The sequence below is a fragment of the Caloenas nicobarica genome, chromosome 8 (genome assembly GCF_036013445.1).
Source record: "Caloenas nicobarica isolate bCalNic1 chromosome 8, bCalNic1.hap1, whole genome shotgun sequence".
Taxonomy (NCBI): Eukaryota; Metazoa; Chordata; class Aves; order Columbiformes; family Columbidae; genus Caloenas; species Caloenas nicobarica.
In genome coordinates, this window is record NC_088252.1 from 3,241,520 (window position 1) to 3,313,608 (window position 72,089).

Consider the following 72,089-nt stretch of genomic DNA (forward strand, 5'->3'; position numbering starts at 1 on the left):
TTTTGACTTCACATAATACAGCGAAACAATTACTTACAGCAGTTAATATTTTACTGTAGAGTAGTATCACAGAGTTTGGGGAAGGAGAGGAGAAAATAAAGCAGAGAAGGAGGAGGGGGAGCATGGAAGTTTCACTACCTACAGTTGAAGGCAGCAGTGGCAAAACTGGGGTGCTATCATTAAATTGTACATTAATGGTAATTTAAGCGGGTGTGTGTGAGGACAAGGCAGGATGGTTCCCAGAATCCCTGGGGTGCCCACCAGCTCGGAGCCCAAGTGGACGACGCAATTTCTTATTTTTTTGGCAAATTAATTTTGCAAAAGAGCTCTTTGCAAACCAATGCAGGAGCAGGGCAGAGCAGGCATAGCCACTCCTGGGATGTTAAATCCTCTCTTAATTAAAGAACTGGAGTCTCACCTGTCCTTGTCCTTGTACCCAGCCCCTACAACACCCCCCAGACAGGGGCAGTACCCCTCCCTCTGCCTTTGCTTCAAAATATACTGTGGCACAAAAAACCCCCTATTTTTTCTCCTTTATATCCTACAAAGCAAATGGCCATTGTTTAAATAATTCAGGTGTCTTTCCATGCTATTCCTAAAGAGATTTTTAACTGACATTTGGTTGCATATACCTAATATAAATACAATTTTCTTCTCTTTGTAGGAACTCTAGTTTCTGTTCTTTCCCCTCCTGGACGATCCACGTCACCCTGCTGAGCTCCTCTGCTTCTTGCCAGATGTCTGCTTGGAACAACCTGCCCTCCAGGTTCCCCAGCATGTCCCTTGGGCGATGGCAGCACCAGCATCTTGGTTCCTTGAACACAGAGATACTCCTCCCGAAGAACTCCAAGCTGGTGGCAAGGTGAGTTTGGTCTCCCACAAATACATTTTTAAAAAAAATGTATAGATGAGGCTCTTAGGTACATGATTCAGTGCTAGATATAGGTTGTGGTTGGACTCAAGGGTTTCTTCCAACCGAAGTGATTCTATGATTCAATTTTCTGTGTCTGTTAATAAAGAGTCTCACTGTTTATGTGTATGTACTTCTTCAGCAATTTGTACTAATTTAAGCGTGACTAATGTATTCCTGTTTATGTTTATGTTAGAGAACGTTAGTTGCTTTGCAAAGTGGAAGTTGGGGGAAGGCAGATTTCAGGATTGCTTGAGGCTTCTTGCAGGTGTGCTCGTGACAACATGTTTAGTTACGTGACCGTGTAGCGCGTTTTCTCCTTGGCTGGGCAGAAAGTAGATGGTGCTGGGGTAACAACATGATGGTTTGACATTTTCTGCATCTTCAGTGTGCGGCTCCAGGATATTTTCCACTGAGGGTGGTGAGAGCCTGTCCCAGGTTGGCCAGAGAGGTGGTGGCTGAACCATCCCTGGAGACATCCCAGGCCAGGCTGGACGGGGCTCTGAGCAACCTGAGCTGGTGCAGATGTCCCTGCTCATGGCAGGGGGGGCACTGGGGGAGCTGGGAAGGTCCCTTCACCCCAAACCATCCTGTGATTCTGTGATTTCCACCTGGATGCCAGCTGGACTGCTCACAGCTGTTGACTTTGGTGTTTAATATTTCATTCTGTAGTTTGTTTGGAGAGTCTCTTTTCTGTCTGTAAAGGGGCGACGGGGCTCTCTGGTGGGTACTGTTCAGGTGCAAGGTGCAGTGCTGCCCTCCTGGGCCTGCACACCCCAAAATGTCCTTGGATCCTAATGCCCTGAGGTCACATCCACGTTACCATCAACCACAGGATCAAGCCATGCTTTAGGGCGAGAGGAAACGGCCTCAAGTTGTGCCAGGGGAGGCTGAGGTTGGATCTGGGGAACAATTTCTTCCCCAAAGGGCTGTGGGGCATTGGAACAGGCTGCCCAGGGCAGTGCTGGAGTCACCATCCCTGGAAGGGTTGGACAGACGGAGATGAGGTTCTCAGGGACATGGGGCAGGGCCAGGGCTGGGGCAACGGTTGGACTCAATGATCTCGAGGGTCTTTTCCAACCAAAATGATTCCATGATTCATGCCGAGCAGGGACAGAAATCACCCCAGACCTTTGCAAGTGACACCCAGCACCGTTCGGTCCCAGCACTCTCCTAAGTAACCACCTTTTCTCGGGGTGATATTCCACACCCCAACACCTTCGCACCGCGGGGACCGATCTGCCGTCTCGCCCATCACATGGCAGCAGTATCATTCTTCATGTGCCAAAAAAGGGGCTTTTGCATTATTCCACTGCCCATTTCCCCCCTCGGCGCTTGCCTATGTAATGTTCTTCCCTTACAAATTTCATCTTGCGGCACTGTGCATCCAAACGATGTGGTGATGGAGCGCGCAGGGGAAAAAAAATTATAATGCCATTAAAAGTTATCATAAATTTCAGATCAGCATCACTTTTAATCCGATACACAATTTTACTGCCTCTATAAAGTAGGTGATTTGCAGTGGTCTGAGGCGTCTCCTGGCGCGTTTTACTTCTTTTTAAATTAAACACACCAACTTTGTGCTGAATTCAGAGTGCGGACATAAAAAAAGGGGTAAAAAGGAGAGGGAAGGGACATCAGATGGGAATTGCAATTGAATCTTTATATATGCCATCTTGGTACTGTGGTACTAAATATAGTGCCAGGTAAATAGATGTGCTGAAATATTCAGAATAAAAAACAAATGTTCCAATAGCAGAGAAACTGAGCATGGAAAACGTTTCCCTTGCTGTGGTGCTTTAGAGGCTAAAATGCTGTTGTTTAAAACACTGTGCTGGAAGATCTTGTGTATCTCATGCATTAAATTATACACTGTGCACAAACATGTATTTTATGTTGTGTATTATGTGGTTTCTAACCCTCCCCCCTACTAGTGGAGTCAGAAGTAAACCCAGAATATCCAATTAATATAAATATGACATTATGCCAGTTTTTTTATATGAATATTTTAGGGAGCGGAAGTGTAAACAGGCAGCATTTCATGGGGAAATACTTGAAATTAAGACCAGAGTTAAGGTATTTATGTGCTGGTGATGAGCGTTTCACCTGTTTGTAGACCCATAGATGTCACATCTTGACAAAACCACCCTGACCACCCGATGGGGTGGTCTCTATCATGAAGTTTTTGCCCGTGTGACCCCCCGCTTCTGGGCCAATAGTTTGCAGCTGTATCTTCTGGAAATACATCCAGCTCAAGGTCTTGAGGAGATGAAGGATTGAGGTGGCTTTGGTAAGCTGCTCACTGCCTTCAACAAAAGCAAAATATGTCACCAAGGTGAATCTGAAAGGGTTCCTTTCTGTTGTGACTCACTTCATTTTCCTAAAATGCAAGAAAAAGAATTAGATCCAAGTTTTTAATTTTTTTTTTTTTTAATCAGTACAGCATGATCACATTGGCTATTAAAGAACATTGATGCGGCTCCTCAGGGCCACACCAGAAGATGACGCGGTCAGAAAAAACAGCCTAAAGAAAGAGCACGTACAGTGGCAACCTCTCCCTCTACCTTCGTTTAGCCTGGGAGGTTTTGATTTGAATAAATTAACTTTTGCCAATGATAACAAGAAGCCAAAGCAGCCCCGTTTCAGCAAGATGTCCCCCCAGCACCTCCCTTTTCAGCCGCCCCTGGGACCACCAGCGCCAGAACCATTTCTGCTGTGCTGTGGATGAATTAGTGTAAAATACCTGTTACCAAAGCAATGCAACAACTCTTAGGTCTGAGGTACAAACCCAGCCCTGAGGATGAGGCTGCAGAAATGAAACAAGCAGTTTAAGAGGTTGAAAAAACCCCTTTTTTTTTTTTGGTTTTAATTTCCAGGGGACATTTCCCTCCCTGTCCCCATCGCGGGACCATCGCCCTCCCTTGCTGCAGCAGCTAGCTGCCAGATGTTTTCCAGCTGTCCTTGCCCTATCATAGCCTCATTTCCCAACAATTTGCGTGTGTTTTTGTGTTGGGGACCGTTTATTTGCTGCCTTACGGGCTCTGTGGGCAGCTCTCCATCTCCTTCACACTTCCACGCATGGGTTTGGTGTTTGAGCATCACTTTTCCTTCCTCCCCCCAGCTGTGTGGCACAACCAGCTGCCTTTTCCCTTCGCACGCTTTCCAATCCGGTCCCGCACTCCACCCTGGGCCCAAGGGCGTGGTGTTTTATTTATTTTGATTTATATAATTAAAGGGACGTGCATCCCCGACTTGAGCCAGCCTCGCGCCGATGATGTGAAATGCCACCGGCGCTGAAACGATGGTTTATTTTCAGCGGGGCTCAGCCAGACGGTCGCTGACACCATTTAGCAGCTTGTCACTGTTGCTGGCGGGGAAAACATCTCTAGATCGCAGAAAAAAGAAAAAGGCAGTTAGCTCAGAAAAACCGCTGGTGTCGGAGTGGAAGGGAACGGGTTCCCTGGGGGGCTGCAGCCCCCAGGCTGTGCTGCACGGTGGCTTCAAGGGACGAGATGCCTGGGAGCGGCCCCGAAAGTGCCCCCCTGTGTTTGGCACCGCCTGCTTTCAACTCTCTGCTGTATTTGTAAGCACAGCTGGAGAGCTAATAATGATTTGGGGAGAGGTGTCTGTGGCCCCTCATCGTTTAGTATTATTTTCTTTTATTTTTATTTTTACTTTATTCAATTTATCTATCTGGCATTTTGTTTTATTTTTATTTTTTACTTTATTCAGTTTATCTGACTTTTTTTTTTCTCCTTCTCCTCCTTCCTTCTCCTCCTTCCTTCTCCTCCTTCCTTCTCCTCCTTCCTTCTCCTCCTTCCTTCTCCTCCTTCCTTCTCCTCCTTCCTTCTCCTCCTTCCTTCTCCTCCTTCCTTCTCCTCCTTCCTTCTCCTCCTTCCTTCTCCTCCTTCCTTCTCCTCCTTCCTTCTCCTCCTTCCTTCTCCTCCTTCCTTCTCCTCCTATCTCTTTTTTTTTTTTATTTCTTCTTTTCTTCCTCTTGTCCTTTGTGCGCAGCCCTCTGGGAGGGATTACCCCGAAATCCTGTGGGAGACAGGGTCTGATTTCACTGTAGGAGCCCCCTTGGCATGATAAGATGGTGTTAGTGGGGAATCCCACTTCCATGGGGTGATGTTGCAGGGAGGCAGTGACCACCCATCCTGGAGCACGGCTGCTTCTGTCGCTCGGGAATTGTTTCCCTGGTAGGACACGGGACCAACTGTGAATGAGTTTGGAAGCAAATATCCCAGCAGCGAATTCACTCTGTCGAGCAGAAAAGCTGCATGAATTTGCACTCGTTCTTCCCTAGGACTTACAAATCATCAAAGAGACGGCTGTTTGCAGCTAAAAGGTGTCCCAGCAAATGGGGAAATGCTGTTTAAAAAATAAAAAAAAATGCAGTGCTGGAAGAGAAAGGTACTGGATTTCTCTAGAAACCACCCTGCTAAATGCTCAGAATTCGTCCTGTTGCACCCCTGGAGATGGGAGCCCTCCTGGGGTCCCCCAGGGACAACCCGGCTCTGTCCCATGGGGACAGAAATTGACTTGCTGGAGCACATGGCTTCATTTTCTGGCCCTAATTAGCAGCCCTAATTAGGAGGTTCTTTATGTCTTTCAAATTCAGTGCTTGCAGTAGGCCCATCTTCCTATTGATCAAACTACAAAAGTGGATAAAACCCCCGTAGTTCTAAGGAGAATTGCCAAATATTGATACTGGGAGAGAGCTGATAGTGTATAAATAGTGAATAATACTTCTAATTACGCAGGCTTGGATTTTCTGGTAGTATGGCTGATTATGTCCAATATTCCAGACCAGATCTTCAGCTGAGTTACCGGCCTTTGTTTTAAAGGTGGAAAACAAGGCCAAAAAACCCCAATATTAAAAAAATAAATAATTCTTAAAGTGCTGCTTTTAAGAAGGTGAATAATTTAGGTGGGATGTAGCTTGAGTATCCCATGGCCAACCCCATCTCCTCTCCTACGCTTTCTTGTGCTGTGGATGCATCGGTCTGTCTCTTTTTCCCTTCAAGGACTGGTTCACCCTCTGAATGGCTGGAGCTGGAGGACGGGAGGACCCTGGACCCCATCGATGTCCACCCACCAGCGCCGTTTGTGTCCCGCTGTCACCTGCCATCAGAAACACGACACGGTATGTTCTCCGTGCTGACGCGCAAGCCCAGGAGAAGGAGTAAGGCAGGACTCACCTAACCGTGTTCTCTAGCAGGGAGAGAAAAACTCTCTTAGGAAACAAGAAATCTGGTTTTTTTTCTCCTTCTGAGCACAATCCTCAGGGCTGGGGGACGATTCACATTTGGGGCTGGATGCTGTGTTTTCCATCACCGCGAACTATCAATTTGGTTTCGCCACCACTTTCTGTTATGGAAAAAAGCCAAACCATAAATCTTTTGATACTTCTGAATTATTTTAATGATACCTTGGCATACTGTTAACATTTTAACTCACATCAAAGAATAATCTTTTGTTAAAAATTACTTCAGCTGTAATAAAACCATGAAAAAATCTCATAGCAATCTGTAACCAAAATGATGGTCTTCCCTGACTGTGAGTCAAATCAGGAGTAATTTTAGTTTGTAGCTGTCTGACAATTATTTTCCTTTAACACCTCCAACCATAGACAAGCACATACCCTTGCAGCTGCCTGAGGCTGGATCTGGGGAACAATTTCTTTGTTTGGTTTTGCTGGTTGCAAATAACACCAGAAATGAGGTGTCTGGGTTTTGCTGCCTCTTCTCATAGCATCCAGTGGCTTCTCCATCCCTTGCGCACTTCCCCAGGGTTTGCAAACTCATTTTGCACAAGTCCAAGATATTCTTAAAGGCCTAATTTGGTCTTAATGCTTCCCCAGAGTTTGAAGATGGAGAAAAGTCTCTTCAGTAGGCTCTGAATATCTCCAGTGATTCACTGGCAGTGAGTTAGTGCCCAGAATGAACTGAAATTTTGCTTAAAGAGCAAGAGGTTGGAAGGAACACTCGTGGTACATGTGATGAGAGTGACGTGCTGTGAAAATGCTCACAAATGTGCTGGGAAATGCATCGACTTACGGCCAGGTGGAGCAGACACGCTATTCCTGGTTGTCCAAGCCTTTGATCTGGGTTCATTTTTATTTCTTCCCTGGCTGCTTGTTTGGTTTGTGCTCTGCTTTCTTGCCCGTGGCCTGCGAGCTGTGCGGCTGATACCTCAGCGTATCAGAGTGATGACCAACATCTTGCTTCTGGCCATCAGGAGGGTGCTGTGGTCTGACGGAATTGGGTGATTCTTCCTAAGTACAAGTTCAAAAACTGCTGCTGCTCTTGGCTTTTAGAGTCATACATATTCAGCTGGGGTATCTCGCTGTTCCCAAGGGAATGGCAAGAAGATGTGCTGGGGAGGGTCAGTTGGACACGAGGAAAAGGTTCTTCACCCATAAGGGTGCTGGACACCGGAACAGTGTTCAAGAAGAGACTGGACAACGTCCTCAGACACATGGTGTGACCTGTGGGGTTGTCATTGCAGGGACAGGAGTTGGACTCGATGAGCCTTGTGTGTCCCTTCCAACTTGGGACATTCTGTGATTCTAAATTCATGAAGCACTAAGTGGGCCGGGCAGGGCCACCCAACAGGACCTTCACAGAGTGACCTGAGCTCAGGAACTCTGTCTTTTCAGCATCTTGTGATCATGATCAGGGACCTTGAAATCCCGAGCAGGCGAGCTGTACCCTGAGGATGCTCAAGGAGTGCAAGCAGGTTGCGGGAATATGTGGGAGGATAAACAAGGATGTAGAGGTATTAAAATAGCTTTGAGGGACCCAAGACCCCACACAGACGATGAAGTGCAATCTGCACTGACCTACCCAAGACGTCTGAGATGCTCAGTCCTGCCACCGACTGCAGATGTGAAGGTCGGAGCCCAACTTGCACCCGGGAATTGCTCTGTACCAAGGAATCATAGAATCACAGGATAGTTTGGGTTGAAGGGACCTTCAAAGCTCATTCAGTGCCACCCCTGCCATGAGCAGGGACATCTGCACCAGCTCAGGTTGCTCAGAGCCCCGTCCAGCCCCAGGACCCCACGGTGTGACCCTCAGCTCTCCGCGGTGCCTGGGCTGACGTGTGGGTGCGTAGGTTTAAATCAGGCCCTTCATGTTGTTTGAGCATGGATTTAATTTTTTTCCTCTCTTTTTTTTTTTTTTTTTGGTGGTTTAGTTTCTCTCTTAACAGGAAAAAATGATCAAAAATAAGAAAACAATCACTGTTTGAAAGTGAATGAAGGGCGCTTTCTCCCCCTCCCCCATGCTTTTTTCCTACTTTGACATCTCAGTGGTTTTTTTTTCTTTTAGCCGCGGTTTCTGGGATAGGTGATAACTGCCAGTAATAGGATTAGCATTGATTTCTTTAGCAAGAACAGAGATGTGGCAGTTCCAGCCATTTACTGAACTGCCAGCTTTGAAATATCAAAAAAAAGAAAGAAAAAGAAATCTGCAGAAAAAAAAGCTTCTTGCAGCATTTTAAAGAAAGGAAAGCCTATGTGAATTAAAATACACGCGTACACACACTCGTGCACACACACACCCGCATACCCGCGCACATGTAGAATATAAATATATATATTATATGTATATTATATATATGTATCTCGCTTGGTGCTTTTTTTGTTATTGTGTGATAAAGGATCAAAAGAACTGTCTCTGTTCTAAGCTTCAAGAAAGCCTTTTTCTAAATTCATTTGGCTTTCTTTAGCTTTCACTTGCTAACATATTTTAGGAGCTAATCTTACATATTTACTATTGTATCCTGACTTTTTTTTAACCTTGAAATGCAAGCAAAGACAGAATGAGAAAGGGGGGAAAAAAATAAAGGATTCAGAAGAGACAGAAGGAGGGGACGCGCCCGGGGCCGCCTGCCGCATCTCTGCTGCTCCGCAGACACAATGTGGAACCCACCCAGCGCTAACTTGGATGCGACACATTTTCTCCTCGCTGCTGGTTGTGGGGTTCTGGAGGGATGGGAGTTTGAGGTGCACCAAAAACTTGGGTTCTGCCCTCCATTTGTTGGAAATTTCTGGCTTTGCTTCAGCATGCTTGGTTGTCTTTGCTAATGGCATCTCCCAAGGGCCAGAAACCAAGGTTGGGCCAAAGAAGCAGTGGCTGAAAAGCCAGAGTTTTGGGATACTGGAATTATATTCTCTGTCCTTCCCTAAATGCTGTTGGAATATCATGTATTTAGTGTTTACCAATCATCCTGTTCAACTTGCATTCAGCCCTTGGGGGAGAAGAAGGTTCAACAGCAGCATCTAGAGACCCAGAGGTCTAGAGGAAAAACTCTGATGGGAGCGGCTGAGGGATCTGGGGGGTTCAGCTGGAGAACAGGAGCTGAGGGGAGACCTTCTGATCTCTGACCTGCCTGAAAGGAGCTTGGAGCCAGGGGGGGTCGGGCTCTGCTCCCCAGGAACAAGCGCCAGGACCAGAGGAAACGGCCTCAATTTGCGCCAGGGGAGGTTGAGGTTGGATCTGGGGAACAATTTCTTCCCCAAAGGGCTGCGGGGCATTGGAACAGGCTGCCCAGGGCAGTGCTGGAGTCACCATCCCTGGAGGGGTTGGACAGACGGAGATGAGGTTCTCAGGGACATGGGGCAGTGCCAGGAATGGGTTAATGGTTGAACTCTATGATCTTGAGGGTCTTTTCCCACCAAAATGATTCTGTGATCATCAGAGATGCTGGTGGGGCCCCAACTGCATAGACTTGTGTATCTTTGCCCCACCTCCTGCCCACTTGGCTGTTTAAAGCTGGGCTGGGGAACTGTTGGACTCAATGATCTTGAGGGGCTTTTCCAACCAAAATGATTCTGTGATTCTATTCTATGATCTGCAAAGAGAAGTGGAAGGTTGTATTTAAGGACCGAGGGCTGGTTGGGAATTCACCTGCTGTTTCTCAGAGTTGCTTCTGAGCACAGTCCAGGTCTCGAGGAGACACCGGCTCAACTCTCTGCCCACTTATCCCCAAGAATCCAAACATCATACTGTTCCAGACAAGACTCAAAGCTTGCTATGGAACCGTTTGTCCTCATCTTGAGCTGATGAACCACTTTCATAAGACCTTATCTTTATGCGAAGGGTGCACACCACGACTCCCTGTCATCATCCACAACACAAACCTCGGAGGAGGATGGAATCAGGGCTCACTTCTCAGCTTGTGAACCCAAACCAGAAGAGCAACCTCAAGTCATGGTCAGCAAGAAGAAAGCCCTTAGTGCATGAGGAACATGTGCATGATATTCTGCTCAGCTCTCTCGTCTAGCAGCACTTCAGCTTCATAAAGAGTTTGGGATGGATTCCCGTATAAAACCAAGTACAAAAGTGGAGGAAGGAGATAATCAGATTATTTGTAGTTGCAGTCAGGATTCACTAAACCACATGCAATTTGCTTGTCAGTGCATGGAAGGGAATCTCTAGGTTGTGCTACGTATGGTGGGCAAATCCCCCCAAAGAGGATATTCATGGACCCAGCCAAATTTAGGTAGGGTCACTTCCTACGTTTTCTGTACATGAAGAGGCATTTATATATTATAGTATAGTATTGTATTATAAAAATTGTATACATAATATGTTATTTTATTATTTATATTTTTCCGCAAACACAGACCTCCTTTCTCTAACCTCCCCCTCCTTAAAATTCTGTAAGACTTGCCACGATTACACCACGGGCACAGGAATGCTGGGGCTGGTGGTGTGGATATGCTTCTGTCCTTAAAGCATTGAGGCTCTGGAAACGTATCCTGGCAAAACCCCCAGTTGCTCTGGAGAAGGGGATGGTGGGATGAAGAGGTTGTATGATGTGGTCTTCAAAAGCATGGAAATGCACTAACCCTGTGTTATCTTTTGAGGAGTTGATGGGAAATCTTTGCTCTCTTGCAGGAGTTTCATGGGCGTGCCTGGAATAATGGAAGAATTGCTAGAAAAGTTACAAAGATCAGGAGTCTGTATCTTCTTCTGTACCCAGCCTGGTTGGATATGTTGGATGGTGTAACCAAAAGAGTCGTACTCTATGTTTTTGCGTCCCTGAGCATCCCGATATGATTGTGGTGATGCCCAATCCAGGCCTGATTGCACTGGCACTGGCTCGTCTCTTCCTAAATAACAGATATACTGGAGCTGGCTCCTGGACTAGAAGATTTATTGGGCTTTTCCCAAGGAGATGACTGTGAGGGCCACTTGTCACTGCAAAACTCACCCCTCTGCTGCAGATTTCCCTTCCAAGTCGGTTAAAAATCCATGATATTGCCTAACTACTTTTAATAGATTATTATTATTAACTTGTAATAATAGCAGTAGCAATAGTTTATGTTACAGGACACCCACAGAAGCAAGCTTAACGCTGTGTTTAACAATGCACTTTTTATAGTTTCCAGAAGCTTCCCAACTGCTGGCATCAATCTAGAACATCCATCTAGAACATTTCTTCTAACCAGGTGCCTCCACAGTCCTTGCATGAGCATCTTCTCTGTGGTCCTCTGGACTAAGGACAAGTTAAATGCCTGTTAATCTATAAATACTCAATACCTGGAAATTAGATTCCAAAGAAATGGGTTCTAATTAACCTTTTCCTGCCACATGGTTCTGAGTTTTCTCATTCCAGCCCCATTTTCTGTGGGTCTGATTGCAGCGGCAACACCGCGGGACGTCTACCAGCCCTTCTCGGGGCTCTCTCAGCTCAGCAATCTTTGGATATCTCTTTAATTTTCTGTAATTACTAGAACTTCTGTGCACACCAGAGGAGACTTGGAGGAGGGAGCAGTGCCCAACTCGCCAGAGGGTCCCACCTTCCCCTCGCTTTGCCTGCCTTTTTGAGTTGAGGTTCTCCTGGCCTAGGTTTGCCTGCAGCCCTGCTCCCGGCAGCTTTTGGCTTCATAACTCTGCCTGCTTTTCTGTGTTTTTCACGTTCTTGATAACGTTTTTACAGAAACCTGGCTTCAGCAGTGCTTAAAACGCTGGCTCTGCTCACTGGGAGACTTGGACACCAAGCAGATCTTCTGAGATGTTCTTCTCTGTGTCCACCAAAACCCCACAGTGCTGGAGAAGTATCAAAAAAACATTGAATCTTGCTCTTTGGTGCTTGCTAGGACAGCTAGCTCAGAGAAATCCTAGGAAAACGGAGCTGGATAGGACCTTGGGATGACCTTTACGGCAGGACCAGCTGGATCGTGCTGCTCCAGGTGAGTGATGATCTTGCTTGTTGAAAAGACCCCTCCATCAATACAACCCGCTCCCGAATAGCTTGTCTCTGCTCTTCAGCAGCCTCGGCGCTGGAAAGGCTCCTCTCATATCCAGCCTTAGCCTCTCCTGCTGTGGTTTAAGCTCACGACTACTTATCTCACCTACCAGGAAGAAAAGCTATCCCTTCCTTCTTTCCATAAGCCGACTCCGTACTCGGAGATTAGAGCGATGTCCCACCTCTTCTCCAGCTGAGCAACCCCAACTTCTTCAATCTCTCCTCAGAGGCATTGTTTTCCAGTCTTGTGATTATTCCCATCTCTATTCTGGGGACTTGCTGCAAAAAACCCCCCATCTTGTATGGGGAAATTGTCTATTAGCAAAAGAATGTAATGAATTTGTTACAATTTCAGGAAAGTGCTTCATTTTAACATGTTCTATATCAAATGGAATGGAAGCATGTGTTTTCTTATTTTGAAAATGCGGTGTTTTGATTCTTCCAGGTGAAATAATAATTCATTTTTAAAAGTACTGCGATTTTAAAATTTCTTTTGAGCCATTACCTATTTGGAAAGATGTTCTTGCAAAATGAGCAATATTTTATTGCTTTTTAAAGATACACACTTGCAAAAAGCAGGAGACCCAGAGAACCGAGGTGGCTCCTGAGCCCTTTGGTCTGACCCACCAGTATTACAGTGCTTGTAACACAGAAACCCATGCAAAAATTTCCTGAAGGTAAAATCCATTCAGTCTTTTGCCTCTGTTGGGCAGCTCTGAACTCTACTTGCTGTAATAATTAAAACCACACTGTGAACTTGCTTCCTGGAAACCTTGGGTTCGGAAACGAGTGTTGTCTCTGAGTTGCCGATGGGAAGAAAATAATTTGTCATTTGGGAGAGACATTTTGGTCCCTCCTAGATGGGAACACGTGCCTGGGATTGTTGGGGTGACAAGGTGTGGGACTTGGCATGGATGATGCACCTTATCCAGGAGATGCGTTAAATCCCGAGGGGCGAGAAAAGGCCAGAAACGCCAGATTAGCCCCATAGAGTGGGACATGCTCCCGTTCTCCTCAAAATAAATGGAAGGACAAGTAGCATCCAATGTGGCATAACAAAGCGCCGGCGAAAGATAGGAGCGGAAAGAAAGAACCTATAGTGAAAAATGGGGAAGGGAAAGAGAACTAAACAAGAATATACAGTCAGTTAAGGCTTGCAGGGAAAAGATAAGGCCAGCTCAGAGAGCAGAAAGGCTTAAGGGGAATAAAAAGAGCTTTTACAATTATATCAGGGAAAAGGGAATACTAGAGAGAAAGTAGTTCCATTAATAAATGAAGAGGGAGACAAAATCAATGGTGTCGCTAAAATGGCAGAGCTACTGAACTCCTTTGCTCTGGCAGTATTTAACAAGGTGAGGAGAGGAGAGGGGCAGAGAAGTTATAAAATAATGAGGGTTTCGACAATGTGATTCTTCAGGGTTCGAGGGAGAAGGCACCTTGGAAGAGTCGGGATGCAGCACAACAAACAGATGCGCACGCCCACGCCTTTTGGGAACCAGTCCGTTAAATCATCGGCAATTACTTAGAATAATAGGAAAACAGGTAAGGATGGCCAAGTGTGATACGGAATATTTGTTATTTTAAATGGCCAACCCAGGGAAGAAAAGCATCCAGAGAGTTTACTACTCCATTAGGTAGTGAAATAATTTCCATGTAAAATGTGTTAACACCTAATAGTGAAAAATAGTGATATAAGGGGTGACAAGCGATTAGCTGGAAACTCAGAAAGAGGGAATCAAAGGGAATAGTGGAAAAAGTTGATCTGCAAAATGTCCCGGAGGATAGTGAGATGCTAAAAGCAAGTAGCACCAGCCAAATTCTGCGCTGGTTTCAGCACTTTGGAGCCTTCCAGGGCATTTAGTGGGAAGGAAACAAAGTCCTGCAAAAAACTGCAGAAAATTCAGTTTCTAGGGGAGAAAACCACCTCATTTGGGGGTATTTCTCTGCTTGCCAAGGAGCCTGAAAAAAAGAGAAACATGTAAAGAATCGCACTTACAAAAAAGTCAGTTTTGGGTATTTTTTCTCTTAGCAGAACATAGGTATTAAATTGCTATTTTTAACTACAGTAATTCATTCAATTTAGATTTGAAATGCAACAGTCCTCGTGGTTTGTCATTTTAGCTACCTATTGCAAAAACGCATTGCGATAGTCTTCGCCGTAGTGAAATTAGAAAACGGTGCTGAGATAAAATGCAACGCGGAGCGAGTGGCAGGTGTAGGGGAAAACGCCTGAGCCGCTTTAGTTCCACACGCCAAAAAAAAATCGGTGCTGTTCCTCCCATCAAGTGGTCAGCCAGAGGCAGCTTCCCAGAAGTCTGAGGCATTTCAGCTGATAAATTCAGCTGATAAATTCGGCGTTTCAGCGGGTAAATTTCGGAAAGACAGTTGCCGCCTGCGAGCGCCTGCCAATCATTCCCAGCTGAGGAACTGGGACACCAGTTTGGGTTTTTTGCGTTTGTGCTTTTTATGGTTCCTGAACAGGAAGAGTGGTTATCAGCGCTGATTTTCCAGAATCTGTTTCTACTGGGCTTGGTTGCTGATCTTTATTTTTAGGGGTTCTACATCCTGGAGATCTTTATACCTGACGTGGTCCATGTGATGCGCTGTGGTATTAATTCCATTTCCATCTATCGGGGAATAGCGAGTCTTTTGGGATGCGTAAGCTCGTTAGTTCTAGCAAACCCGTCTCTTCCGAGCTCAGGACCGAATGTGGTCTCTGCTGGGCCATCTGACACCGCTCCAAATCACCTCGCTGGAGTTTTGGGGTATGATCAAAGCAGCCGGAACTCCTGATAATTAAAAGCTCTTGCAGTGATGATGTTCGCAACTTTAGCACTTCCTCAAGGACCGCCGAGCTTGCCTTCGCACAAAATCCCTCTTGATACACGCGAGAATGAAATGTGACTCTTCTTGTCACCACGGCCGCTCAGATGTTTGTGAGTCGAGGCAATTCCCGATCAGAAAAAGGCGTTTTGCCAAGAATCAGAATTTTCTGTGGGAAGATTGATTTGCATGGAATTTCTTTCCAGGAAAAATGGAATGAAATGCTTTCTCTGGTGACAGAATTTATCTCTGCACCTGTCTCAGTGGCTCGTGGGCTTCCCAGATTTAGGGGGTTGTGTCCATCACCGCACACGGTGGGTGGTAGTTTTGAGTGAGCCCTGTTGAAAAGCAGGTGGACCAGGGCATGGACCAGGAACATCAGTCCAAATTGCAATGTCCTGTTTAATATGTTTTTCTCAACTTTTTCTTACATGAGGAGGCTTATAGACTTTGCTATTCAGCCTGGTTTTACCATAAAATTGACTTGCTATGTTGGGCCTTTCCTCAGGATGAAGATCTGCGCTTTTTGGTCATCTCTATTTGCAACAAGCTTCCTTAGCAAGGGACAAATGAAGGTGATATTGCAACGGACTTGGTAGGAGCTTCTCCTTTCCCCAGCGATGCAACGTTTATACAGTGAGTACTTGAATCCTCTTCATCCCAGCGCAAGAAAAGGTTGTCACCTGTGCCTGTTCTTACCAAAGCCGGTCATGACCACTGTTCCCTGCCAGTAACCCTGTAGGATTAGTAAAACTGACTGGAACACAGTGGAGAACCATTCTGCTGCCTTTGGTGGAGGTTGTGGGATGTCGAATCTCAGGTGTGTTTGCTCCCATAGCATTGGGAAGATGTTTGGCCACAGCCCAGATTCTTTGTGTTGGAGGATCTTGGAGGAGTGCTCCTCAAGGCAACTCGTGCAAAGAAAGCTGCTGAAATTGGGCAAGGAACAGATGATAGGACAAGGGGTGATGGTTTTAAACTAAGGGAGAGGAGATTCAGTCTGGACATGGGGAAGGAATTGTTGGCCCTGAGGGTGGTGAGAGCCTGGCCCAGGTTGGCCAGAGAGGTGGTGGCTGAACCATCCCTGGAGACATCCCAGGCCAGGCTGGACGGGGCTCTGAGCAACCTGAGCTGGTGCAGATGTCCCTGCTCATGGCAGGGGGGGCACTGGGGGAGCTGGGAAGGTCCCTTCAATCCAAACTGTTCTGCGATTCTATGAAATCAGGGATAAGTGACAACTGCAAATGCCCGTGGTGGCTGAGGAGCATCTCTGGCTGCGTGTGGGGTATGTATAAGGCTATGCCATCCCCAAAACAGTGAGCAATTAGCATTTCCCCCCCGCATCCGTGGGGTTTGTGGTGGCAAGCAGAGGTTGGGCAGCGTTCCTGCCGATGCTCTGTGCACCGGTCCATTCTCCTCCCCGATTTAATTCCTCCTGCATAAGACCCGTGTGGGCAGGGATGAATTTCAGCCGTAAAGATTGCCAGACAGCTCCCGACTTTTACACCACGAGGGAAAGAAGCAGCTGCCCGAAATGCTGCTACAATCTCTCATCCCGACACCCCCCGACCCCCTAAAACAACGGCAGCATCTCCTCGTCAGGTCGCTTCGAAATGCGGCTTTGCAGCTTGTGATAAATAACCCTGCATGGCGCTGTCATTAAAAAACCATTACAGAAATAGCTGGGTTTCCGCTAGGTTGCGTCAATGCAGAAACTATATTTCCTATTTATTGGTTCTGTTTGTTTATTTTACTGGACCACCCCATGAACCTGGGAGAAACACGCTAGGGGAAAAAAAAAAAAATTATAGCAACGCCAACTATTCTGGGAGATACACGAGCCCCTCCATGTTTATCAGGTTGAGGGCACTGTATTTTGATGTCAATAAGCAATTTTTCCAGCCCGGTCTCCTGCCCGACCCTTTTAATCCATCAATATATTATTAGAGATAAAGTTGGTGGAAGCCTGCTGCAGTTAGAAGATAAATGACATCTCTGAAGTCAGGCATTAAAGACTAGATTAAGGCCTTGTGACACCGTTTTCAGTGCTCATCTGTGCACTTCTGTTCAACCTATCACACTGAGTGACAAGAAAGAAAAATAATGAACTGGGCCAAGGAAAGAAGAAGGGAAAAAAAAAAAGGCAGAAAGAGAGAGAGATTTTTTTCCCCCCTAACACACAAACTACATCAGTTCACACTCAGGATTAGACTGTATTTAAAAAAAGGGGAAGGGAGGAGGCTGGAGCTGGATGGTGCTATACTGATTAAAATAGGAGAAAGGGGAAGCTGAATGAGGAATTGCAGTTTGGTTTTGTTCTGGGATTTTATTTTTTTATTTTATTTTATATTTTATTCTATATTTTAATTTATTGTTTTATTCACTTCAGTATTTAATCTCATTTCTTGATTTCATTTTATTTTTTCCTTGCCGGAGTGACCTAGTTGAGTTTACCGGATCCTAAGGGTTTTGTCTGGAGCTAAAGCAAATCCCATTTAGGACCAAGGAAACACATCCTTTTGAGAGACCAAGTGGAAACATCTGCAGACAGAGACCTCACCTCCCTTGCTCCTGTTACCGTCCTTTGTTTCGGTGCAGTTGTGGTGATGATTTACTTGAGCAGGTTGTTAACAGCAATTTTAAGGACATCCTTGATGGCACGATCACAAGGCTTTACCTCCGCTGAAAACAGATCTTTGCAGACCAGCCACAAGCTGTTGAAGATGGGTATGACTTTTCTGTGTGGCCTGACCCATCCTCTTTGTCTTCCCAAAACCTGGGCTCCTTCCAGCTGCCTCAACCTTTGAGCTGCAACAATCACAGAATCATTTTGGTTGGAAAAGACCCTCAAGATCATAGAGTCCAACCGTTCCCCCAGCCCTGGCACTGCCCCATGTCCCTGAGAACCTCATCTCCGTCTGTCCAACTCCTCCAGGGATGGTGACTCCAGCACTGCCCTGGGCAGCCTGTTCCAATGCCCCACAGCCCTTTGGGGAAGAAATTGTTCCCCAGATCCAACCTCAACCTCCCCTGGCGCAACTTCAGGCCGTTTCCTCTGCTCCTGGCGCTTGTTCCTGGGGAGCAGAGCCCGACCCCCCCTGGCTCCAAGCTCCTTTCAGGCAGTTCAGAGATCAGAAGGTCTCCCCTCAGCTCCTGTTCTCCAGCTGAACCCCCAGCTCCCTCAGCCGCTCCCATCACACTTGTGCTCCAGCTCTGTTGCTCTCAGCTGAGTCATCCTGTTCCTCAGCACCATCAGCTTTCTACCTTCATGCCATGGTGGGGAGATCTTTGCCCTGTATGTGGTGGGGAACAGAAGGTGACAAGTCGACACAAGTACCTTCCCCTTTGCACCAACGTTGTGGGCTCTGCAACCAGCATAGCCATCAGCCAGCGGCCTTGTCCTGCTCCGGTGCCATGTCTTGGCCCAAACTCAAGGCTGTTCCAGGCTCAGCAAGAGCTTGATTATGACATCTGGTCTTCTGAGGCTGCTCCTTCTATGTTTGTGGGGCACCTGCCCATTGCTGTCTTGTCATGATGACAGCAGACTCTGCCATGGAAGTAGTGGGTGGTCGTTAAGGCTCTGGTGTGATATCTAGAGAAAACAGGCCTATACTGGCAGAGTCAGGGGCAGCAGAGCTCAGTCTAACCTCTCCCTGGAGCTGAAGGGGAAAGGGAAACATGCTGATGTATGTGTAGCCCCTTTGTGGACCTCTTCACCCAGCCCCACTGATTACAGAATCACGGAATGTCAGGGATTGGAAGGGACCTCGCAAGCTCATCCAGTGCAATCCCCCTGCCGGAGCAGGAACACCCAGATGAGGTTACACAGGAAGGTGTCCAGGCGGGTTGGAATGTCTGCAGAGAAGGAGACTCCACAACCTCCCTGGGCAGCCTGGGCCAGGCTCTGGCACCCTCACCAGGAAGAAGCTTCTTCTCATCTTTAAGCGGAACCTCCTGTGTTCCAGTTTGTACCCATTGCCCCTTGTCCTGTCACTGGTTGTCACCCAGAAGAGCCTGGCTCCATCCTCCTGACACTCCCCCTTTCCATATTGATCCCCATGAATGAGTCACCCCTCAGTCTCCTCTTCTCCAGCTCCAGAGCCCCAGCTCCTCAGCCTTTCCTCACACGGGAGATGCTCCACTCCCTGCAGCATCTTCGTGGCTGCGCTGGACTCTCTCCAGCAGTTCCCTGTCCTTCTGGAACTGAGGGGCCCAGAACTGGACACAACATTCCAGATATGGTCTCACCAGGGCAGAGCAGAGGGGCAGGAGAACCTCTCTGACCTACTGACCACCCCCCTTCTAATCCCCCCCAGGTCCCATTGGCCTTCCTGGCCACAAGGGCCCAGTGCTGGCTCACTCCGCCCTTGGCCTCTTCTGCTTGGAGATGCCCAAGGTCAATGCCAGCCTTTGCCATGCCTTGGCAAGGGCTCTTGTCCCACGATTTTGGGGACAATTGTGCTCAGCAAGCAGCCTGGTGGGACACCCTCCATCGCGGTAGAGCAGAGAAACCCGTGCTCAATCTCGCCTGGGATCTGATGCGCCTCACTGGGGTCTCCGTTCCATACAGTATGTACATTGCTGCAGTCGTCTTCTTTTGAAGATATTTTTTAATATCTTAAAAAAAAAAAAAATTACTTTGTTACAATCATTCAGCAAAGGGTTTCTGCGCCTGTAGAAAATATTAATAGACTATTATGAGGTCCTACAACTAATTTTTCCACACATATCATCTGTCTTTGCATGGTTATTAAACTCCAACAATATTTCATGCAATGCTTTCCTGCTAAATTAATTTGGTTTCTTCTTCTCCTGCTTCTTTTTTTTTTTTTTCCTCCTTCCACAACCTTTAAAATTAAATTGAATCTTCATAATTATGGTGCTTTTTTTGTTGTTCCTCATATCTTTTTCTTTTCAATTTTCCTATCAAAGTGGCTGTACAGTTTAATAAAGATGTAAAGAAACAGAAATGAAAGCGTAAGGGACAGGAAGGGCTGGGTTGGGATCAGAGCCGGGGGCGTTCTGGGAGAGCTGGGAAATTCTGGGAAGGATGGGATGGGGGTGAGTGGGGAGCTGAACACCTTTCAGGTGGCTCCAGCCTAGGTGGAGAATGATGTGGGAGAACCTGTTGTTAGAAATAACTCATCACATGGGGACTCATCCCAATTCATCCATGAATTTTGGTGTTACCCAACCCACAAGTTCTCCTTCTGATCTCCTGTCCCTGGGGATGGTCTGGATACTGGGTATGACCAGTTCTTAGGGACATGGTTTACAGGTAGATGTTGTGGTGTTGGGTTAATGGTTGGAACTGATGATCTTAAAGGTCTTTTACAACCAAAATGATTCTGTGATAAACAGCTGGGGACATCCTTGGCAAGGAGACCGTGGCTGAGGAAGCAAGTGCTTTGTTGGAACCGTAGGAGGATCTGGCACAAAGCCCCAGCCCGGAATTTGCTGCTGTCCTCAGATAATTGCCGATATCTGCTTGCAGGAGGCTTTTAATAACTTCCAAGCCTAAACCTTGCAGAGAAGTGCTGTGGAGAGGTCTTCTGGCTGGCAAAGTCAGGTCAGACTACAGCTGTTACTCTCTTTACCAAGGCTGCCCAATGCGTCTCTCCTGGTAGATACTCTCCAATGAGATAAAGTGGTCAGTCTTCATTAATTATTAATCTTCCTAAATCAGGGACTTTTTTCCCATCCTTTTGTCTGGGAAGTCTTCTTGAGGAAGACCTGGTCAATAGGGAAAGTGAATAGAGTTGGTCTCAAGAGTAACTGTTCAACTGAGACATCAAAGATTGTGTCTAATTTGTGTCAAACCTAAAACCAAGGAGAACTTTTGTGAAGGTCTGACCACTTGAGGTTGGGCAGGCTGTGATGGGCACCACATGCTTTATTGGCCAGACTAATAACTCATCATCACCAGAGGACAAAAGCGGTGGCCCGGCTAAGCAGAAGCCAGCAGTAGGACTGTTTAAGCTGTTTAATTGCAGGTTAATGAGCTGAGCTTGGTGGAAAATGGTCAACAGAGCTGAATGTCCCAATGGGACCAAGGAGCTTGCTCTCAAACTGGTCCCAGATGGTGTCTTCGTCATGACCGTGGCTGGCCATTGTTCGCGAGGCGCCCATGTGTCTGTCACCGCTCCTCAAAGGAAATGACTCTGTTTTCATGGGTTGAGATGTGCACTGACCAATAGGTGGCACCAATGGAACAGAAATGCGAAACTCTATGCAAATTTTTCTGGAGAAGGGGGTTCTGGGAGTTTTCTCCTGTGTGGTTATAGACTTTTCTACAAACGAGGTATTGATTCTATACTGCTGTCATAGTTATAACACGCAGGGATCGAGGAGGATGTTGAGCAAAGTTTGACAATGGGAATCAACCCAAACTGTGATACTGCGAAATCTCATGAATTCGGATTGATATGCATAGAAAGGTGATAAATATTTAATGTACCCTATTTAATAAGGTGACCAGTTCTTATTGGCAATTCAGAGGTAAGTTGTTGTTCAGATATGGTTCACATGATGATAAAAAATGTTTTTCTTGAATGAAAGAAGTAATCTGTTTTCTAGAGGAACCTCTAATTTGTAGAGTCGTTGGATACACAGCAGAGACATTTGTGGTCTCGCTCAGTACTGAACCTCCTTCTTCCGATGCCTTCAACTGGAGCAGTGACGAGAAGAAACAAAAGGTGAGTCAGATCCTGCGCTCACTTGCACTGATTTTAGACAATTATTGGTTTGCTTCGTGGCACAGTCACACCACCACGTTCCAGCCTGCTTCTGTGAAATTAGAGACCTCTAAATTTTTTGGAAACTCGTACAGAAAGGTCAAGATTGCGTGATAAAACCCTAAAAGCCAGCCATTCCATGTCATTCCCGTCACCATGGGCAGACTATGAACCTGCTGGGATATTAACATTTGGTTTATGCCGTGTATTTTATACAGTTTAAAATCAGTAGCCTTTTTTTTCCCAGTGTTTTAAAGATGATGAACATTATCCTTCACATCCCTTTGCTCATCAGCCATGTGTTTATGTACCAAGCATCTGGCTACATTATTATTTATATTAGAGGAGACTGAACCAAAAAAACTCCTCAAAAACCTCCAAGGAAATCAAAACACATTTGGGCCAAAGCAAAGGGAAATGCTAATTTTTCCCCTATGAACCACTGCCACAGCAAAATATTTACTGTTTATGATCGTGCAGGCTTCTCAGGCTAAGTTTTTACTGTGAGATTTATGGGCATGTTTGCATTTAGAACACGTCAAAAGTTCCTCAAATCGTGACAAAAGTCAGTTAAGGAATAATTTAGTGGTGAGATATGGAAAAAAATGGAAAAGTAAGAGCTTTGGTACAGGATTTGAAGGCTTGTAAAGCAACAGAAAAATTAATGTTGTTGATTATTCCTTGTATTGCCCATTTCTGCTGCCAGCGTCTATGTTGTGTGCTGTAATGGTGACGGGATGGCAGCATGGTTTTAGTTGAGTTAATTTAGGTTAGGCTGCTGTAAATCATGTTTAAAACTGTCACAGGTCGACTTGGAATGTCTGTAGAGGTGGAGGTGAAGGAGGAAATCCTGTTTGCAATGTCGGGATGAAGGTGATGTCCTCCTGGAGCTGGTTGGTGTGGAGGTGGTGCAGAAGACAACCCAGACCTCTCGGCTAGGTGAGTCAGGATGGTTGGTTCTGGACCAGGCAGTTGTTCTGTTCCTGTAGCTTTTCTCCTCCTGGTTGCAGGTCTTAGCAAAACTCTTTTGTTCATCTTGACCCCCTCCAACCGTGCATGGAAAACACGATACATCGGTGGCACTGTCCTTCACTCCGGCACTTCGCAGTTATGCAAAACTCATTCCCTCCTGAATTCTAGAGCTGAGCTTGAAAGACTCTTCTAAAAGAAACCCTGGGCATTCAGACTCTTATTTTTCCTTCTGTTGTGTTGGTTTCAGGTTGGATCTTAGGAACAATTTCTTCCCCAAAGGGCTGTTGGGCATTGGAACAGGCTGCCCAGGGTGGTGGTGGAGTCACCATCCCTGGAGGGGTTGGACAGACGGAGATGAGGTTCTCAGGACATGGGGCAGTGCCAGGGGTGGGGGAATGGTTGGACTCGATATCATCTTGAGGGTCTTTTCCAACCAGATTGGTTCTATGATTCGTCCTGCATCCCAGCATGGTCTCTCCCCTTCCCTCTGGCAAACTCCCGTTCCGCTGATGGCTCTTCCTCAGTGCTTGTTGGCATTTTGTGTGAGAGAGCCTTCTGATTAAAATGTCCTCAGGAAAACAAACCACATAATCAAGTTCTGCAAAAGCTGGTCCATCATGGACAGAAAAAAAAAAATAGAGACTCTTTGGAAAGTTAATGCAGCATCCTGAGAAGGAGCGTGTGTGTCTGCGGCGGGGAGGAAAGAGCCGGTGTGGGGTTGGGCACTAGCATTTGCAATCAGGTACTCATCAGGCTTCAGATCTAGCTCCATTTTCTGTTCGGCGTATAACAAATCAAGGAAGAAATGCCCCTGCTTGGGGTCAGAGATAAATCTTCTACCCTGGACAAAGGGTAGATCTCCTTGTCAGCGCACTGATTTATTGTGACCTTATAGTCAGACTCTCTAATTTCTGCGTGTGGCTATAGGTGCCACCGGTGATTTGTTTCCTCTCTCGATCCTCTCTGACTGCTCGGTAACAGGGACTGTGGTGGGTTCACTGCCACCTCTCTGGGGACAAGGTTTGCGTGGTTTTATCTCCACCTGGGATGGCTCTGCAGAATGGCTTTGGTGGCAAGTGGCTTTGCTGTGGATCCCCAAGGCAGATGCCTCCTCTAAGGCCATCGCAGATATGAGAAGAGCTGGCAGGGGCTTGGAGAGGTCCAAGGGGAAGACACAGACCAAAGTAGAGCTACAGGAGCTTTTGGAGAACCACCCTTTGGTTTTCCTCCCACTGTTTGTCCAGGCACGTGCAGCAGAGGAGCAAATGCATCTTCACTTGCCAAAGGTGAGAAGCAAACACTCACCATTGCTCATCCCAGCTGGCATTTATCCTTGCTGGTAAAAATTAATTTCCTACTTGCAGCCTTTCAGACTTGCCCTGTTCTCCAATGAGAAGGTGCCCAGAGCCCCTCAAGAGCTGACCTCTCACTTTTTTCTTCTGGTTTTGTTCCCCAAACATCTCACCATCAGCAATTGCCCCCCAAGCCTTGAGCCACCTTGATGCCTTTGGTCCCTCTGCACCTGCACAATGTCCTTGGTGAAGCCCAGAGCTGGATATTGTCTTGTTCATGCAACTGAGGCCAAACACTGAGATAAATCATCTCCTTGGACACCTCACTCGCACCCCAGGGTCTCTGCTGGCACTTTCGTCCAAAAAGTGGTACCCAAGATTTCAGGGGCAAATTTTGAGACTTCTTCTTTGCCCTCCCTGAGCATCTAAAGGGGTTTGGGCACCAATCTTTTCTGTGTGCACGGTGACTTCTCAGCTTGGCATAATGTGATGGATGGGCATGCAAACAAGCAGGTGTGGCCACTAAAAACCCGCATCGTCTTAAACCGGCACTGCTTTTCTGCAACATGCATAAATTACCCAGTATCTAAGCTACCTAAAATGTATTCTAGAGAGCTTGGGACAGCAGAGCCCTCATCTCTGTTGGAACTCCTATGGTGAGAATTTATTATATTTATTTTTAGGGAAAAAATCCCCAAACATGAGGAATGATATTGGGTTTTTATACAGCACTTTCAAAACACAGATCCTGGCAATGCAAATTCACGTTTCATGCAAAACTCTTCCAAAGCGCGTTGCTTTGTGCAGAAACCCCCAAGCCCAGCACTACCCTATCTCTTTCTTCTTTACAAACATACAAAGGGATAATAAAATAGCTAAGCAGCAAGAGCAGTAAAATTTTGTGCCCTGAGGGGGAAAATGGCATATATTGCCCTGAGCCTTTAGCTGAGGCCAAAATATATAGAGAGAGACTTGGGAACTATTTTCTTTCCTGGTGCAATATTTTACCTCTATTGCCCTCAGAACCAGTCAATATTTGTATAATATATATATAAAAATAACCTTAGATAGATGGATAAAAACCAAGTAAAATTCACCTCGGAAAGCTTTTATTCCAACTGGAAAATTGCCCTGCAAATGTACTCAACACAATACCCACTACTTCACTTGAAAGTGACAGTTGCAGCTGTTAACGCAGCTACATTATCTCATCTGAGGAGACAAATTTCAGGCTATATTTCACTCCAGCCTGGTAATGCATATATGCCCTAAAGACTGCTCCAGCTGGATCTGTCTTGCTGTATAGATTTCAGATACGGATGTATACTTCCCAGGGTTGGTGGTTTTTTTTTTTCCCTTCCCCCTTGTTAGTCAGGGAGTGCGGGAGGTTAAAAATAAAAATCAGTTTTTCCCTCGTCATACCCATGTTGGCTGAAGGGAGAGGAGCCACCAGCATCCTGCTCTGGGTGACGCTACCCAGGGATGGAGGAGGGACAGGGTGCTCGGGAGCGATGCTCAGGGGTACCATGGGCATGGGGGCCGGGGAAAAGACGGCAGAGATTTGCTAATTCCCCCTTTTCAGTGTTCCTGCCCCTACATGGCTTGGGCATCGTCCTTGGTGAGATTTCCAGAGCCGTTCCTCCTTCTTAACCCTATGTTCTTTTTGCAAAGCTGAACTGAGGGTTATAATTAGGAATTCCAGGACTGTCAGGAATGAAAATATTTAAGTAGAGAGGAAAAAAAAAAAAATCATCTATTAGGATTTCAAATAGTCTCATGAGTCCCTCCATTATTTGAGACACTTAAAATCACTTGACAAAGCCCTGGAGAATATACAGAAAGACAGATAGGGACCTTTGATGGATGTTTTAAACTATCTAATGCGTCTTTTCCAACTCTATCCACTAAAAAATGACTAATTGGTTGCTGTTCTTCATTAGTACGATTATAACGGTGTCCTGAGAGCGCCTGGCACTCCCGCATGTGAGATGCTGTCTGTTCGTCCGCAGCCGAGCGAGGTTGCTGCGGTTTCGCCATTAATTTTCAAGGCAAACATCTGTGCCACGCGCTGCGTCTCGCCTGAGGACACCCGGGGTTTCTACACGCGGTGACTCCAGCACGTGTCTTCCAGCTGGTTCCGGAACGCCAAAAATCACCGTCACGTGGAGATGGGGATGAGGAATTATTGAGGAGCTGCAAAACCCATGCAGGAGCCCGGCGCAGATCCCACGGAGGGGATGGACCAAAGCTGGTGAGCATCTCCTCCTTGGTGAGGTGAACGGGGAAAAAGTTTATGGGCAGCTCTGAGTAAAGTTTTAAAAAAAAAAAAAAAAAAAAAAAAATCAAGCAGGCATTTTTATCTGGCTAATTTTCCTCCCTGGAATTAGTTGTTTGAATGGCGAAATCTGCTGGAGCCAGAAGTGAGAAAAGCCTTGGACGGAGTGGCTGCGCCTCCCAGGCCCTGAAATTTAAGATCTTTATAAATGATCTGTTAAAACTATAGTGACGATAAGCTTATGAATCATGATCTATATTAATCAGGGCTGCTGATACGGAAAGATTAATTGAAACGTGCAGTTCTACACAAATGATAAAGTGGTAACAATTTAATATCAGACAAGGAGAGTGAAGAAATTACACTCCAAGCTTCATGCATCATTACTATGGATATTAATATTTTACACAGCGCAACAGCATCGGGAATCATAATGAAAATCCATAACTAGTGCACAGACATGATTAAATACAACAGTCTTTAGGTGCTGTTTGGTGACGGGGGCTTAGCCATATTTCACTCCTGCTGCCGGTGATTCAAGTGATAGAGTCTAGACGTGGGTGATTAAAAAGTGTTCCTCCTAAAGGCTGTTAACCTTTTACTACTGAAATGAATTTCTTTGATTTTTAAATTATGCCGCTCACTCTGTGCAGGTTTTTTTTTTTTTTTCTGAATCAAAACCTTGTCCGGAATATCGATAGAGCGGGTTCCCCAGGTGGTTGACAAAGCAGAAGTAAAGCACCACGAAGCAGACGCTGAGGGGTATTTAAGGGTGGGAAGGAGAAAGCGGGGAGAAAACAGCTTAAAAAACCCAGTTTTTCAGTGCTCGTCATTATGGCGGTGCATATATTAGATGCAATCCCCGGTGCTGCGGTGGGCCATAAAGGTTTTATCCGCGGGAGCGCGGAATGGGTGCATTACTCACAAGCGGCAGCGGCGTTGGTGAGTTATGCGCCTCATTCCCCATATTCACCCATAAAAACTTTATGCTGCACCGCGCCGTGACGTCCTCTCTCGATCTGGGATTCATCAGCTCTAATGGTGGCTGGATCGGGCCCTCGAGTGAAATGCAGCGAGTGGAAGAACGTGAGCCCTGACTCAGCATCGCAAAAAAAAAAAATCATGTTTTTTTTGAGAAAACGCTTGGGCACCTATTTAAATCCCCCAAGCTCAGAGCTTGAAGAAATGGCATCTTTGCTATGGAGAGATGAGAAGGGTCCAAACTGGCCTGTATGTTATTTTAGCTGCTAAAGATGTGGCATAGTTTAAAATTTAAGTGCAGTAACTCATGGTCTCGTCATTCTGGACAACACAGGCAATGGTTAGAGGTGTCCCACCCCTAGTGCCTCATCCACGGTGCTCCTGGTGTGGGACACCAGCCCAAAACCCTGCGGTTTCTGTGGCTGTTGGTGATGAGGGGAAACCCAACATGTGGGAGAGGGTTTGGAGATTGTAGGTCTGTCCACGAGACTAGTAAAAGTGCAATAACATTAATTTCCATCATTTACCTTTGGAAGTTTGACTTCTTATGGGTAGAATAAACAGCGACCAGCCACCAGCAATCACACCGTAATCCAACAACGCACATGCCAATAAATTATTTAATACCCATTAAGTCAAAATATTTCTTGTGCTTTGTAGAATCCAAATGTTTTACCTTCCCTGGAGATAAAAAAAGAAAAAAAAAGTATCTTTCTAGCTTCCACAGCTGGAGAAAAATCCATCCATCTCTCCAGCTGTGTATAGCCATTTGTGGGCATGATGCTGCCTGTTTCTTGGTTCTTTAGAGCCCCAAAGAGGTTTTTTTGTCAGGAGAAAGGAGAAACTAGAAGAAGTTAGGGTTTCTCAGATAGTGGAAACCTCTCTTCTTGGTAAAAAAATAAAAAGCACATGAGTATGGCCAGAATTTGGCTGTCCTTTCCTCTGTGGCTTTCATGGCCAACAAGACGTGGCTCTGAAGGAGCGCCAACATCAGAACCAAGGGAGACGATAACCAGGCACAGATCAGAGGTTTCTGGGGATATTTAATCGGGTTGGGATGTCTTGAATGAGAAATGGTGATGCCGGGGATGTAGAAAGACTTTAACTGGCCAGGGTTGTTAATGTTGGGGTTTTGATCAATTCCAGTGCGTGGTAGACGGTCGCCAAGACACGGACTTGTGTCTGGAGTAGCTACGAAGGGCAGGACACCCCCCCCAAATCATGGGGGTCTGGAGCTCTTTCCTGAAGCAGAAGGATGCGGGAAGGACAACAGGTGATGCTTTGAGGTGAGTGGTCAGACACCAAGGTGATGGGCACAGCGCGTGTACCAGACAAGGGGACAAAGAGATGACAAGAGGGTCGGGGTAGTGGGGAGGACAGAGAGGCTTGGGTGCTTCCCGTGTCCCTTGAATTTGAGATCTTTTGGATGCACCTCGCCTCCCCCTCCCCTCCAGAGCCTTGAAAACATAAGACTGAGAGCGAGCAGCTCATTATCAATGACATTAATTAATAGATGAATGGCACAGAGGCGCGAGTGTTGCCCCACAAATGAAAAGCAAATCCCAGCCAAGGGAAAAAAAAAACCCGGCAAAACTGTAGCGATTTTTACTCGGTTACCCTTGAGATTTGGCTCCAGATTCAAAGGATAGGCAGGCGGAGAAGGAGGGTGGGAGGAGGCGGGCGGTGGGGGCTGGCTCATATTCTGCTGTGACCCAATTCCATACAAAGCATCCTGTAACAAAACACGTCTCTATCTACAAAGTACAAGTAATCTTTGTTTTCAGTACAATACTTATCTGCATTTAGACCGACGATGGCAGCGCTTGGCTTATTTTCGTGGATCCGGTTATCCTTTTTATCCCTGTGAGCGTGTGTGTGTCTGTGTCTCCTCGTCTCCATCCTCCTTGCTGGCTCTTGTGCCAAAGGAGCAGGGCTTGTAGGGTGCTGTGGGACATCAGCGGAGGTGCAAATGCTGAAGGACAGTGCCAATTAGGGGCTTTCAGGCTGCCCCAAATTATTTGGGAAAAGGTGAGCTTGGGATCTAGTCTTTACAGCGTCTCACCACATCTTGAGGAGCTCTTGGGGTGCCGTCAGAGAAAGGGAAATCATAGAATGTCCTGAGCTGGAAGGGACCCACAAGGCTCATCGAGTCCAACTCCTGTCCCTGCAATGACAACCCCACAGGTCACACCGTGTGTCTGAGGACGTTGTCCAGTCTCTTCTTGAACACTGTCAAGTTGGGGCCATGAAACCTTCCTGGGGAGCCTGTTCCAGTGTCCAGCACCCTCTGGGTGAAGAACCTTTTCTTCGTGTCCAACTGACCCTCCCCTGGCACATCTTCCTGCCATTCCCTACACGGGACACCAGTGACTTGGGAAATGCTTGTGCTGCCAGAGCTGCTGCTGATCTGCTGCCTGAACCTCCGCATCACCTCCAAACCTTTGCAGATCCGTCCCTGCTGGGGACTTTTGGAAAGGGTAGGCTTCTGCTCTTTGTAGGGACAGCACTTCCCAGCAAAGTGGCCTTGTCTTGGTAGGGCTGTCTTCAGGCGCTGCTGGAGAGCAAAGACCACACTGAACAGTGTCTGAGACACCAGTGTCCCAGACCCCCACAACATTGGGTCACAGAGGGTGGCCTGACACTAGATCTGACTGTCCAAGTCATAGAATCATTTTGGTTGGAAGAGACCCTTAAGATCATCTTCTCTGGTTGTGCCAAAGCGTGATGGTATGTCCACAACTGCCATCATGGTTTCCCTGTGCTTCCAGTCTCGCCTCTTCAACTGGTATGAGTGAGTTTGGCAGAAGAGTTTCTCTCTTCCGATCACAAAACAAAACAGGTTTCTAGTCTAGAAGATACACCACAATGCAAGAAGTCACTGGGCTCAGAGCCTTCACGCACATACAGAGGAAAAGTCCCACCAGAGGAACCAGCACTGGGAAATTCCTTGATCTTGGTGATGCCACAAGTGAGACTGGAGAAATGCAAAGCACCCCCTCGAAGCTTTTAAACCCCATAAATCATGGCAGGACTGTGAACGGTTGGGTGCAGAAGCAGCGACTGGGCTTCCCCTCCGTGAAGGTACCACCACCTGAACCCATCACTCTGCCCACCAGCCGTTCTACCTTCGGGAAGTGTTTCTGGATATTTTAGGAGTTTTCCCCCTCACCGTTTCACAGAGAGGGGATGAAGATGTGGAAAATAGACATGTCCTGCCCAAGGTCACCCAGTAGCACTGTGAAAATCAGCTGTTAAGTGGGATTTTCGTGTGATACCAATGAGACTCATCTAGAGAGAAACTATAACCCATGAAGGAGGGTTGGAGGGTGTAAAACTGTTCAATTTAAAGCATATCCTGGTCTGAGGACTTTAGGAACGTCTAGGTGGCTGTTTGAGGGCTGGCCCAGGTCTGCGACGTTGACTCCCCTCTATTCTTTAAATCCTGGCCTTGCTTTTAATTCTTTCTCACTTTAATATTTTCTGTGTTCAGCTGCTACTGAATTCCAGTTTTGTTTCTTATATTTAATCCTCGGTTTTCATCTGACTCCAGTCCTAGAGAGTATCTATGTTTTAAATAAGAATAAGAATACACACCGAATGTAATACATGTAATTCCATAGTAATCATGTGTTTTACAGGCAGTTGACAAATTTGCTCAGCTGGAAGTAAATAGACTCATCTCCCTCCATCCCTGCCGCCAACAGCCTCTGTTTATTTGGTAATCAGTGCGACTTCCTCCCCAGAGAACACCCTGAATTGGTGCTGATAGGCAGATGACTCCCTTGTTCTGGTTTTTCCACGTACTTCTATATTTCCAAGTATTTCTGTATTTCCACCTGGTGATTCCTCACCCCTTGAATTGCCTGCCAGCTTTTGGGAAAGGGTCTCTAAGCTCTTCTTTGCTTAGGTTGCCCCATCGAGGAAATAAATAACAATATTTTTGATCCTATGCTCATGTCTGGATAGGCATAGAAGTGATGGATGGAGTTAAGGCTGAATATAATTTCCAGCTCAAAGCTCTCCTTGACAAAGGAATATGTTTTCTGGAAATAAACCGGTATTTTTAGTGCGTTATAACGGCGCAGCCTGGGGTCTCTGGTCAGATTTTGAGATCATCTAATGAAGCAGTTCTTCAGACCCAGAAAAATCAGCTGCTCATATTCACGCTGGAGCTTCACTATTATTAAAACCTCACATAGAAATGGTGGATTTTCTCTGCTTCAAAGCTCATCTGGAACACAGAGCGCCTGGCAGGGAGAAAGATGGAAAGGCGCTGAGGTTACCACTGGAAATCTGGGTTTTTACCCCCTTAGCGCACGTGTCGAAGGGGTAAAACCTGCCCGTTCGGCAGGACCTGAAGGCTTTGGGTAGAGGGGAATTTTTCTGGGGTTCATTTGGGCACTTCCAGGCTCCTGCCGATGGTCCCGGTATCAGAGTCGTCTCTCAAATATTCCCCACTGAATACGCAGCCTCTCTGGTAGCTTCAGAAGTAACATCAAGGAGATGTTTCTATTCATTAAATGAAGAAAAAAAGGCATTTAAGGGCTTTTAAGAGTGATTAGTGGTCGATAAAACTTTTGCGTTATATACTTTTTACGGGAAGATAGCGGAGACCAAAACTTGGAGTGAAAATGACAGTTTACGCTATTCATTTTACTATATTTATTTTGGTTTTTTACTATATTTTTTACTATATTTACTTACTATATTTTACTAAATTTACTATACTTTGTTTTACTATAATTTTGGTTTTTACTATATTTGAAGTGCTCCAACAAGCTCTTCAGGATCTTTTTTTTTGAAATAAAGTAAACCTTCTTTTGCTCTTACCAGTGCAGTCCAAAATACAGTTAGAAATGCTGTGTTGAAACAATTCTCAACTTGGTTAAACTGCCTTCTGCCTAATTCAGTTTGTGATTTCTTTTTTCTCATAGGTTTTTGACAAAAGAAAGCAAATTGCTTTGTTCATGAGGCGCAGACCATGCCTATGATCCAGTGCTGCATTTTCGCAATCTTAATGGACATTCCGACTGATCACATTCTCTCTTTTAGGTAAGACTCAAGATCTTTAAATGCTGCGTTTTATCCTGGGTATATGTATTTTTTTGTTTCACAACATGGTTGTCAAAATAAGGACATTTCTGGATATAGGCGGACAGATCTGGGGAAACGTTCATGGGCAAATAATCCAATCGGGGTGTCCGGTAAATAGCAAAAAAGTTGACGACACACCCTTTATAATCCATTAAATCACACAAAATAGCAAATAAAACTGATTCTGCTGGGCAAAAAGCGAGGAAATGAATTAAAATATTCACAAGATGCAAAAGAGCTGAAAAGGAGAATAAAAAAGAGGGAAATTTTAATGAAATTTGCCAGAGCAGGTGACATTTTTTTTTTTCTTTAGAATTTCTATGTATTTTGACTTCTTGTGGCAACAACTGCCTGGCAACACATTTCAGTCACCTGGAAGCGAGTGAGTTGGGGCTGTGAGGTGAGCAGGAGATAGTGGTGAGGAAGAGGAAGGTGAGAGGAGCCCATGCCCGTCCCAAAGGACTTGGACTGGATCACAGCCGACCCCGTGCTGAGCACAACATGGGCAGGAAAGTGGTTTTAGGTCTAGAAAAACACGATCTTGCCGGAAAGTCTCACCTGGAGAAGAAACAGATGGGATGGGGAAAAGGAGAAGATCATTCCTCCTCCTCATTGCCTCTCTGGATAGTCTTCTGCTGGCTGAAAAGTTGCTGATAAAAAAGGAGAAAAACAATAAATTGTTCTTTGTGTCTGCTGGGGATAGGAAGAGAAGTAACAACCCTGAATTGCAATGTGGAAGATTTAAGTGAGATGCTCAGAAAAACATGCTGGTGCCAAGGATAGGGAAGCGCTGGAATAAATTTCCCGTGGAGGTGGCGACATGGCCAGTAGTGGATGTTTTTTGGAAGAGGTTGGGTGAACATCCCTCAGAGATGCTTTAGATCTGCGTGGTCCTGCCCTGGGCAGGGGAAAGGGATGAAATTCTTAGTCCTGAGTCCTACATCGCCAAAACCTTTTGGGGAATATGTTCTGATGCTGGAGCAAGCCCTGGTCACACGTGGCAGGACATGAGCTGTTGGCACAGAGGTTTCTGAGTCTCTGAGAGAAGGGGAAATGCAAAGTCTGCTCAAGCAGAGCAGAAAGCCACCAGTCACGTTGTGCTGGGAGGCGTCAGGGTCAAAGCAGCATCTCAGAGCCCTGGGACTTCAGCTTGGTGCCATACTTTGTCTCCAGGTGGCCCAGACCTCCAGAAAGACAGACAGAGAGTGGTACCCAAGACTAAGCATGAGGCCATCAGGCCTGCTCACTCATCTGCTGTGGAGATGACAGTCTGTGGTGGCCACACTTCACTAGAGGAGGGTGTCAAGAAGATGCTCTGGAGTGCAGAAGAGTTTTCCGAAGACCAGAGTCTCCAAAGACCAGAACCTTCAAAGAACAAAGACCAAGGACCAGAGCCTCCAAGGACCAAGGACCAGAGCCTCCAAGGACCAAGGACCAGAGCCTCCAAGGACCAAGGACCAGAGCCTCCAAGGACCAAGGACCAGAGCCTCCAAGGACCAAGGACCAGAGCCTCCAAAGACTAAGGACCAGAGCCACCAAAGACCAAAGCCCGGAGCCTTCATCCATAGATTTCACCACCAAAAACCTCCATCTCTGCTCCACAAAAACCCAGTGGTGGGTTTCATCTCTCTTCCCCCCACAAGTTGCTCAGACACGTTTCAATGTGGGGACAGACGACTGTGACCGCAGTGCCTAAAATATTCAGAAGGTGTTCAGATACCGAACTGTTCTGAGCCGTCAGCATCCACGTGCAGGAGAAGGGACCAAGACACGCAAGAAGTTCCATGTCGCTTCTCCCCACCGCACCGGGATAGGGATGCTGGGAATAAAGAGCTGGACCAGTTTTCCAAGGGGATGGAGCAAAAGAAGAAAGAGGGCGGCAGGGGAAGGAGGGGCTGCCGAGAAAACGGGAGAGAGAAAGAGAGAGACAGAGAGTGCAGGGAGGAGGGGAAATGAAAGGATATTATTTTTTTTTGTATCTGTCATTTCCCTGCTATCTCCCATATGACTTCTTAATCCATCAGAATGCTGGGAAGATAATGTTTTGGGCGAAATAACATGAGAGAGAGGATAGACTCCCAAGGACCAATATCTTTATTGCTCGGAGGATAAACGGATTATGTCAGCCATTTTCTGTTGCTGACAGCTTTTCTTATTAACCGATTTTATTTTTTAATCTTCCAGGGAAGAAATATGGTTTTATGTCACAATAAAACGCCGGTCACATCTAATTCTGCCCTCAAACAAACAGATTTCTGAAAGCCTTGCAGAGAAATTTGAAATAACTTTAAAGAGGGGGTTTTTGGATAAAGTCTTTATCCAGAGGCTTGTTCAACCGCAGTGTAAAAGGTTTAGAGAGAGTGAGAGAGGGAGCGAGAGAGAGAGAGGGAGGGAGGGAGAGGGAGAGAAAAGTCCCTCACAGTTGTTTTTCCCAGTTGATCCCTATTAAAAGAAACTCTTCATTGTGGTGTTCTCAAGGAAATACAGCTCAGACGAAAGAGTCACATGAATGTTAACAAATATGGCTATTTGTGTGGCTTACGCGCTGCGCGGGGCTTAGAGATGTTGTGCGTGACACTCAGAGAATGAAGGAAGCAATCATTAGCATCCCAGCAACCTGCTTAGCCGCCCGCTTTCATACTCCCCCTTTTGATCTGACACTTTTTTTTCCTTTCTTTTCCCCCTTCAGTTTTGCTGGGATTACTGCGGAAGATGCTAATAGAGTCTCCTCCGCGTTGTAGGCAGAGCGATAAGAAAGTCCGCTCCGGCGAAACTTGGGAGTTGCAAACCAAGCAGCCTTTTGGACTTGTTGCTGGCTTGCCAGCGCAGACCTGAAAATGGGGAGGGCTTTGTTTAATTCTCTTTTTGTTGTTTTGGTTTTTTTTTTCCTGCCCCTCAAAAAAAATTTCGCACACAGATCCTGAATATTTCACATGTCCAACGGGGATCCATGAAGCTGATGGTTTCCCAGTTGCTCATGGATGTTTCTTTTCACCACGTTGACTAAGGGAAACGGGGGGAGCCAAGCATCACGCCCATATTTACTGCTGTGCCCCAGAGATGGGTGGTTTTTTTCTTTTTTTTCGGAAACACACCTTCTACTCATTGGAAATAGTGGAGTCACGCAGTTTTAAAACCCTTAATGCACACTGATTAAATGAACTTCTCTCTCCTTTTTTGGCATGCTGCTGACCCCAAACCACCAGCCACCACCCCGAGGAGTGGCCACGAGGAATTAAAACTCAGCAGCATCTCTCGGTGGTGTTTTTTTGACTGGTAAGTTCATGCTGTGCTGGGTCCTACACGAATATGTCTTGGCAGGCTCTCCCCGTTCTAAAGAGCTTACAGCCTGAACAAAAAACCAGAGGCATTAATAGCTTTTGTTTCACTCGTGACGTCCCGAGGCACCGAAAAATAAATGCCCTACGTTCACTAGGAGATGATTTCCCATCGGCGGGTGCCAGCATGCTGGAAGGGATCGCCGCACCTTGTCCTGTGCAGGAATCTGACCAGGAAAACGATGGTTTTAGGTTCGCCGCTGCTGTACCAAAGGGTTTTGCTGGCACGGATTTGCTGGCACCGTCTGCTGTGTGCTGGCTGCAGACATCTGCATCCCTGGCATCCTTAATCATTAGTAAAAATCAATAGTAAAATACCGCCCTCCTCACCACAAGGCCAATGGGGAAAGCGAGATGAGGATGCCCATCCAGCCTTGGTCAGTCAAGGATCTTCATCATGCTGAGATGGACCATGAATAACGTCTCAGATTCTTATCACCTGGCTCCAACCCCTCTAATTCTGCTCTAGTCTTTTTTTGGGGGGGTTGAGCCGCAAAGTCCTGGCAGTACCCCCAGCTAGCTCACGGGTGACACAGATTTTGTGGATAGAAAGACATATCCTGTTACAAAAATGCATTTTTTATTAGTAGAAATTGGTATTTACTAAAGAAAACTGCTTTCCCCCCATGTAAGATTGGTCTTCTTAACAGAAAAATGTTGGTGGACAAGGTTGGGAAGAGTAAAGATGATTTGATCCCTTGTTTTCTGGAGTAAAGGGAGAGAAGAAGGAAACCTGGGGGAAGAAGCACGGAAAGCTTTATTCGCCACAAATGACCTCACCAAATATTTCATTTGCTGCTACTCTTTCTAAAACTCACGGTTTTCCTTGAACTGACCCTCACCATCAATAGATAAGGCCAAATTTTAGCTTGATTGAACTTCTATCGTGGAGTGATAGGATTATATCTTTAATATTTTAAATACATTAAAAAATATATACCTGAAGCATGGCATCCAGAAACAAGTCTATCCCAATTCTGATGAATTATGCTGAAAGAAAATAATCTTTCCTGGCGTTTTCTCTTCCCGCAGGTATCTGTTGAACTGAAACTTATTAAACTAGTGCCAAATTTTCACCTCCCGTGGCATTTTTACACCCAGGGAGGTGCAAACAGCCCATGTAGTGCAGGCTACACCACAGTGAGCAATTAGTAACTAATAATTTACTCGGCAAATTCCAAATCTTACCAGAGCCCCTTCCTCGTGATCTAAAAGCATTAAGGCACTTGAGCTTTTTATTTTCTCCTCCTCCTCCAACTTAGCTGGGAAATGTCTTTAAATAGTTTTATAGTCAGCCATCCTTGCGGGCACACACAATACGTCCATTTTAAATGCATAAATTTGTCTTAAAGTGTCGTGAGTGCTTATATGAGTAATATGACTATCTCAATTTTCTGTTGCTTAGGCATTTTTAAATAGTTTAATATTTACAACATCAAAATCCTTTCCCTCCAGTTAATGAAGACTGTAATATCTGTTATGGTTTACACCATTAGAATAGAATAGTTTGGGTTGGAAGGGACCTTGGAAGTTCATCTAGTCCAACCCCTGCTATGAGCAGGGACCGTGACATCCTCTGAAGTCTTAATGTTTAAATTGCTTTCAAACCTGACTTTCCCCATCCCCAAAATCCAGCCAAATTAAAAAAAAAAAAAAAAAAAAAGAAAAGCAATGAGAAAATGCCCCTGTCCCACCAGAACTTATCCCAAACCACAAAACGCAGACACACCAAGATGAGGAGTGGTATTTTTGAAAAGAGAAATCCTTTTATGTACCTTCCCACCCCTCCAGCAGGCTCAGGTTTTTTTTTTAAAGACTTGCCTTCCGCGCAGATCTGTAAGAGGTGAAAAGACTTATTTCCCATTCTATATTTTTCCAGATCCTCCATTCAGAAGCGGACAACATCTCCTCTTCCCTCCAGAACACAACGGACGGAGCCTTTGGACCAACTCTAGACCTGAGGATATCAAGTACCGAAGTGAAAAGAGGTGAGTTATTTGGGTGTCTGACCCAGGGTCAAAATATTTACTGCTGACCTTGGCCCCTGGCTGGGGCTTTGATGAGGTTTTTGGGGCTGTCTTGCTAACGAACCCCCGGCCCCGGGCTGCACCATGTCCCTCCATCAGGCACAAGCCTGAGCCAAACGGAGAACAAATAAAGCCACATTAATCCCAGTTCCATTAGAAACACAGAAAATAAATAAATTCTGTTTTCAAATGTGGAAAAAAAAAATCAATAGGGAAAGAAATATTATTTTTAATCTTCTAAGAGGTTTTTACAAACAACAGGGAGGGGAAAAATTGAAAGCCGTGAAAAAAGACTTGCCAATGTCCTTTTAACCTTTATTTATTATCACTCAGTCCACATCAGCCCCTGACTGCAAGATAATTTGGAATTTCATTTTAATTTCAATGTATCACATAATTCAACACAGCTTTCCATGATTTTTTTTTTTTTTTTGTACTGGAAACTTTAAAAATCTCTCTATAGGAAATGCATCTAAAAAAAAAATAACCCTTCTGCAGCAGTTACTTAATTTATAACATGAAAAGGGTTTGTGCTAAAATATGATAAAAATAAAATCAACAAACTTCAAAAAAGGAATATTCCTTAATAACATGCTTTAGCTTGAAGGGTGCCTGCTCCTCTGCTTTTCTTTGGCTTTGTCTACTGCTTGCATTAGAGTGCGAGTTATTTTGAGACCGGCTTTTTGGAAGCCGTGTACCACGTGTCGTTCAGTTGTGTTGAATGGCGTGGGTCTGGCTGGCAAGTGCAGGAGGAGCCTTGTGCCAGGGGAGGCTGAGGTTGGATCTGGGGAACAATTTCTTCCCCAAAGGGCTGTGGGGCATTGGAACAGGCTGCCCAGGGCAGTGCTGGAGTCACCATCCCTGGAGGGGTTGGACAGACGGAGATGAGGTTCTCAGGGACACGGGGCAGGGCCAGGGCTGGGGGAACGGTTGGACTCGATGATCTTGAGGGTCTCTTCCAAGTAAAATGATTCTGTGATTCTGTGAAGGACTGGTAGATGAAGGCAAGTGTACGGTCCTGGTTGACAACAGGTTGATTATAAGCCACCAATGTGCCCTTGTGGCCAAGGAGGCCAGCAGTACCTGGGGTGCATGAGGAAGAGTGTGGCCAGCAGGTTGAGGGAGGTTGGAGGTTGTTCCTCCCCCTCTGCTCTGCCCTGGTGAGGCCACATCTGGAGTTTTGGGTCCAGTTCTGGGCTCCCCAGTTTAAGAAGGACAAGGAATTACTGGAGAGAGTCCAGCGGAGGGACACAAAGATGCTGAGGGGTCTGGAGCTTCTTTGTGCTGAGGAGACACTGAGAGAGCTGGGGCTGTTGAGCTGGAGAAGAGAAGCTGAGAGGGATCTGATCAATGGGATCAATATCTCCGGGTGGGTGTCAGAGGATGGAGCAGACTCTGCTCAGTGGTGCCCAACGCCAGGGTGAGGGGCAACGGGCACAGACTGAAACACAGGAGGCTCCATCGGAACATGAGGAGAAACTTCTTTGCTGGGAGGTGCCAGAGCCTGGACCAGGCTGCCCAGAGCGGGTGTGGAGTCTCCTTCTCTGAGACATTCAAACCCGCCTGGACCAACCTGTGTGATCTGCTCTGGTGGCCCTGCGTGAGCAGGGGGGTTGCACTGGGGGGTCCCTTCAACCCAACCAGCCTGGGATGCTGTGACTTTTGTCCCCAGCAAGGGACAAGCAGGCACAGCCTAGTGTTGCCTGTGGTCATCATGCCCCAGCCCACTTCATTGCCCACGAGATGGGATCCCATGGAAGATGCTTCTGCTTTCCCTTGCCCAGATCTCGTGTTGTCCTTAATGTGGCTTGTCCAGGATGACAGTGACATCTGTCTGTCCCTCCCAGCTCCTCCAGGCAGCTGGGGGCTGAGCTGCAAACAGGCTGGGGGTCCCTTGGATGCTGCTCCTGTTGGGCTCTGCTGCCTCCCCTCCAGTTCCAAGGTCAGGCTTAGGCCCAGCTTAGGGGAACGTCGCTTTCTGGGTAAGTGGGCATGTGCATCCATATCTTGACCCATGCTCAAAAAAACGTCAGAAGAGGTGGGAGAGAAGAAACTTCTCGATACAGACAGTCTGCTTAATGAATGTCTCAGCCTTGGGCTCATTTGTTGTCCTGGAGCTCTCTCGATTGCATCATTTTTCTTGCAAATTGTGACTAATTTGTAAAAGAACTTCCTTGGGTTCTTTCTCTTTTTATTACATTTTTATTTAAAAAAGATTCTAGAGCATTAATTTACTTAATAGGACCTGATGCAGATGGTGCATTTTGCCTTGGATCTTGGGACTGGCTATGGCCAGGAGGAATCTCATATATTGCTGTCAGCTTCCCTCCACAGACATGTTTATCAGGGGGCTCCTTAAGCGACAGTTGTTTGTCCTCCAAATTGCCTTGGCAATGAGTAGAAATAGACAATAAATGGCCTTCTAAAGAAAAAGCTATGGCCCAGTCCTCCCTGCAGCGCTCTGGAGGGTGGTGGCTATTCCACCACAACCACAGAAAAAAAGGCGATAATTAATTCAGGTGTGACTGTCACTCTTGGTCGCTTCTCCGTGCGTCTCCCTTGGCTTTGCAAGGAGCTGGAGAAGCTCTGCCGATGTCTGGCTTGGAGTTAGTGCTTGGCCAGGCTCTGAGCACTGAAGACACATCAAAATCACCAGCTCAGAAACAGCCAAGAGCTGATATCCTGAGAATACCCTGTTTCCCCCAAAATAAGACAGGGTCTTATATTAATTTTTGCTCCAAAAGATGCGTTAGGTCTTATTTTTAGGGGATGTCTTATTTTTCCACGAACAACAATCTACATTTATTCTTGAACAAAAAACAAACATTTATTCAAATGTAGTCATGTCATCACTTTCTGTCACATCTGTTCTGCTGCATTCTGTTGACAATTAATTTTACTTTTTTACATGTATAGCTGCCTGGACACTATTTAAATTGACTTTTTTTAAAGAACTGTAACTAGGGCTTATTTTTGGCCTAGTGCTTCTATTTTGAGCATCCTGAAAAATCATGCTGGGGCTTATTTTCAGGGTAGGTCTTATTTTCAGGGAAACGGAGTAGCATTTCTCTCTGCCTTTGCATCTGCACATGTTTACTAGTGTCAAAAATATTCATGGGAAAACAGACCTGGACTGCAGGTAATATAAAGAGACACTAAAAAATCCCCCCCCAAAATCCCATGGTTCTGAAGGAGCCCCATTCCTCAGCCGCATCCCAGAATTATCCATGAGCAAATCCCCTTTTTATTTCATCCAAAACCTGTGGGAAAATGCATAGATTTTGTAGGATAAAATGAAGTCATTTCAGTGTTCAGATATTCCTGGTGTCCCCATCAGTGAGACAGCAAAGGTCTGCAAAACCTGAACTTTTTTTTCATTTTCTCTGGATTTTTTTTTTTTTTTTTTTTTTTACGCCAGAGAAAATGTTTTTATAGTTAGAAGTCTGTAAAATTAAGAAGAAAAATTTCAGCTCAGGAGCTGCTGCACTTGGGACGGATCAACCTGCACCAACCCCAGCGGAGATGGCAATTTCACGCAATTATTATATGCCAGGACACGCGAGCGCGAGAAACGAGTCTGGGAGCAGAACAGCAAACTCATCATGCCCTATTTAGCAAAAATATTCACTGCCAACGTGAAATTCTGACCCTTACATTTTATTAAAAGGATTATACCTTAAAGCAAACTACTTCAGTCCCTTAGCTGGCTCCTTTCTGGGAAAACTTTCAAGACAGTTTTGAGGACCGTGGCAGGATCGAGATGAAATGGTTCTGCTTTTCCATCTTCTTCCAGCTCTCTCCAAACATGCTCAGGTCCTTTTCTTCCTTCGGTGCGTCCCACCTTGTGGTGTAAACCACAGTTTTCAGAGGAAGCGTCCTTTTGCGTGATCTCATCTCGCTTTTAAGCAGTTAAATAGGTTGCTATGGGGTCAGCTCTTCTGCTGGTGACAAGGGACTCTGGAAAACCAGAGAAGTGTCTTCAAGACCAGAGGTGCTGGAAAGGCAATTTTACCCCATCGCCATTTTTGTATCCGTTCTAGCTTATGGTAAAAATACACCATTTTTATTGTATAGGATTGCATATGTATGTCGCAAGGAAGGGGGGGGTGGGCCACATGTTGGGGTAGATTTGATAGAACAGCTTTGTGTCAAATGAATAGGTGGGTTTATTATAGACTTCCCTTGCTCCAAGCTTCAGATGAGAGAAATCCCATAATCCCGCCCTGCTTTAATACTGGATTAATGTGGATTTGTTAATAAAATGCTAGTGAAATCGAGAATAATTTGTAATTAACTCAAACTTCTACTCCTTGCATCATTTTGAATAATTTTTAATAGAGATGAGGAGCAGTTTCCGCAGATGCACACGCTCCAGCAGAGAACTGCAAGTGGGAGTCCTGGTGAAAAAAGAAAACCAAAACCACTGCAACAGAGCAGCTTGAGTTGGTGGCAAAATAAACCACACGGACAAGGCTGAAATACCCGCCACAGCTTCGCAGACCTGGGGAGCTGATTTCTGTTACCAGAACCCTGTTCGGATTCAAGATGTCAACACTTCTGAGGTTAAAAACCAAACCGTTACACCTCCAAACAAGGAGTGCACAAGCAAATAGGTGTTGCAACGAGCAAATGTAATATGAAGAATACAGAAAACACTTAGCAGGTATGGCAGATTTAGAATTGCAGCGTGAATACTGCCCAGTGCCACCTCCTCAACAGCATTAAAAGATCACGTATTGTGTACGTGGATTTCAGACAAGATACTCTCCTGATCTAAAGTCTTTGTAGGCACGCAGAGATTGAGGATTTGTCCTACCAGATCAGAGTGGTAAGCCATCCATCTCCAAAGCCTGCCTCTTGCGATGGTTAAAAAATGAACTAAAATGGTGAATTAGTTCAAAGATAACCATGCTGTGAAGTAGAAGAAAGGTGGAAGAGTGAGGCATGGAAGAGGCATTTTTACTCTTGGATAATTTTTGTGAAGGTTTGCATCTTTTGTAGCTATTCATAAAAATATACTGGCTTTATTGTATAGTATTCCATATGCGTGCCATCTAATGGAGAGATGGGTTGGGAGAAGTACCGATGGGAGGTGATGACGACATGGTCTTCCAGGAGGTACTTGGAAATCAGGTCTTCACTGGACACAGACCAACCATATCTCTGTAGCGAGAAGGTGCCGTTTATTTTTCCATGGCTAAACCAAGTCCTATGAATAAATTTTGACAGGGAGTCAGACAAATCTGCGACACCGCAAGCGCAGGAGGATGCTTCAGAGGGAAACAGAGAAAAATCCTCTCGCTGCCTTAAGCGTGACAAACTCACCTGGTGTCATGGGTCACCATCAGCTACCGCGATCATTCATTTTAGCCTGGCTTTGACCGCCTCACCCGGAGCTCTTATCACCACCCGGAGCAGTGCTTTTAAAACTTGCTGAAAATTGACCCTCGGCGCAGCCTTCCCCTCGGATCAGACTCACTTACCGGGGGGACATCGGTCAAAAAAGCCCAGGAGAGCGGCATCTGTCCTTCATCTCCCTCAGCTGTGGGGACAGCTGGCTGCCAACACTGGATAACAAAAATAAAGACGACTTTTTATAGTTACCTCTATCCTCGAGGCTACATTTCTTTTTTTTAAAGGACTTATAACCTATAGTTAAGAGTTGGTATTTAAGAGAGGATTTGTTTCAACTTTGACTCTGGCTCTCTATTTCTTCCCTTGCTTTTTCAGTTTGGAAACATTCCACATCCCAGTATAAATGCCTTAATGGGAATGCTATGAATATAGAGCTCAACAACTCATGACAGCTGGTGATATCCACTCAGTTTATTAATATAAACCTGGCTGGCCTGCCTGCTATTCTGGGCACCACCTCACGTAACAATTATGTCTCTAACCTGTCCCAGCTGCTATTTCAGCAAGTTTGCTCCTAGTTCAGGGGAGAATCAGTTCAACCTGGTTTGCCTTTAGTTGAGCTGCAGATAAAGGTCTCTATTTCAGGTGTGAGTCTGCTGTGCTGTTCTTTGATGGGATCCTCAACTGCTTGGACTTTGTATTGGTAAGGAAATACCAGCCAGACCTAGAGGGTTGTGTGGAGTCTGGCTGAGCCCCTGTCCCTGGATTTGCTGCAAAATGACATTGGGGGTCTAAGAGCTCTTAATTATTAGCATTTAACTATTAGGCAGCTCGCACAAATCTATTAAACTCTTATTATCTTAACTATTCAACTATTATTTTAATATTATTACCTTAACTATTCAACTATTATTATCTTCGCTATTAGCGCTTAACTCTTAGACACTGTGCATAAATCTATTCAACTGCCTCCATCCTTCAAAGGCCTTCCATGCTTTCCCTGCTATTGATGACATCAAAAGTTGGTGGGGTTTTGTTTGTTTTTAAATATATATATGGAAATAAGCTGTCTTGGGAAATGCTACCCTGTTTTCAGACTCGTATTCAAGTGAAATTTCCCTGTTAGCCCTGACCTGCATCCCTCCCTCCCCAGGCTCTGTGCGTCTTGTCCCCAACCCAGCTGGGATCCTGCGCTCCAGGTACCTGTGCTGCTCCCATCAGCTCTTCAAAACGTCCCGGACTTTGAAACTCTGGACCTTGGCAGAACCCGAAGGGAACACAAACCATTCTGCTAAGTGCTGTGGACCTCTCTGCTCCTCGAGGAAACTTGAGAACAAGCTATTTGGTACCCAGCTGATCTCTGCTTTCATCGCTGCTCCCAGCAATTCATTGTGTATTGAGGTTAGACGAGGTATTTATGTCTCTTGAGTTCATCTGGAATCTCGCCATTTAATTCGGATCGTTCTTACTTGCACCTTTGTTGTCTGTGTTCTTCATACTTTTGTTGTATTCTGGGTTTTTTCTTTTTTTTTCTTTTTCTTTCCCCTTCCATTCTGGCCCTCAGGTGGTAAGTCTTTGTCCAAGACGACTGTTTTGAAAGGCCTGGAGTTTGGATGGTATCATAAGAGTGTCAGAAGTGCTTCCTCTTGAATAGAGGCAACTTTGTATAGAGAGATCTCATAACCTTTTGTTAGACCAATCAGTGCAGCTGGAAGGAACAGACAAGTGTTCAGGCATACGAGCCCTTTTGTACCCGTCCAAAATTCACATTATCTTTAAAACACTTTGCTTAGAACGGTTATCAGAGCATTTACACAAGATGCTCTCTGGGAAGGGAGACAGACCGTCTCTCCACTGAGAGACAATTTCCAGGTCAGAAGCTTCGTTTCCATCCTTGTCCTGTGCTGAAAATAAGGATTTGGTTGCTTTGGGGTTCTGTAGATGTTGGTGGGGTGTGAAAAAGGAGACCTGCAGGATGTTAGAGCTGGGTCTAAAACAAGAGTTTCTGGGCACAAAGCTATTTCAAGGGATGGGGCCTGGCTTATCCTTTGGCTGAGATAATAATGGATAATCCTGGAATCTGGGACCAGAAAAAAGACCACGTTGTTTAAAATTACTCGTTTTGAAGCTCACGTAACTCTCTGTACTCTACGCTCTTGGGGAATGCCCTCCAGCTCCATGGTGTTTGTTTTCCTGCTCGCCAAGTACATCCGAGTCCTGCGTGGATCTGAAGGAAAACCAATGCGGGCTGAGTGTGCAAAAGCTCTGCAAGCCAGGAAAAGGCAAATTATTTTATATATCTCTATCATGGCTTCTCTTATTCATGTCGCCTCTAAATTATATAGCCATGATCTTTCTAATCTCTCTTTGCATGGACGTCTTTCCATGCCCTTAATAATTTCCTTTGCCCTCCCTGAGACCTTTCCCATGTCTGCGTTTCGAGGCATAGAGGCCGGAATAGGAAACGTTATTCTGAGTGAAGGTGTATCATGCAGTTCTGTAATTCCATTACAGCATCTTCAGTATTATTCTCTCTTTTTGAATACAGCCTGGCATGTTATTGGTTTTCTGGATCATCAATGCATTTCGAGATTCCACTGAGCTCCTGGCAAAGACAATCAGGATTTGTACCAACAAATTGCAACTTTTGTATGTATATATATGCACATATATCTATATATATAATTTTTTTTTTTTCCAGATTCCCTACTTGGGTCCCAATTTCCAAAAAGCTTATTCTCAGTGCTAGGAAGGGCAGGTCCTTTCACAGTGGTTCACGCCAAGCTCTCTGCCACGGGATGGGAGAAGGACAAACAGCTTTCCTTCTCCCAGTCTCTGAGTAACTTGGTTTAAGATTTTCAGAGGGAAGTTAAAGTTGTAACCGCTCTAATTTTTTTCCTTTTTTTGGCATTCCTTTGGCTGCCTGGGGCTTACCTGCAAACCCGTTTGGATGAGGTTTCTAAGGGTGATGAAACAGGTAAGTGAGAAGCCAAATGATATTAAAACCCGCTGTATTCTAAACCAATCTCTCCTCTAATTAATGTCAACATAAACTGAGTCATTTCCATTTTATAGCAGCCTAAGGAAAATCTCTTTCCTGACAGTAGTGTGGAGGTAAGGAGTCATATATCCAGCGGGAGGTTTGCTTTGCTTAACTTTTAAAGTCATCTTCTCCAGGACAGGAGAGGAAGGATCTAGCTGGCATCTTCTATAATATTTCTTTTTTACGTGCTGAGAATAAAGCAACTGAGGGTGTAGGTGGGAGAGGCCTGACTGAAAATGCAATCTGAGCGTCCATGCTCTGCCAGGAGTCCCGCTGTCCCCCTGACCACAGTAACCAGTGGCTCTGAGGAGGCACTGCGCATTTTGGGACGCTCTCGGTGAGGTTTTAATGCTCTTAGATGCGGGAAGGACAGGGGCACTCAAACTTAAGGACCAGCTCTTCAGACACAGGGCTGAGAGTTTCACATTTGCTCAGTTTGAGCATTCATCGAGGATTTGTCCTCTTAATTTTGTCGCAGTTAAGAACTGCATCTACAACAGGGTTTTGGGTGGCTGCAAGAAAACCAAATCAAAATGTATTCCTCGACATACAAGGTTCCCTGTGGTTTGAGTTGGGGGGATGCCGACGTCTCCTGCAGCAGCCCACGTCGGGGGGCGTTCCCAGTGTGAAGGTACAAGAACACAGGTCACATCACACAGACGTACTGAAAATGATAAAAACGACCATGCAAGAAGTGCGCTCCTTACGTCTCGACACCTCTGAGCTCAGATTCCACACGCTGGACTCGAAGAGGTTGGGCAGAGATCGAAGATGAAGACTGGATGTGCAGGAGAGCTCCAGGTTGGTGGTATGGGCAGGAAGGCACCCCGATGGGGTTCTGCTTTGGGACACCTCTTCCAGGGAGCGTTTCCTTCATCCCATGGACTGCTGCTTCTAAGCTGAACCTACAAGCTCGCAATGACTCTTTCTCCTGTCTAAGCTGAGCCTACAAGCTTGTAATGACTCTTTCTCTGGGGTCTAATGATCAAGAGACTCGATATTCAATTAGGCAGAGCTCCCAGGGGTGTCTGACCACAGTCTGCAGTGCTACAGGAGAACTCCTTAGGACCTTAGATCAGACCATCGGCACGACCAATTAATGCTAACGCTACTGGCCTTGTTAATTGTGATGAAGCTTCCCAAGGGGAGCGGGACTAAACGAGCAATACATATCAAAGAGTAACTGAGAAGCCATTATGTATTATTGTCTCTTTGTTGATTTGAGGAGGATGTGATGAACTAGGTACTAATTACATTAAAAACCACTGTATTCTAAAGCAATCTCTCCTGTAATTAACGTCAGCATAACCTGAGTCATTCCCATTTTACAGCAGCCTAAGCAAAATATGAGTTACTGAGGGCAAAGCAGGCTGGGCAGCTCTGGGATGTGCAGCATTAACGTGTTTTGAGCAGGGAGCTGGTGGTGGTTTCCAGCACAGGATGAAGATGCAGGTAGCACCAATGTCCCTCGCTAACATTTAATCCAGTCCCATGTCTTTCCACACCACCATGCAGCTGCATGCGGCCGCGTCCTCGTCCATGCAACCGCATCGTGCGCCTGCACATTGCACAAAGCAATTTTTCCTCGGCGTCGGGAAAGTTCTCCTTTCCACTTAAATGGCTTTTTTTTTCCTAATTCATTTTTATTTTATTTTTTTATTTATTTCTCTTCTGTATCCTTTTCAATCTGGAAAGTGACTTGGCCTCTCTTCCCCCCATCTATTTTCCTCCTGCCACTATTCAGTTTAGGCATGAAACACAGAACTAGATTGAAAGCATTCAATGGCCATTCAATCGGAGAAGAAAAGAGCCCCTCAGAGCTTTATTAGATATGAAGATCCACAATAAAAATCAATTTCTGCCTCTTTATGCAGTTTAAATGACAAAGCACCCACCCATTCTGCAGCCATTGTGCCTGGGAAATGTAATTCAGCGCCGGAGCTGGGACCAGAACACCACGGACTCGCTGACCTGCGCCGGCAGATTCCAATATGATACAGACCTTCGCAGATAATGACAGCCACTTCATCTCACTGTAGAGGGGAAAAAAAAAATGTTATCTGATATCTTTGAGGGTTAAAAGGCTATGTGGGCAGCATTTTTAATAGCGCTCTAAATCAGCATCTTAAAAATATCTCTGCTTTTTGTTCCAGCAACACCCTCCCAACTTTTTCCACTCTTTCGGGTCCCTGTTGGCAAACCCCGGCTGTGATTTCGTGTTGCCTTTTGCTCTGTGGGGAAGAGTCCGGATGCTCAGCTGGAAGTGATGGATCAGAGAGCCCTGAGCTGTGCGTCTGGGATATCGTCCCCACGGCTTTTCTTAAGTCACTATTGCAACTGGCTCTTAGAAAATGCTTTTTTTTTGTTGTTTGACTTCTGCTAAACTCTTGGCCTAAATTGTGTCTAACAGCAATGGGTTCTTTGGAAAAAAAAAAAAAAAAGATAAAAAGACCCTGCATGCAAATGCCTTTTGCATTATTTTTAGTTATTTATTCTTATTTTATGAAAAAGGTTCAGCAGAATTGCTGCATCAAGCTTCACTACTGTGTATATTCTATGGTTTCTGTTAGCTTTACTTACAAACTTTTTTTTGTTTACTGGCGCTCATGCTGACTCCAACACTCACAGGCTTTGAAAGCTGTACCCATTTTATCAAAAATTAAATTAGGAGAGGAAAACACCGAAGGAAGGTGAAGTTACGACAATTCCAGGAGGTCCTGCTTTTGCATTTATAGGAAACCCATCCACTTTGTCCTAAAACCCTTTTGTTGGGTTTGTTTGGGTTTTTTTAAAATTCCCTTGTAAATAACGCCACTGAATGATGTCACAGTGGAAACAAAATGCTTTGATGTGTCTCAAATGAGCCTGGACCCTTTGGTGATTAATTTCAAACCTTCTCAGGGATTCTGTTGCTTTGGACCAGGAGGAGCTATAAATGCCGAAGTGGAACCCGTGTCCTTCATGGGTTCTCCATCACACACGTCTTGCGGTGTTTCTTCAAAAACTCCTCCCTGTCTTATTATTGTTATTATTATTGTGTTGTTATTGCCTCTTGGCCCTCGTGGCAGCTTTGTCTAAATGAAGATGTGCCACGTGGCTTTCATGAAACTTTTGGGCTGCCTCATGGTGAAATTTTAAGTAGGAGGGACGAGTTTAGCACAATCTTATGGTGGTGGTTTTTTTTTTACAAATGTAATACAGGTGTTATTTCTTGAATAGAGGCTGGGGGTTTCTGTGGTGCGGTCCCCTGGGTCAACATGGAGAGGCGCCACCAGACCTGGTGACGATACCTCCCTTTCCCTTTCTGGCTACACAGGGACAACATGTCTTGTTGTGACGATGGTTGGAGGTCATCCCAACCCGCTGAATTATTTCAGAAATGGTGCTGCTCTGCAGTCCATGTGGGGCAGTCAGCCCAGGAACATCAATGAGATGTGTGTACAATCTCCTGTACATGCTATGGAAAAGGAGACAAGTATTGAGGTGCTGGAGCGAGTTGAGAGAAGGGAACGGAGCTGGTGAGGGGCTGGAGCACAAGTGTGATGGGAGCGGCTGAGGGAGCTGGGGGTTCAGCTGGAGAACAGGAGCTGAGGGGAGACCTTCTGATCTCTGAACTGCCTGAAAGGAGCTTGGAGCCAGGGGGGGTCGGGCTCTGCTCCCCAGGAACAAGCGCCAGGACCAGAGGAAACGGCCTCAAGTTGCGCCAGGGGAGGTTGAGGTTGGATCTGGGGAACAATTTCTTCCCCAAAGGGCTGTGGGGCATTGGAACAGGCTGCCCAGGGCAGTGCTGGAGTCACCATCCCTGGAGGGGTTGGACAGACGGACATGAGGTTCTCAGGGACATGGGGCAGGGCCAGGGCTGGGGGAACGGGTGGACTGGATGATCTTGAGGGTCTTTTCTAACCAAAATGATTCTATTCTATATTACTAAGGGGTTTCTGTGGAAATTATTGCAGTGCTGTGACAAAGTCATTTGGTGGTTGCTGTCTCTTGAGACATGTCACCTCCTGAGCCCTCACTGGTGCATGGGCAGTGGGTGACCCAAAACATCTGTGCTGTGAAACCGTGTGAACGGCCCTTGCAGGAGGACACAAGGGGGAAAAAGCACAACAGCAGCACCTGGGAGCAAAAGGCAGGTGTGCTGTGAAGGGCCTGTGGTGTATCACCTAAAGTCCTGGTGGACATGCCAGAGGTTAAGCGTGAATAATGCTAGAGCCTGCAATTGCTAATGGCTTCATCCAGGTGTAGGGAGGTGCGGAAAATCATTATGTCTGAGGTTCACGTGAAGCTGAGTTCCAGCATAGCTGAGCTAGAAGGATAAACGTGTTACTGCTGATGAGACTGCTCTGCTCAGGAAGGGCAAGAACAAGCGTGGGTCAATGCACAGACACGGCACAGGGACCTATTGAACCACAGGATCAGGTGAAAAGATGGGGCCGAGTCTTTGTACAATACACTCAGCACTGACAGCCAGGGTTAGAGCTGAGCAAAGGCCAGAGGCTGGACATGTGGTGGTCCAGCGATGACCCGAAAGATGAAGATGGAGAACGCCCAAAGATATTAGAAGTGGCACAAGACACTCAGACCTGGGTCACAGGTGTGGGCCAGAAAAGGAGGCAAAGTCAAGGCTGGTGGGGCAGCAACGGGCTTTGTGATGGGATGATGGAGAGAAGAAGGTTTGGTGCCTGGTGGCAAGAAGAGCCGTGGTGCTGATGTGATGCAAATGCAATTCTGGGATGTCTCAGGCAAGCTGTTTCCAGTGGAGAGAGAGGAAAGTGTTCATGCCGTTGTGCCCTGCACTGCTGAGTCCTTGTTGGGAAAGTGGGCAGCTCTTCCAAAAGAGAAAGGTGGGCTCGTCCGGAGCCGTGGCTTGGTAAGGCTTGGATGGCAAATGGGGGACAGAAATGTGTCCCACACGTGAGGCAGAAAGAGCTTGGCTTGGTTACTCCAGTAAAAGGGAAACTGGGGGAATACACAGGGAATATCTCAGGGGATGAAACGTGGGGGAGATGAAAGAGTCGCTCCAATCAAAGGGCAGCATTGTCACAAGAGCCAAGTGAGATAAAATAGCCATGAATAAATTTAAGTAGGAAATCAGTGACCATGGGAAGATTCATATTCTGGAAGAGCCTCCCAAAAAGGCCGAAACTCATAGGAATCAAACAAACAAACAAAAAAAGATTATAAAAGGGATGTAATGAAGAGACGTGCCAACTTAGTGAAATGGTCCTTTTCAGTCCCATATTCCTGTGGCACTAAAAGTCCTTGCAAGAAGAATGTGGCTTTTTTTTTTGCACATATACATGTGTATATATGTCTGTAGGTATATATATATACACACACGCGCATAGTGTTTGTGCAGATGGATTATCGTCGATATAATCAAGGTCAAATCCATCATGCACTCCCAGCCCTGGAATGCTACAGTGACAGAAAGCTGGCAGTGTGATTTAAGGTGGTCCCGTTTCTTTAGCAGACTTTTCTCACGTTTGTCATCTGTCACCAGTTCAAAAACTGTTGGGAACCTACAGCAATCAGCGGCGTGACGAGCTGATAGATAAAAACAAACCTCTGGGTAAATGGTGTGGTCAAGAGCAACGGTGAGAGCAGATTCAGCTGATTTTGGCAGAGATCTGGCGCAGCAACACTGGAAATCTTTTCCAGTCGCAGCTTGCTCGCAAAAGCCACAGGGGAGGGATACACCCAGGTTGCAAGGAAATGCTGTGAGTAATTCGCCTGCTTGATTTGGTGCTTTGAGGAGACTCTAAACCCTCCTTGTTTCTGCTGAAGAGAGAGGCCCCAGGAGAGCAACTTCTGGGCATCCCCGACCTGCCGAGTGATGGCCAAGGCTGGATGCCAAAGTTTGGTACATGCCAGGGAAAAGTTTTGCCTGGAAGCAACAAACCTTTGTCATCAGGCTTCAGCACCCAGCAGAAAAACGTTGCAAAACACCCAGAGAGGTAAAGTTCCTTGGGGCATTGGCAGTTAAATCACTACCCAGCGATAAATTTGGGATAAATCACACGGGATGGTACAGCCTGTGTGTGGTGTTCAAGCAAACTGTGGGAAGACAGTGAAAATATTTTCACCAGGTTTCTAAAAGAGAAAGGACACACGTGGCAAAGGTTTTGAAGTGAAGACGTTTGGTTTCTGAAGAAGGGGGCAGCCTACTAATTAAGTCATCCAGGGCTAAGTTGTCACAGCGTAAAACTGTGAAGCCTGCGGTGAAGCTGCAGTTTATTGATGTTGTCGTTAGCAATGTATAAATGTTTAGCTTTCTGTTGGTCACTGGCTGACCCTGTGCTTAAACTTGTGATGTAATGACTGTCTGGTACATCCCTGCATCCCTCCATCCCCGCATCCTTCCATCTCTCCATCCCCGCATCCTCCATCCCCGCATCCCCGCATCCTCCATCCCCACATCCTCCATCTCTCCATCCCCGCATCCTCCATCCCCGCATCCTCCATCTCTCCATCCTCCATCTCTCCATCCCCGCATCCTCCATCTCTCCATCCCCGCATCCTCCATCCCCGCATCCCCGCATCCTCCATCCCCACATCCTCCATCTCTCCATTCCCACATCCTACCTCCCCACATCCTCCATCTATGTGTTCCTGCTGCATCTGCCTCAACTTTCCCAGCTCTCACCATGGGCTGATACATTTCTGATCACCTTGCATCTCTCAATAGGTAGGAGAGCACGTAGCCCGATGTCAGGAACACTACGACGTGAAGTAACTTGTTGCACCAAAGCAACGTGCAAGCGTGTCTGAGGTCCAGGAGAAGAGGGACCTGTGGTGCTCAGAACCGGAGGGGTCTGGACAAATCACTTCTGCACTTTTGTGTGAACAAAAAGCAAGAAACCTCCCCAAAGGTGAGAACAATTAGTACAGATTAATGGTGGCACTTGAGAAGTTATATCAGTTCCAGCTGCTTGTTCCTGGGTTCAGTTATTATACAAACCTGGCCATGAGAGGGGAAAAGGGCAGTGAAACTGCAGGATGGTGTCCCCATGCAGGAGGGCAGAGCTTTTCTTTAGCTTTACGGAGTTATTGTTGCTAGCAGGGGCACTGAGGAGTTCTTTGGTGGCAAGAGATGATTGGGGCCATGCTGCAAGGCAGCCTGGTCTGGTTCAACCAAACCCCACAGCAAATTCTGCTCCTTGCTCTTGCTGCCTCATGTCCCAGGAGCTGTCTTGTCTCTGCTTGGGTCCTGGTCCTACTCCTCCTCTCAAACCCTCTGGGCTTGGACCCAGAAATCCCATACATCATATGAAAGGCTCAATCCATCCTGGCCCCGTGCCCCTGGCCCCAACCCAGGACCTGTCACCTGGCAGGGTACCCCGGTAGTGATCACAATGGTGATTCAGCCTTATATAAAACAGGAAGAGGCAGAGGAAGCGAATGACAGAGCATCAGACAAGATCCACAGATGTGAAGCTTCGGGAAAGCATCCAGATTGACTCTTAAGTCCTGGGATGGGCACAGAAACCCTCTGTAAAACCTCTGTAAGATGTGATGTAAGATGTGATGTTCTGCTAAACAACCCCTTAAGCTGCAAGCAAGTGCTTGGACAACAGGCAAGTGTTGGGAAGCAAATGCCATCCTCTGCTTAGGAGGAAGGTGGCAACTAGTGAGAAAGCAGGAGATGGAGTTCTCCAGTGGGGCTGAAGGTCCCTGGACAGGTGGTCTCATTGGCAAAGGAGAGTTTGCACACCAAGGACTGGTGGGACATGCTGCTCTCCCATCCACAGCACTCTGGAAGGAGTTTGTAGAGAAGGATTGAGGGTCCTGAGGAACATCAAGTGGAGCATGATTCACCTGTGTGCTCTTGAGAAATGAAGTCTAACTGCGTGGTGGTTGAAGCAGCAGCAGCAGCACAGCCGTCAAGGTAAGGGCAATGATTTTTTGTGTGCTGTGGATTATGTGGGGACCCCTCCTTGTACAAAGAGATTTGGTTTACTGAACATGGCAAATGAGGTGGATTTAGCCTTGTACTGCCTCGAGAGGGTTTATGGAGAAGATGGGACCTTTGCAAAGTCCCCCAGCCAAGGGGCAAGAGTTGACAGACACAACTTATAAGGGGAGATTCGAGACATAAGAAAAAATCCTCCACGTGGGGGTTGGTCAAACTCTACAACAGAGGCCAAGACATTGAACTCAGAGGGGAAAGCGCTGTTAAAAAGAAATTTAGGAAGCCCTGTGATGTAGCACTGCTGTCCAGGTGGTGGGTAAAGCAAGAGTAGCCCTGTCCTGCATGAGGATGCACCCCGTGGTGCTCTGCCTTCAGGATGGCCAGCAGGGACTTCAGGTTCTCTGAAGTGGGAGGGGGACAACTGTAGACGATGGGAGTGGAGAATGGTTTTGTTTAAAATCTCCTTTTCAGGAGCGGGTGGATATCACAGGTGGCAGACATCAGTTATTCCTATTTGCATAGCAAAAATAGAGCTGCAAGTGGAGTGAGTAAAAACGGCCACCAAAACTTTGTTTTAAAAGCCATTGCGTGTTTTATAGCGATGCTCCTGAGATACAGTTATTTCTCTAGGAGGAGATTCCAGCCAAAACACTAATGAGGAGTGGGGAAACCTGTTTTCCTAGCAGGACACTCTAGAAGGGTTATGGGTATGGAAGCACCTCCTGGCAGTGCAAGAAACTCGGTGTGTACCGGCACCCACTTACTACGACTTTGCAGATCATCAGGAGCTTACTGGAGCACACCTGACATTCCTCTAGGTCCCCAAAATTACTGTTAATATTGGCAGAAATCAAAGCCAGATTTTACAGAAAATAATGTGCACATGAATCTCATTGCACGTGGTGTTTTTCCAGGGGACAGAAGTGCTGGGTGATGTCGTAAGACCATGGTAGAAACTGCAGAATATCTTAAGGCACATGGGTAATCCAGTGTGATCTTCTCAGATAATACAGCATGTTTATCAAAGATTGCCGTTCTTCCTCAACTTTTGGAGTTCATCCGTAGCCCAGCAGGCAGTTTTGTGCAGATGTTTAAAGGAGTATTAGATTAAAATTAGTAAGATGCTTGCATTATTGTATTGCAAATTGATTGAGCCTGGTCCTCATCTGGTGTCCTTGCTGTGAGGACCAAGAGCAGGTCAAGAACTGGCCTGTGATTATTTGTGACATCTGTTGTGGATCTCGATCCGCAACATGCAGTGGAGTGGTCTTTGCTGTTTTTTTTATTTTTCAGCGTGAGCAATGCCTGAGATTTTATTTATTTTGAGAAGATTTATAAAAGGAACTGGTAGAACAAACCCTCTATTTTTCATCATGGGGTTTTCTCTCCAAACTAGAGTGGTCTAAAAATTATAAGATTGTAAAATTTAAAAAAGGGAAAACAAAGAGGCAAGGGGTTCAACCGTTCCCCCAGCCCTGGCACTGCCCCCTGTCCCTGAGAACCTCATCTCCGTCTGTCCAGCCCCTCCAGGGATGGTGACTCCAGCACTGCCCTGGGCAGCCTGTTCCAATGCCCCACAGCCCTTTGGGGAAGAAATTGTTCCCCAGATCCAACCTCAACCTCCTCTGGCGCAACCTGAGGCCGTTTCCTCTTGTTCTATCGTTCATTACTATAGAATCATAGTATTATATATATATTAAAAATATATACATACTATACGTGTGGTATAGACACCCAGAAAAGAGAGAAGGCTGGAGAGAAAGGCAGAGCTGAGCAAACCTGTGAATGCCAGCAGCTATGGGGACGATATCGGCCAGATTTTTGGCTGGTGTAAATCCAGCGGGGCTCTGCTGGCTGGTGCTGGCCCTGGATTTACCAAAGAGGAGAGCTGGTGCAGAGCTGAGCGGCTTCGCTTGCAAAGACCCGTCAGGTGAAAAGAGGAGTTAAGCCCACGGTTCTCCGGGTCAGAAGCACTTTGTCCCCAAGTTTGGGTTAACCCTGCCTCCACACCCAGGCTAATTCATCCCCAAATTCTTTGCCATCACGCACACAGACACCTATGAGCCACCGACTTGTCCTGCAACGTGCAGATCCGCCATGTGCTCTTCTTCCTGTAAATGAGTTTTCTAATATCCTTCGTGCCCGCCCTGTCCCCCAGGGAAGGGGACATGGGGAAGGGTTTATTTATTTAGACTGCTTTTCTGCCTGATCAGAATTACCCGTCTGAGAGGGGGATTTGAATGGCACCTTATCTGGGGTCTTTCTCCCTCTCTTTAATGCTTGAAATCAGAAGCTCTGCTGCATTTTTTTTTTCTTAATTACAATGGAAAGAGAAAGAGATTGAACAGTAAAGTTAAAATAAAATTAAAAAACAACTTTAAAAGTACAATGCGAATGAAAAATGATGGTTTTACTCTTTGCCTTAAAGTAAAATAGCTTTTATCTTTTTTCCCCCTTACAACAGCCTCCTCCACCTAGATAATGCATTTGGTTAGATTTATTTGCTCAGCCCAGAAAACTTGACACTAAGGGGATTATTTAGTTTTAGATTCGCTGTAGTCCATAGTAATAGCCAACAGGGAAAGGAATGAAGCAGCGATATTAGCAGGAAGATGGGAGGGGAGGGTGGACGAGGGAGGGGGTGGCAGGGACTGCAGCTAAGCAAAACTGCTTGCATAAACACCATTAAGAAGATTTAGACATTGCTTTTCTTATCATCAGCACTCCTGGAAGAAATAAAAAAAAAAAAAAAAGAGAGAGAGAAAGGAGAAAGGAAAAGGGACAGGCCGTGACTTGCTGTGCATGCGTTTCCATCAAGGTTCAATAGAAAAATAAAACCAGCCGAGGGTCCATCTGCAGCAATTCTGCCGACCTCTCCAAGTTACCCCATCACGGTCCAAAGGAGACATTGGTTCCACGTGTTAAGAGGAGGAAGGAGCAAGTCCAAAGAGGAGAAAACACACAGTTTCCCCTCACAGACTTGGGCAATTTTATACATATCCATGAGAGCACATTTATTTTTCTCTAAGATGCTTGGATTTTCTTTATGCCCTACCAAGAAGTAGACTGCACATGGCTTAACAGGAGGAAGAGGTTTGTGCGAGGTGGATGTCGAACTTTAACGGGTAGAGCAGTTGGCAGCCCGACTTTTGGAAACCGTGTCCCAGATCCACCAGCTGCAGATGGACACGGCCATTGCAAGGAGCATCAAATCAGGGGCAGGCAGAAGAATAATCTGAATAACTTTGTTGTTCAGCCGAAGGAAATGTGTAGGAAGTCCCAAGTGCTTTCCATGAGTCCGGAGCAGGCTACCGAGCGGCAGTTGTCCCTTCGGACTGCGATGTGGCTCACATTCAACCGGTGGCCTTGCCATGGGGTCAACCTGCTCTTCTCTGTCCCCAGGTTGTGACAACCTCTAAGCCTGTTGGAGCCATACACATCTCAGGAGAGCAGATATGAAATAAAAAGGTTATTCCTTGAACACAATGAATGAGCAGATGCTCAACCATCTGGTCTGTTGATGAGGACACCATGAACAGGTCTGAGGGCTTCCTTGTGTGACAATGACATGGCCTAGAGAAGGGACGGGGATGGCTGACAACCCAAGTGATGGGGTGAGCCGCTCACTCAGCCTCCTTCTCCTCCTGAAAGGATGTTCAAGCCCTCCCGCTGCTGTCCTCGCCGGATTTGCTTGCACCACTGTGAAAAGCGTCATTGCCGAAAGACCTAAGTCAGCAGATCTCAGCTGCCGAAGCATCCCCAGGAAAGGGAATGCAGATGCTATTTTAGAATTTATAATGCTCTGAATTTTAAACAAAACAACCAGCGCTGGGGAAGAGACATAAACCTTCACGCTTCAGGGCACAAAAATCTTCCTGTTACTGGGGATTAGCAGGAAAGTGTCCTTGGAGGCAGGTGTTGTGGAGCTGCCAATGAGGAGACTTCTTGCCCTTTACTCTGTGTGAGCTGGATAGAAAACATGAATTCTCTTTCATGAGGAATTCTTTGTCCTTTATTCCACATTGGCATGAGATGGAGACCTTGTGAATTCTTCATCAGAATAGAACCCACATGTCTCAGAAAAGGCACGCCTAGGGAAGAAGAGGCAACCATGTAGGGGAAAGGAAATTCAAGTTCAGTTGACTAATCCATGCTACACAGAAGGAATTGCCATATTCCAGGTGACTGCGCTGATAGGTCAACTGAATTAACTCTAGATGCAAGAATTAACTCAAGAGGTGACTTCTTCCCTATTTCTCCACCTACACATCACCTTGGCTAGCAGATGATAGCTTGTATCTCTTCTTTTTTGTTCGATTTCCAGAGGCAGCATGTCAAGCAGACTTCATGAGAAGGGACAAGAAAACTGGGGAGTAGAACAGGAATTTATTTTGGGAACTGTGGTCATTGCGGAAGGGATGGAGAAGTTTAAGCTCGGAGGAAAACACAATTCATTAATTCTTCCACGTGGGGAATCCATGTTGATAATGCTTAGGAAGAACCTAACAGTTCTTGGATTAAAATGAATGGAACATCTTCTTCCTTGAATTTCCAAATATTCCTGCTGTTCCACCCAACACCTTCATCCCTTCTACATGTATAGAAGGTGCTGTGCCCCCAAAACAGGTTTGTGACTGGGTAAGGAGAGAAATCTTGCTGCCATTCATTGGCATCCTCTGTTCTTTGTGACTCATCTTGATGTGGTGATGCCAGCCTTGTCTTGGAGAAGAGGCATCTCAAACCTGGCTCGGTGGAAGTCCTGTGTCTCACCAGGGTTCACAGAAAGAGAGGGGAGAGCAGGAGAGGGACCAAGGTACCATGGGGTGCTCGTGACTATCATAGGCTGAGCCTTAAGGAGTAAGAGCAGTCCTAGTCCACCAGTGTGCCTGTGTGAGGGGGAAGAGAGCATCCACATTGTCTTAGAAAATGCCCGAATCGCTGCTTCTTTTTTTTTTTTTTTAATTCCTAGAAGCATCATTTCCATCTTGCCTGGCTTGAGCTTGAGCCAGCTGTTTTTCGTCCAGGAGCTTATCTCTCGCAGGCATAGTGACATTGTGTGACAGTGCCTGTTGTGTCTTGCTGAGGAGACGTAAAGCTGGGGGCCAGCAGCTGACCCGTAACACAAGAGCCGCTGATCTTTGTTATCTCCTCCCAGCGCCGAGTTCTGTGCCTATGCTACAAGATTAGCCGTTCTCCCATAACATGCCATTGTGTCCGTGTGGAATGGGCTATTTTTTTTTTTTCTAGAGCAGCTGTTTTTTTCGGTTCCTAGCTAATCTTGCTCTTTGTTTCAAGAGTCTTTTCTCTGTTCCTCAGCACAGCTGTCTCCTGTAGAGCCAGCCTTTGGAAAAAAAAAGCCCAACATCTCTGAGCAGATGATGTATTCAGCTACTTTTCGCCATGACTAATGTCTTCTGCATCTGCAGCAGGAACTTTTCTCGCTTGCTGTCAAGAGCTGTGTCTGTTCACAATATGTGGTGGCAAAGTTATCTTTTACTGTAGAGTGTATAAAACCACAAAGACCTCATGGTCCCAGTCAATTAAAGCCATTATCTACCTTGTTTCATCTTTTGGCTGCAGCACTGGGATGTGTTAGGGATCTAATGGATCCCGTTGCAACAGATGGATGTGCAAGAACACCTTTAACTTAGCAAGATCCTTGAGCTGTAATATGAAAGTCCTGCTGGAGAGGTAGGAACGACGTGTGTCCCTGTGGTCACCAAGGATAGAAGACACCAGGGGAATAAAATCTGGGTCTGGGCTAAGGATGCACCGTGACAGCCAGGTGGGACAGCTGATTGGGATGTCATGGTGGTTCAGATTGGGCCACAGCTGTAGCTACAGCCATCATCCCAGCTCAGGGGACAAGGACACACCTGGATCATAGCAAAAGGATGGGAAATGTTGCTGAAATGCGAGAAATACCAAGGGAAAAAAAAAAAAAAGGCAAATCTGTCCCAGTCCACAGCCTCCACAGTATAGTACTCCACCCATTTGGTGGACCTTCTTTTGCTGTGCATATACTTTTGTCTCGGGGGTAAGTGGGACACTTGTCAAGGCTATGTGTCTGTCTAGTCTCCAAATGTGGGATGAAGAGATCCAGCACAGGCTCAGAGGTGTGACTCAAGGACACCTGACTATGGGAAGCTGGTTGTCTCTCCAAAATGAGGACCGCCTTCTCAGGACACGGACCCACACCTGCGATTTCTCATACTGTTTTAATTCAAACTCAACACAGTCCTGCACAACAGCTGAGCTGGCTGTAGAGTTCAGCCCTCTGTTTTCTATCCCTGTTGTCCATGTTAGTGACAGGAGTGTTTTGGATGGAATATCTCCAAGTGGGCTTGCGACCCCTTTAGTCCTAGGCTCTATGTAAGCTGGGCTGGGCTTATTAGTTCCATTTATTTTTTTATCAGGGCAGAACTTGTCTTGGGGGCCCTATCAGAGCTCATGTTAGTATTTCACTGACTTATTTCCTCTCGGATACAGAACAGCAGCTGGTGGAAAATTAATTTTGTAGCCTACATTCGCAAGTTAATTGTGGTTTCAATAGAAGGTGGGAAACTTGCATTTGATAAATAAGAGAAAGAGGCACCAGAACATGTTTTCCCTGCCTGGCCTTAGCTCTTAGCCAAGCAGATTTGCTTGCTCCTCGATTATTCCAGTCCTGTTTTTTATTTTTGAGTCTTTTTTGACAGATTTCATAAGCAGATGTTTCAGCCGGGCTTGGAGCATCCTTGGTACCAGGAGAGAAAATCCTCAGATATTCTGCTTTTCCTCTGAGAAATGCGTTTTCTTCAAAGGTACCTGCTTGCCGTTGCACAATTACCGGCCTCTTTTTTCCTTAGTGAGTTGCTTCAGTTATGTTTTTCTTGATGGGCTTCAATGTGATGGCTTTCAGATGCAATGAGGAATGAATGAGTTGAAAGCAGGAGATGTCAAGCAATGGGTAAATGACGAGCGGAAGGAATTTAATACTCGGCATCACAGGAAATGAAAACCAGCTCCATTCATCTCCAAACAACAAATAACTTGCACTCCAGCAAGCAGTTTGTCTTGTATTCCAGTTCACACCTGCAGCAGGGGCAAGAAGGGAAAGTACTAAACCCCATTATCGTTAGAGTAAGAGATCAGAGGAAGGCAGAAATTAGGCAATTTCCATATAGACGAAGCAGCAGAACGCAATTTTGGCACGTTTCAACCATCAGCGAGAGACTTCAGAGCTCTGAAGAACGCTGTGAAAGCTGTCGGCTGGACTATAAAGTGCAGGACGTAGTTAGCCAAGAGAGGTTGGGAACAAAGTGATGGGGAAAAGCGTCAGAGGAGGAAGAAACACCCTTTTCTGGGAAGGCACTGATTCAAAATGCATGAAGGGGCCTTGTCAAAAGTGTCCCCAGGCTTCTGTAGGGTTCAAGGCCACGTCATCATGGTTGCAGGCACTTGATTTTACGCAGATAATCTGAGTTGGTTTAATCTATGCAGGCTGTGCCCAGTTGCATCCTTTGGGGGGCTTTGTTTTACATCCCTTTTTGGCTTTTTGGGCACGTGTTTAACCTCAGAGACATGCAGCCTTCTCTAGTTTATATAAGAAGCTGAGCATCTACTACCGATCTCAAACATTGTCTGGTTGGGTCAGGGCTGTGTCCCACGATGTACACAGCATGTTTCTGAGCTGCACTCTGGTGATTTGGTAACAACAAGAAGTACCACAAGAATCATACTGATTTTTATATATTGTTGTGCACAAATACCTATTTATTTACGTGTTTGTGAAGAACATAAGTACATGGAGGCGTACAAATATTAATCCCAGCTTTTAATCTGTGCTGCCATGGATTTCATGGGCTTCAACTGGAGAAATACTCTTTCCAAAACACCTGAGTTACATGAATATGACCATTCGTGCATGTAGACGGTTGCTGGATTGGGCCGCGCACACTCAGCCTGGGGATTGGCGTTAGACGGTGTTTCCTTCGCTGTGTAAAACTGGAAGGTGGAAAGGAAAAAAACTATCGCTCTGAACCCACAAACCTTCAGCACAAACCAACTCTGTGGTGTGCAGAACCACCTATTTTGTTTCCAGCTGCTGGATTCCTTCCATGCCAGCCTGAGGCCTTGTACTGGAAGAGGCCGCCTGTCCAAGCTGCATCTGATTTTATACTCTTGGGTTGTATCTTCTTCCATCCCGAAAACTACCCAGATGTGCTGACATGCTACCAGACGAGCTGAGAAGGCTGGTCTTCAAGAAGGATCGCTAGATAATTTTTTCGAATGTATTTTTAATGATAAGGAGCAGATCGGCCGCTGGCGCATTCTCCATCTGTCACCTTGGGCAAACCATTTAAACCTTCTGTACCTTCTTCTGTGAAGCAGGGTAATAACTCTGCTCTCATCTTGGCTGTTTATTGCCTCGGGGCACAACAGTCTTTTGCTATTTCTATGTAGAGTGCCTTCTGCCGCAATTAATGTCATGTAGACAACAGAGAAAGGCAGAGCTGGGCTCTGTGGGCATTTCAGTATATTCCCTTGGGGGTCATGAGCAGCCTCTCCTAATCCACCTGCGTCAGGTAAGGGGTTCTCTGCCATACAATATACTACTTTCTAAAATTGTTTTAGCCATGACAGAGCAAAAGAGGAAGAAAAAAATCTGTAGTAAAACCCCTTTGACATTTTGCAGCAATGGTATTAACATTCTCAGCTATTGTTCCAGATCTGCCAATAACCTAAAGTTTAAAGGCGAAAGGGGTGGGCAGTGGGGGCAGAGAAATCAAAGCAGACCATTAGGCGGAATGGTTATCTGGGCGGTTTGCTCTAGGCAAACAGTTAATCCAGACCTGGGAGAGAGCACTGGTAGTTAAAGCCCTTTAATGGCCTAAGTCCTATGATAATTAGTCCTGCCCTGGAGGTAGCTAAGTGAGCCACTCCAGCCTGAAATGGAGCTCATCCACTGCTGAGGCCATAATCCTCTGTGCACAATGAAAGCTGAACTAATTCACTGAGTAAACACTTTCTCAGTTACTTACACGCTGTCTTCTTTCAGCCTGACACCAAATAGATTCACTTCCAAGAGCTGGAAAGAAAATCAACTTTTTTTTTTTTTTTTTTTAAAGCAACTGATCTTGGTTTAAATGCGTCTGGATTTAGTATCCAGGGTATAACCTGGACAGATATCATCTCCTTTCTCCTGGCATCACCCAGCAGCTCCTTTATTTTAGTCCATTACAGTAGCAGAGAGCAAAAAGGCATTTCCCCATCTGTTACCTGCTCTTTTCTCCTGCCCATTTCTCTGAAAAGGCGGATGCTGGAGAACAGTGGGAAGGTTTGTGTGAAGCTCATACAGAAATTTGTCGCTCTTTCAACCACCGAGTTTTGTGTTTTTAGCTCACCCGAAGGTTCCAGGTGGGGAACTTGGTGTGGAGGAAGAGTAAATTGAAGTAGTGAGGGAGAGTGAATTGAAGTAGTAAGGAAGCAAACACCAAATATATTCAATCATTGCAGATGACACCAGCTTTTTCTACTTCTTCTTCTTTTTGTTTTCAATTAAAAAATGAAAATGTACCTGCCTTAGCATGTTGTCCTTTCCATGTGCCCTCTGTGTAAAGATGTGCTGCCTTCTCTGGGTACATTTCAGGTACGGGACAAAAGAGAGAGGGGTCTCTCATTACACAGACGTGAGCAGAGTGAAACTCATAGTGTTACCATTTATTCTTCTCACAACTTGTCCTATCTCCCTTAAATCCCCAGATCCTGGAGTCACATGAATACACCAAACTCAACTCCATCTGGCCGAGAAGACCTGCTTGAAAACTCAAAATCTCTACTGGTTTCAAACCTGGGAGGCAAGTGAATTATATTTCAAAGGTGGGGTTATGTCGTTGCCTTTAGAGGTGAACAGAGTACTTGTTTTCACCTGAACTCTTTGTTTAGGCTCACGTTAGGGTCTTCAGAGAGAAACGGACAATTCTCGACCACAGTCCACCCATCTCAAGGCTGACCTTAAGAAGGAGTTGGGTGAATTGTACTCCATGAAGCCACGTTCGTCTCCCTGGACCACCCGGATGAGCTTTGGTGGGTCAGTATTCAAAGGCAGGTGAGAGAAATCCCACCCCTAAAGAAGTTCTGTGATTTCTTTAAAGCAAAAGACACAGTTTGGGGGGTTCATGTGTGTCTGGCACAACCTCTCTGCAAGTTTTGGTCAAGGCAAATGACTGTCTGGTTTGGTGATTCACCTTCCACCCCTCAAAGTCTCCCTTGGATGCTCTGGAGATCTTCCACCCCAGAATCCGGGATTTGTCCAACTCTCAGGAAACTGAAAGCATCTTTTCTTGGGCCAAACAATGTGTTCTCTTTACACAAGGACCTCTATAGTTGTGTACGGCAGATGGGGGTTTTGGACCTCCAATGTAGGAAAGGCTTCATTTGTTTTCTCTTCCAAAATCCCCCTCTGCCCAAACAGGGATTTCTGATGGTACTTGCCGGCCTTCAATGGTAGAGATAGATATCAAAAGGCAGAGACAACTCTGTCTTGCCTTGATTCAAGAAGAGAAATCAAATCCTGACCTAATTTTATACTTCCAAAAAGGAAAGACAGACACAGAAAGATCTGCCAAACAGAAGAAAACAGTGGAGGACCAGTGCCAGGTGGAAGAGTCCAGGACCTGAAAGCAGAGATTGCTCCTCAATCTCATCTCCGGGGTGGACACCCCTGGCTTGGTCATTCCTTGGATGCTTTGAGAGCAGCCACGGGGTCCAGCTTGGTCTTCAGGAAAGTGGTGATGGGCAGAGAACAGAAAAAAATAGTCTCTGAACCTCTTGAACTGAGCGATGAGAGAGGCAAGGCACGCACGCCTGCTTTATGAATGCTCTTCTGGCGTAAAACATGTTGGTGAGTGGTATTACTAGTGTTGCTTGGAGCTAGGAGGAAAAAAAATCATTCTGAAGTGTATGTTCAGAGAGGCTTTTTTTTTTTTTCTAATGCAGGGAAAATAGAAACAAAATGGGGAAAAAAATGAAAAAAACCCACATTCTCTCTGCATCGGCTGCTGCTTCTGTCTCCAGGCTCTATGGCGATGATACCTCAACCCACCCATTCAGCAGTCCATTAACACTTCCCTCCTTCCATTATTCCCCTTCAACCTTATCAGACATAAGCATCGTCTCAGACGCTCCAACTGGAGCCTTGTAATTGTCCCTGGTTAGAGCTCGATAGCACCTTGAACCGCCAGAGTAATCTCTGCTTTTTTAAAAAAATAAAGGTCTCCGCAAGGAGATGATGCTCGAATTTGCCTGTGGCTACATGGGATCTTTAATAGCTAACTCTTTTCTCTCTCTCTCTCTCTCTCTCTCTCTCTCGCGTGCACATATGCTCACAGATAAATGGGAAAATTCTTTTTTTAAAATTATTTAGTTATCGCCAACCTTTTTAGGCTGCCTGTTAGGCAGTGATGGCAATATTTATTACAGGCTTTGCAATATTATTATTATTATTATTATTAGCTCCTGAGGGCACATGGTGGAAGGGACGGATGGAGAAAGCATAAGGATATTAGACAGAACTCGTCCCTGCGGGAGCGAAATGGAAATGGCATTTTCTTGGGCATCTTGGTGTGAGGAAGTAAGCCGGACTCCTAAAGTCTGACTCTTGCATCTGGGTTTAGGCCAGGGCACTGTACCAAGTGTTTCTTAATTCGGAAAGGAGCTTTTATTTATTTTCCGCCAGGAAAGGGGTGAGAGCATAAGATGTGAAGTCCTGTTCAAAGAGCAGGTGAGGAGGATCTTGGTGTTGCTTTGCAATCCAAGTCCCACCAGTAAGATAAACCCAGCTCATTGCCCAGCCAGCACAAAAAATGGCAAAAGGGATGAAAATCTCCTCCCCCGGACTAACCCTTCAGTGAAAAACTACCTCAGGTGAGTGCAGGAGGTGTGGTGGTGGGGAGTTATTCCTTAAATTGATTGTTTCTTTCTAAGAAAACCAAGACCAAGATTTCTGGTGATGGGTGCCTGCTCCACTGACCTCCTCTAAATTATCCCATTCCTGCCCCCAAAATTGACTCTCACGCTGCATTTTTCAACTTTCTGCTTGCAAGATGGCATCTGAAAATTGCTGCCCATCATTTGACGGCGGACCTTACACTTGGGTACCCATATCTGTGAGTTGCCACGAAATCATCATTGTTATCTGGCCTTTTATTCCTCACGTTTACACCTGGTAGAAAAACTCTCGCTGTTTTTCCCTTTGCAAAGGAGAAAATGAATTAGTGCCAGTTGTTGCTTTATGATGTGTATCTTGAAGACGGAGGAGTACCAAAAAAAAAAAAAAAAGGGAGAAATATTTGAATTATGAATGTGCTTTTGCACATTTTAACATTAGATGTTGTAGACTAGTTGTTTTTCCTCTAAGTCCCTCCAGAACATTATGGAAGATGGGAGTTTGCATTGTTAGCAACAATTTGCAAGGGAAAACAGCTGAGTTACTGAGTTTATTTGTGGAATGTGGTACAGAGGTCCACCATCTCAGAGAAACGACAATGCACTTTGAAAATATATTAATAACAAATTATCCACAGGCATATATAAAATCCCTTTTCTTTCCCCTTCAAGCAGGACCCATCAAGCCACAATGCAGGCACCACAAAAATATATTGGTTGGACTGTTTCAAATGCATTTATAACAGTACAAGATGGTGAGTTGTGATTATTTTGGTGCTAAGCCCATCCCAGAAGATGGGATGGAGGAGCGCGGTGGTGTGGAGATGATACATCCCCTGCTTGGGCAACTGTCTTCTTCTTGTTAAGCATCTTAAATTTAAAAGTAATTTAATCACACGTGTGGTTGTCGTGTCCCTCCCCTTGGCGTGGTTGGTGGTGTGTTCTCATGGGTCAACTTGTGGTCATCTGTTGAGGTTGGTGACAGTGTTGTGTCCTACATCCTAGCTGGAGGTTGGGCTCCATCAGACCTAGAAAAGCCAACTGAGATTTACAGGTCGGCATTTTGCATTCAAATGGAAGAGCTGGATCTATACAGCCGATCAGAAAGGTGACAGGACCTCCGAATCCTGGGCTATAAATCAGTCTCTTGTATTCCAAATGCAAATAAAAGATTTGTAAATGAACACTTTTTTTTCCCATCTTTAGAACTTATTGGCGTGACTTGTGATTATGTTTTAGGATTTGTAAATCTGTTTCAGGATTTGTAAATCCATCTCCTGACTTCTAAGCCAATCGAATGTTTCAGAAGTCAGTCAGGGAGTTAAATCTGATGCGCAAAGTCATGGTTTGTAAATCAAACTGCAGTTCTTAGGTTAGCTGAGAGGATTTATGAATCTGGAGGGAGATATCTAAATCTGGTTTATAAAAAGTACCGATTTATAAATAAAACCCCAAAGAACGGCTCGGCTTCCAGCAGGTGATGTGTCGGGAGGTGCAGAATGACCATGGCATGGGCACCCAGCGCTGTCTGTCACAGGGACCATCCACCAGCAATCCCGGATTTCCTCTTCACCAAGGAAATAAAAGCTCAAGGCCTCTGGATCGCACCCAATATAGTGTCAAAGCTTTTGGGTGCTGGCCATCAAAGAGACGAGTTGTTGAGATGTTCTGCAGACCTTGGTGAGGCCACCAGGACCACATCGGTGAGGCCACCAGGACCACCTCGCTGGCACAGGGTGAGTTCCACCACCTCCATCCTCCTTACCAACCCCTCAGAACCCCAATTTCCACCAAGGCCGGGGGGGACCATTCCTGAAATACCATGCAGCTTCAAAAGTTTTACGCTATAAAAGTGCCTCTTATGTAAAAAGAAAAAAAAAAAGGAGTTTAAAAAAAAAAAAAAGGGGGATCAAATTTCTACAGTTCTAAAACTTTTTTTAAAGCATTTAAATTTTAAGCCGGGGATTTATAAATGGGCTATTAAAGTTTAAGAGTTTCATTATAGTTTTTTTTAAAATCATAATTACTTTAGGTAGGGGAGGAGGGATAGATCTACTTTATTCCTAGTGGAAACTATACATATATATGAAGTATCTATATAAAAGCTGGAACTGAGCTTATATTAATACAGTTTAACTGATATTCAATAAGTTCACCCTCCCTTTTTCCTATTGTCCATATTTAAATACTTCAAAAAGAATTCTAATCAAGTGGAAATTAATAGGGGAGGAAAGACTAGGGTAGCAGGAGAGGGCTCTAATCCCACTCTCTCTTAATATTTCAAAGTCTCTTTTATTTTCCTAATAAAAAAAAAAAAGGAGAGAGAGAGCAAGAGGGAGAAAGTGGAATTAATCCAGTGCTCTGAACTGTCCTCTCGTCTTGCTGATTTAAATAAAATCCAAGAGCACATCACACCAGAAGGCCGTTCGTGGCCACGTGCCAGGGTGGGCTCTCCTGGCCCAACTTTGGTCGACCTCCCCGCTCCCCACCGGCGGGTTGGACATGATACCCCAAACCCCTTCCTGCTTCGGGGTGTCCTCCATCTCCTCGTGGGAGCCCGTGTATACCCAGACCTCCGAAGACTCAGCTTGTCCATCCACCCAAAGCTCTTGCACCCACGGGCACCTTCCCTGTAGGAGCTGGTGATGATGCTGGGGGACAGGGCTGAGCGTGAGCTGGAGGAGAGGGAAGCTCATGGTGGATCTTTCCATGGCAAAGACAAACAACAAATGTCCTGCAGTGGTTTGCCTTGATTTCTCTGGTGCTTGGCTGCTCGCTGAGGATGGAGGAGCAAACCCTCCGTGACACCAACCTGGATGAGAAGAAACAGCCTCAAGTTGCGCCAGGGGAGGTTGAGGTTGGATCTGGGGAACAATTTCTTCCCCAAAGGGCTGTGGGGCATTGGAACAGGCTGCCCAGGGCAGTGCTGGAGTCACCATCCCTGGAGGGGTTGGACAGATGGACATGAGGTTCTCAGGGACATGGGGCAGTGCCAGGGCTGGAGGAACGGTTGGACTCGATGATCTTGAGGGTCTTTTCCAGCCAAAGCAATTCTGTGATTCTGTAATTCTATGCTCCAGAGCCGAGAGCCTGGATTTAAAACAGACATCCCATCTAGCACAGGGTGTGCTCAGCCTCAAAAAGTTATTTAAGCGCAAAATACCGTGCAAAAAGCTGACGGCAGGCTCGTTAAACCACCGCGGAGCAGAAGAATGTGATGTTTTAAAGTGAGCTGTAAATAACGGGTTTATTAACTGAGCAGCGCACACTAGATGGCATACCGCTCCTTGTGCACGGCTCCCGTGCTATATCGCTGTTATTATACAGCAATTTGGACGGTATTTTCCTAACACAGGCAGGACCCCCCATCCTCTTGCACTCAGGTACCGGGTCAGCACACACGGAAAATCAAAGTTCAGCCTGGCAGGGGTGGCAAAGCTCTCTTGAACTGAAGGCAGGAAAGAAAAAAAAAAAAAAAAAGCAGCATTTTCAACATTTTCCCAAATACTTCATTGGGGATTTATTATTTTTTTTTATAATTTGGAAGCTTTCTGTTGGAAAAAAAAAAAAAGCTGTCTTCTAGATTTCCCAGTCTCATTATGCAGGAAGAAACATGCTTTATATACAATAGTAAGCTTCAAGGCTTAATGCACTATATACGACGATGACCATGCAGACTTATTTTGCTTTTTAAACTGCAGAACAATTAATAACTTGTATAAGAAATATACAGATCTGGGTGAGTGTCTTCATTCGGCTACTCCAGAATTTAACAGAAAAATAAAAGGTGGGGGGGAAAAAAAAAAAAAGCTATCGTTTCAAAGCATTTCAACAGAAATGATGGCACCAAGAAACAGTCACACTAGAGCAGATATGATGAGGATAAAGAATTTTCTGTATGTTTCTAAACCTTTAGTTTCTTAGAAATTGAGCCAGCAGAACAAAAAATGAGAGTTATACCTACTCCAAAGCCACCGAGGACGAGAAGTTTGAAATAATGTGATATTTCTGCCTGTAATATCTTGTGGTGCCTGGTTGGGCTCTGCCCAGAGCTCATCACCAGTTATTACCTACGGTGACCCCGCCGGGTGCTCCGGGGAGGGAAACCAGACCCAGGGTGTTGGCAGAAAATATGAGCACGGGCCTGAAAATAATAAAAGATATTCAAATTCGTAAGGGTTTTACCAGCAGCACGTCAAGAAGGAAATTATCACAGAGCCTGTGATGCTGCGAGGGGCTGGTGGAGCGGAGGGTGAGGGACCAGAGGGACATTCCAGCACAGGCTGGGAACAGACTGGGAACACACCAGTGCGGGCAGCGACAGGGGAGGGGACGCTGAGCTGGCTCCAGGTGACCGGTCACCGTCCCCACGGGAGAGAGGGGACAGCCCGGCGTGCAGGGTGGGGACACGTTGTCTGCTGGGCTGTGCGGCAGGGCCATTTTTTAATGGAAGAGTTGGATACGGAAAAGGTTTGGGGGTTTTTGGTTGCGGTTTTATTTTGGTTTGTTTTATTTTGTTTTATTTTAATTTTTAAAATTTTATTATTTTTATTTTATATTTATCTTTTTCTTTTAAAATATTATTTTATTTTAAAATTGTATTTGTTTTATTATTTATTTTTTAAAATTTCATGTAATTTTTATGTGATTTTAATTTTATTCTTTATTTTATTTTAGATAATTTTTAATTATTTATTTGATGTTACATTATTTTATTTTACTTTATTTTTATTTAATATTATTTTTATTTTCATTTAATTCTAATTTTATTATTTTATTTTTTAAAAATTTTATTTAATTTTACATTATTTTAATTTTATTTTAAAATTTTATTTTAATTCTATTAATTTTCTTTTAAAATTTTTATTTATTTGATTTTGAATTATTTTAGTTTATTTTATATTATTTTTACTTTCTTTTAAATTTTTATTTTATTCTCTTTTTAAAAATTAACTATTTATTTGATTTTTTATTATTTTCTTTTACTTCAGTCTATTTTTTCTTTTACATTATGTTTCTTTGAATTTTTATTATTTATTTTCCTTTTAAAAATTTATTTAATTATTAATTCTTTATTATTTTATTTTATATTTGATTTTACCTGATTTAAATTTTTAATTTCATTTCTTCTTTTTTACATGGAAGCCATCTAATTCTGCCTCCAATACCTTACCAAAGACCTGCTTTGCTTCGGAACCCTCCCCTTCGCTGTTCACCGACCTCCTCGCCACACTCGCCGCCCCCATCAGGCACCAGGACCTGGTCCCCACATGCATCAAAGCCGCGTCGGGCGGGAGATCCCCAACCCTTGCAGGTCTCTCCTGTGATGGATCCATCGCCTCCTCAAGGGCTCGTCTTGTTCATCACCTACAAATGTGACACTTGCTCAACTGCGACACTTAACCCCCGGTGACACAAAAGCCACCTGCCAAAAAGAAAACGTCAAAAATGTCAGAGTTTCCCAGAGGACCAGAATCCCAACTCTCCGTCAGTTGTTGCTGCCTTAAAGTGGTTTGATCTGAATGAGAAAGTGCAAGAAAGGCCATAATCTATATTTTACAATTTTACCTTGTTTGTGCTGTGCCTCCAATCCTTTAGCACATTTAACGAACACTTCATTGTTGGGTTATGGTTGGACTCGTTGATCTTGAGGGTCTTTTCCAACCTAAATGATTCTCTGATTCTATGATCACCTGATCGGATGGTCCAGGCTTGCGCACAAAATCAACCAGGTTCTCCTCTTCCCAAGGAATTTGCTCCTTTGGGTCATTGTTCAGCATGAACTTTACCCAAATTATTTAAAAGTCGCCTAGGAGAGTATTAATACTGCAGTGCGGAGATTTTCCCCAGGGTTCAGGCAGGTATTAGAGGTGCTCTCACAAATAAAATCTGATCCAACCAGTTCCCCATCAGCAAATTAATAGATGATTTTACGAATGGAATTGTGACCTGGCACGGTCTATTTGCAGAAACACTTTGGGTAAAGCCTTCCCAAAACAAACCCATCTGAGCCCGGAGGAAAAGCTGCTACGTTACCGTAGGAATGAAAGATAACGTGGTGCAAATACAATAACCCATAAAACTCAGCAAATCCTCCAGTTAGAATATGCTTTTACTGGAGAGATGGGGAAATAGCTCTT